This window comes from Malus domestica, chromosome 07, assembly GCF_042453785.1.
Source record: "Malus domestica chromosome 07, GDT2T_hap1".
Taxonomy (NCBI): Eukaryota; Viridiplantae; Streptophyta; class Magnoliopsida; order Rosales; family Rosaceae; genus Malus; species Malus domestica.
Window position 1 is genome coordinate 1 of NC_091667.1, and position 72,089 is coordinate 72,089.

At 39.3% G+C, this 72,089-nt stretch overlaps 5 protein-coding genes across 5 annotated transcripts; 3 read left to right on the forward strand and 2 right to left on the reverse strand.

Moving 5' to 3' along the window:
• Positions 1-6,444: 6,444 nt before the first annotated feature.
• Positions 6,445-8,313, reverse strand: LOC139197285 (uncharacterized). Its single transcript, XM_070824270.1, has 2 exons — positions 7,939-8,313; positions 6,445-6,820 (listed from the first exon to the last, which is right to left on the reverse strand). The coding sequence occupies exons 1-2, from the start codon at positions 8,114-8,116 to the stop codon at positions 6,627-6,629; spliced, it is 372 nt and encodes a 123-aa protein (XP_070680371.1). The 5' UTR covers positions 8,117-8,313; the 3' UTR covers positions 6,445-6,626.
• A 15,043-nt stretch (positions 8,314-23,356) lies between these two features.
• LOC103438344 (uncharacterized) lies at positions 23,357-30,598 on the reverse strand. Its single transcript, XM_008376891.3, has 9 exons — positions 30,331-30,598; positions 28,648-28,904; positions 28,434-28,501; positions 26,871-26,937; positions 26,580-26,734; positions 26,382-26,452; positions 24,756-24,824; positions 24,428-24,528; positions 23,357-23,905 (listed from the first exon to the last, which is right to left on the reverse strand). The coding sequence occupies exons 1-9, from the start codon at positions 30,473-30,475 to the stop codon at positions 23,612-23,614; spliced, it is 1,227 nt and encodes a 408-aa protein (XP_008375113.2). The 5' UTR covers positions 30,476-30,598; the 3' UTR covers positions 23,357-23,611.
• Positions 30,599-44,626: 14,028 nt separating this feature from the next.
• On the forward strand, positions 44,627-45,592 carry LOC114825728 (uncharacterized mitochondrial protein AtMg00810-like). Its single transcript, XM_029104753.1, has 2 exons — positions 44,627-45,179; positions 45,258-45,592. Exons 1-2 carry the CDS (start codon positions 44,627-44,629, stop codon positions 45,590-45,592), a joined length of 888 nt encoding a protein of 295 aa, XP_028960586.1.
• Positions 45,593-60,083: 14,491 nt separating this feature from the next.
• Positions 60,084-60,735, forward strand: LOC103438351 (uncharacterized). The gene has a single exon (XM_008376899.4). The coding sequence runs from the start codon at positions 60,139-60,141 to the stop codon at positions 60,718-60,720; it is 582 nt and encodes a 193-aa protein (XP_008375121.2). The 5' UTR covers positions 60,084-60,138; the 3' UTR covers positions 60,721-60,735.
• Positions 60,736-68,217: 7,482 nt separating this feature from the next.
• LOC139197286 (hypothetical protein At1g04090-like) lies at positions 68,218-70,533 on the forward strand. Its single transcript, XM_070824271.1, has 2 exons — positions 68,218-68,558; positions 68,865-70,533. Exons 1-2 carry the CDS (start codon positions 68,444-68,446, stop codon positions 70,448-70,450), a joined length of 1,701 nt encoding a protein of 566 aa, XP_070680372.1. The 5' UTR covers positions 68,218-68,443; the 3' UTR covers positions 70,451-70,533.
• Positions 70,534-72,089: the final 1,556 nt, after the last annotated feature.

Genomic DNA, 72,089 nt, shown 5'->3' on the forward strand with positions numbered 1-72,089 from the left:
ACCCTAAACCCTAAACCCTAAACCTAACCCTAAACCCTACTAAACCCTAACCCTAAACCCTAAACCCTAAACCCTAAACCCTAAACCCCTAAACCCTAAACCCTATAACCCTAACCCTAAACCCTAAACCCTAAACCCTAAACCCTAAACCCTAAACCCTAAACCCTAAACCCTAAACCCTAAACCCTAAACCCTAAACCCTAAACCCTAAACCCTAAACCCTAAACCCTAAACCCTAAACCCTAAACCCTAAACCCTAAACCCTAAACCCTAAACCCTAAACCCTAAACCCTAAACCCTAAACCCTAAACCCTAAACCCTAAACCCTAAACCCTAAACCCTAAACCCTAAACCCTAAACCCTAAACCCTAAACCCTAACCCTAAACCCTAAACCCTAAACCCTAAACCCTAAACCCTAAACCCTAAACCCTAAACCCTAAACCCTAAACCCTAAACCCTAAACCCTAAACCCTAAACCCTAAACCCTAAACCCTAAACCCTAAACCCTAAACCCTAAACCCTAAACCCTAAACCCTAAACCCTAAACCCTAAACCCTAAACCCTAAACCCTAAACCCTAAACCCTAAACCCTAAACCCTAAACCCTAAACCCTAAACCCTAAACCCTAAACCCTAAACCCTAAACCCTAAACCCTAAACCCTAAACCCTAAACCCTAAACCCTAAACCCTAAACCCTAAACCCTAAACCCTAAACCCTAAACCCTAAACCCTAAACCCTAAACCCTAAACCCTAAACCCTAAACCCTAAACCCTAAACCCTAAACCCTAAACCCTAAACCCTAAACCCTAAACCCTAAACCCTAAACCCTAAACCCTAAACCCTAAACCCTAAACCCTAAACCCTAAACCCTAAACCCTAAACCCTAAACCCTAAACCCTAAACCCTAAACCCTAAACCCTAAACCCTAAACCCTAAACCCTAAACCCTAAACCCTAAACCCTAAACCCTAAACCCTAAACCCTAAACCCTAAACCCTAAACCCTAAACCCTAAACCCTAAACCCTAAACCCTAAACCCTAAACCCTAAACCCTAAACCCTAAACCCTAAACCCTAAACCCTAAACCCTAAACCCTAAACCCTAAACCCTAAACCCTAAACCCTAAACCCTAAACCCTAAACCCTAAACCCTAAACCCTAAACCCTAAACCCTAAACCCTAAACCCTAAACCCTAAACCCTAAACCCTAAACCCTAAACCCTAAACCCTAAACCCTAAACCCTAAACCCTAAACCCTAAACCCTAAACCCTAAACCCTAAACCCTAAACCCTAAACCCTAAACCCTAAACCCTAAACCCTAAACCCTAAACCCTAAACCCTAAACCCTAAACCCTAAACCCTAAACCCTAAACCCTAAACCCTAAACCCTAAACCCTAAACCCTAAACCCTAAACCCTAAACCCTAAACCCTAAACCCTAAACCCTAAACCCTAAACCCTAAACCCTAAACCCTAAACCCTAAACCCTAAACCCTAAACCCTAAACCCTAAACCCTAAACCCTAAACCCTAAACCCTAAACCCTAAACCCTAAACCCTAAACCCTAAACCCTAAACCCTAAACCCTAAACCCTAAACCCTAAACCCTAAACCCTAAACCCTAAACCCTAAACCCTAAACCCTAAACCCTAAACCCTAAACCCTAAACCCTAAACCCTAAACCCTAAACCCTAAACCCTAAACCCTAAACCCTAAACCCTAAACCCTAAACCCTAAACCCTAAACCCTAAACCCTAAACCCTAAACCCTAAACCCTAAACCCTAAACCCTAAACCCTAAACCCTAAACCCTAAACCCTAAACCCTAAACCCTAAACCCTAAACCCTAAACCCTAAACCCTAAACCCTAAACCCTAAACCCTAAACCCTAAACCCTAAACCCTAAACCCTAAACCCTAAACCCTAAACCCTAAACCCTAAACCCTAAACCCTAAACCCTAAACCCTAAACCCTAAACCCTAAACCCTAAACCCTAAACCCTAAACCCTAAACCCTAAACCCTAAACCCTAAACCCTAAACCCTAAACCCTAAACCCTAAACCCTAAACCCTAAACCCTAAACCCTAAACCCTAAACCCTAAACCCTAAACCCTAAACCCTAAACCCTAAACCCTAAACCCTAAACCCTAAACCCTAAACCCTAAACCCTAAACCCTAAACCCTAAACCCTAAACCCTAAACCCTAAACCCTAAACCCTAAACCCTAAACCCTAAACCCTAAACCCTAAACCCTAAACCCTAAACCCTAAACCCTAAACCCTAAACCCTAAACCCTAAACCCTAAACCCTAAACCCTAAACCCTAAACCCTAAACCCTAAACCCTAAACCCTAAACCCTAAACCCTAAACCCTAAACCCTAAACCCTAAACCCTAAACCCTAAACCCTAAACCCTAAACCCTAAACCCTAAACCCTAAACCCTAAACCCTAAACCCTAAACCCTAAACCCTAAACCCTAAACCCTAAACCCTAAACCCTAAACCCTAAACCCTAAACCCTAAACCCTAAACCCTAAACCCTAAACCCTAAACCCTAAACCCTAAACCCTAAACCCTAAACCCTAAACCCTAAACCCTAAACCCTAAACCCTAAACCCTAAACCCTAAACCCTAAACCCTAAACCCTAAACCCTAAACCCTAAACCCTAAACCCTAAACCCTAAACCCTAAACCCTAAACCCTAAACCCTAAACCCTAAACCCTAAACCCTAAACCCTAAACCCTAAACCCTAAACCCTAAACCCTAAACCCTAAACCCTAAACCCTAAACCCTAAACCCTAAACCCTAAACCCTAAACCCTAAACCCTAAACCCTAAACCCTAAACCCTAAACCCTAAACCCTAAACCCTAAACCCTAAACCCTAAACCCTAAACCCTAAACCCTAAACCCTAAACCCTAAACCCTAAACCCTAAACCCTAAACCCTAAACCCTAAACCCTAAACCCTAAACCCTAAACCCTAAACCCTAAACCCTAAACCCTAAACCCTAAACCCTAAACCCTAAACCCTAAACCCTAAACCCTAAACCCTAAACCCTAAACCCTAAACCCTAAACCCTAAACCCTAAACCCTAAACCCTAAACCCTAAACCCTAAACCCTAAACCCTAAACCCTAAACCCTAAACCCTAAACCCTAAACCCTAAACCCTAAACCCTAAACCCTAAACCCTAAACCCTAAACCCTAAACCCTAAACCCTAAACCCTAAACCCTAAACCCTAAACCCTAAACCCTAAACCCTAAACCCTAAACCCTAAACCCTAAACCCTAAACCCTAAACCCTAAACCCTAAACCCTAAACCCTAAACCCTAAACCCTAAACCCTAAACCCTAAACCCTAAACCCTAAACCCTAAACCCTAAACCCTAAACCCTAAACCCTAAACCCTAAACCCTAAACCCTAAACCCTAAACCCTAAACCCTAAACCCTAAACCCTAAACCCTAAACCCTAAACCCTAAACCCTAAACCCTAAACCCTAAACCCTAAACCCTAAACCCTAAACCCTAAACCCTAAACCCTAAACCCTAAACCCTAAACCCTAAACCCTAAACCCTAAACCCTAAACCCTAAACCCTAAACCCTAAACCCTAAACCCTAAACCCTAAACCCTAAACCCTAAACCCTAAACCCTAAACCCTAAACCCTAAACCCTAAACCCTAAACCCTAAACCCTAAACCCTAAACCCTAAACCCTAAACCCTAAACCCTAAACCCTAAACCCTAAACCCTAAACCCTAAACCCTAAACCCTAAACCCTAAACCCTAAACCCTAAACCCTAAACCCTAAACCCTAAACCCTAAACCCTAAACCCTAAACCCTAAACCCTAAACCCTAAACCCTAAACCCTAAACCCTAAACCCTAAACCCTAAACCCTAAACCCTAAACCCTAAACCCTAAACCCTAAACCCTAAACCCTAAACCCTAAACCCTAAACCCTAAACCCTAAACCCTAAACCCTAAACCCTAAACCCTAAACCCTAAACCCTAAACCCTAAACCCTAAACCCTAAACCCTAAACCCTAAACCCTAAACCCTAAACCCTAAACCCTAAACCCTAAACCCTAAACCCTAAACCCTAAACCCTAAACCCTAAACCCTAAACCCTAAACCCTAAACCCTAAACCCTAAACCCTAAACCCTAAACCCTAAACCCTAAACCCTAAACCCTAAACCCTAAACCCTAAACCCTAAACCCTAAACCCTAAACCCTAAACCCTAAACCCTAAACCCTAAACCCTAAACCCTAAACCCTAAACCCTAAACCCTAAACCCTAAACCCTAAACCCTAAACCCTAAACCCTAAACCCTAAACCCTAAACCCTAAACCCTAAACCCTAAACCCTAAACCCTAAACCCTAAACCCTAAACCCTAAACCCTAAACCCTAAACCCTAAACCCTAAACCCTAAACCCTAAACCCTAAACCCTAAACCCTAAACCCTAAACCCTAAACCCTAAACCCTAAACCCTAAACCCTAAACCCTAAACCCTAAACCCTAAACCCTAAACCCTAAACCCTAAACCCTAAACCCTAAACCCTAAACCCTAAACCCTAAACCCTAAACCCTAAACCCTAAACCCTAAACCCTAAACCCTAAACCCTAAACCCTAAACCCTAAACCCTAAACCCTAAACCCTAAACCCTAAACCCTAAACCCTAAACCCTAAACCCTAAACCCTAAACCCTAAACCCTAAACCCTAAACCCTAAACCCTAAACCCTAAACCCTAAACCCTAAACCCTAAACCCTAAACCCTAAACCCTAAACCCTAAACCCTAAACCCTAAACCCTAAACCCTAAACCCTAAACCCTAAACCCTAAACCCTAAACCCTAAACCCTAAACCCTAAACCCTAAACCCTAAACCCTAAACCCTAAACCCTAAACCCTAAACCCTAAACCCTAAACCCTAAACCCTAAACCCTAAACCCTAAACCCTAAACCCTAAACCCTAAACCCTAAACCCTAAACCCTAAACCCTAAACCCTAAACCCTAAACCCTAAACCCTAAACCCTAAACCCTAAACCCTAAACCCTAAACCCTAAACCCTAAACCCTAAACCCTAAACCCTAAACCCTAAACCCTAAACCCTAAACCCTAAACCCTAAACCCTAAACCCTAAACCCTAAACCCTAAACCCTAAACCCTAAACCCTAAACCCTAAACCCTAAACCCTAAACCCTAAACCCTAAACCCTAAACCCTAAACCCTAAACCCTAAACCCTAAACCCTAAACCCTAAACCCTAAACCCTAAACCCTAAACCCTAAACCCTAAACCCTAAACCCTAAACCCTAAACCCTAAACCCTAAACCCTAAACCCTAAACCCTAAACCCTAAACCCTAAACCCTAAACCCTAAACCCTAAACCCTAAACCCTCAACCCTAAACCCTAAACCCTCAACCCTAAACCCTAAACCCTCAACCCTAAACCCTAAACCCTAAACCCTCAACCCTAAACCCTAAACCCTAAACCCTCAACCCTAAACCCTCAACCCTAAACCCTCAACCCTAAACCCTCAACCCTCAACCCCTAAACCCTCAACCCTAAAACCCTCAACCCTAAACCCCTCAAACCCCTAACCCCTAAACCCTCAACCCTAAACCCTCAACCCTAAACCCTCAACCCTAAACCCTCAACCCTAAACCCTCAACCCTAACCCTCAACCCTCACCCTCAACCCTCAACCCTCAACCCTCAACCTCAACCCTCAACCCTCAACCCTCAACCCTAAACCCTCAACCCTAAACCCTAAACCCTAAACCCTAAACCCCAAACTCCTTAATCCCAAACCCAAAATCCGACACCCTGAAACCCAAAAATCCCAAACCCTAAAACCTAAACTCGAAACCGAAAACCCTAAACTAGAAACACGAAACCCCAAGCCCCAAACCCCAAAATAGGCAATCAAACTTTATTTGGACTTCAAAATAGACCACCCAACTTTTTTCCACGTTTGAAATATATGAGTTATCACGTTCAACTTTCTTCAGCATATGGTTTAATATTCTAGTGGATATGATGTTAGGTTTCTATCTATGCATCATGTGTCGCAACTCCCACCTCTCTTATATTATTGTAAGAGTTTCGAACCCTCCCTATCTCCTTAATAATAACAATAATAAATAAAGGAAACATGCAGCTTTCTATTAAATTGGTTTGGCTTCCATGCATGTTCGTTTTTGTTCTTGTTTATGCATGAGTTTAAATCTTTTACCGTAGCCACGAGGTGAGAATCAGGTCACTGCCTTGGCAAGAACAATCAAGGCAAGTGAAAAGATTGAGTGAAACATTTACAAAACGTCAAATTTTGATCGTCATCCTTATCGCGATCAATCCCTCTCCCTCCAACGCCACCTCTCAACCTCTAGCGGCGCGTCTAATGCATTCCAAAAGCAGATGCTGGAGTTGATGTCACCGGATAACAAACAAGGGACATGTTCCATCCCGAAAATGGAATACATACCAATAAATGACAACAGATAAACAAAATAGACAAACATAGTACAGAAGAAGGTTTTCTAGTTGGTGTACGGACGAGCGAATAGAAAAGATGTACTTAGCATCCAATATAGACCATCAATACACAAATCAGGCTAATTTTCTAAATGCGACCATCCCACAAGCACTCAGAGCAAACTTTGCCACCCTTCAAAAGATTCTCCACTTCTTTAGGAGGGTTCATTCCTAGACTGCAAGCCCGCTCCAACCGTGCAAGTCTGGTCATCCCAAGGCACGGTCCATATGCCATGTTCATATCAAATTGCCTCAATAGCTCTTCTTGCTCGTCATAATCGACTATCAATCAGGACAAAAAAAAATACATTTAGCCCATCACAATATATAGAAAAAGCGCCATAGAAGAATCTATCATTACTCAAAACAGATATGGTTTAGGAGTGTATTATAATGAGGTTTCCTTAGCCCTTGATTCCATAGTAGTAAAGTTTAAGAATACACAGGAAAACAGATTATTGTTAAACAATGATAAATTAGGGTCTAGGGTATGTATTAGTTCAAAACAATAAATTAAAAATTGAACTCCTATGTTCCCATAAGAAACAATGAGGACTCCAATATCTGAGGCTACTTTGAAGTTTCAAAACTCCAAGGGTTAAAAGTTAGGGGAAGTTGGATCCTAATACAAAAATTTAAGATGCCCTTGGATATCGATCTTTGTCCAGTTCCCTTTAAATTTTTAGCTACGTAAGGTTCATTATCTACTAGTGCCTATCTATGCCCCCTTGAGTTAAATAATGGAAACAAGTCCAAACTCCCAAGGTATACACATTCTTTGCTCTATTTTGAATGTTTAAACACCTTAAATCTACCCAATATCTAGGGAAAAAAATAAAGATAAATGTTTGCAGGCATCAAATCAAATATGTTATCGCCACATTTGGTGCCTAGAAATCAATGCAGTTGAAAGAGTAATGGAACCTAGTCATAAAGTTATCCCTTCCAATCACCAACTCATCTAATTTTCTTCAAATCCATTCATAATTGCAACATGAACAACCACAACAACAGTTGATGCGAGTTTGCATCTGAGGACAAAAACAACAATGTACTGGAATTTCATGCAACTACAAAAACCTCGTTACAATGGAAATTAGGGGTTACTACAAAAATCTCGTTACAATGGAAATTAGGGTTTCAAAACTACTGTAAACACAGAATACGTAAATTAAAACAACAAAAGTATTACTTTTTGGATTATAAATTTTAATGATAATCCAAGTCCACTAAATTTTTTTAATGCAAAAAGGGTTGGGACGCCCAACAACGGAAGATTAGAAGGAATTTGGCAACGGAGTGGACACAATACATCGCAAGGAAATGGACAGTGAACCAAAACAAGTATTCACACAACAAGAGTAATCTACGAAAAATTAAAAGCAAGAGGAGAGACGGACCTTTGAGGTCTGGAGAGCCGTGTGAAATTACATCTGAGCCGAAAGATGCAGCAGTAGCTTTTGGGTGAGCGGCCGATTGGGATGTTTTCGTCTTAGAGGTACCACCAATGCTACTGTTTTTCCTTTGCCTGTAGAAACCCTTCATATTCTCTGCTTTTGGATTTGATTTTGACGCCATCCCTAACCCCTCTCTATCTCTCTTTCTCTCTATCTCTCTCAACTTTTGAATTTTGAATTCCTTTCTTCTTAGAGAAAATAAATAGACGCCCAGTAAGTATTTATTGGAAATTTCTTTTTCCTTAAGAGGTCCTCTCAGAACTAAATATTTTGTTTCTAGCCCCAATAGATTACATTTTTATTTTCCATCCCAAATAATGTAATGTGACTATGCGAGAGCCAAGGGTAAGCTTTTATTTTTGTGTGTCCAATAATTGAATAAAACTCATCTACTGTTTTGTCACAGAAAGAATCCAGAGTAGCTTAGGTGAGTGTGATGTTTGAAATGTTGTTATAGAGATTTTCTACTCATCTTTGACACCGAACTACTATCAGCACAGGTTAAGGTCTTTTATTATGAATATTGAGTTAGACAACAAATTATTGATCGCTCATTGTACGGCTTCGGAGTATAGGGTTACAAAATTTCCCAATTTTAAATTCATTCATGTGTGAGTGTGATGCATAACTCACCTACCACTTTCAAAGAGCAAAATCAAAGACCCAAGACCCAACCTAGCCCCTTGGCTCGAATATCTCTAACTATAAGGTCATCTTCAATGGATCAGGACATAGGGCTATGGGTTGTGTGTTTAGCCCGAAATGAGACAAAAGCTATCTCAAATGAAAGTCTGGGCCAAAAGAAAAAGAGACCCACCAGGCCAAACTCTAGCCATTTGGCAATGGAGTTGGGCAAGTTGAGCCAACCAACCAACCCATTTGAAGGGCCTAACCTACAACAGCCAACAGCTACATGACGTCATCTAATTTTATTTTTTTTTCAAAATTTAAAAAAATAAATTTTAATTTTGTTCTATAAATACCTAAGTCATTTCTCACATCATTTTCACCCTTACATACTATCTTACCTCATTTGATTTCAAACTTCACATTCTATTCACCTCAAACACTCTTTTCATACACACCCCTCTCTTACCTCTTTCCAATAATCTGAATTTAAACTTTTCAATATTTTTCAAATGGCCACATCTTCAACCAAATGAAAGGTTTGGACCCGAAAAGAAGATGAAGCTCTTTGCAAGGCTAATAAATAGGTCTTGGAAGATAGTATCAAGCGTATTTCTCAAACAAGTGAAGGCATTTGAACTCGTACATTCAAAAGGGACTGTGAGTTCTACGAAGGCACCACTCTACGGAACCCTAGAAACCACGAGAGTTGTCCTTCACGATGGAAAAAACAACTTCATCCAAGATTGAACAAATAACATCAAGCCTTGGTAAGGGCTGAAATGAGACATGTTAGTGGAGCCAATCTATACAACAAAGTTGACACACCTCAACCCCAATAACACAAGTTATGAGGTTGTGGTGTGTTGGCCGATACTAAATTGATTGTATGACCCCATTCGAAGATGATGTCACAAGCCAACTTAATGACAAAACCATAGTAAGATAAAGATGATGTGTAAGAATTTGAACCAAAAGATGTTCATTGAAATAATAAATCCAAAGCTGCTACATAAGTACTTATCATCCTCCCTACTTGGGGACACAAATTATCTCGGGTTTGACTGATGGGTGCATATTTTCATTCATTTTTATCATATATTTCTTTTGGATTTTGTATATATGAATAGGTTAAATGCACTAAATTAATTATTTATTTTATAGGGATTCAATACAGGAGTTATGCAAAAAAAGGAATGGAAAACAAGTTTTTCAGGTGTCTAGAGTAATTCCAGTGGAGCAAGAGGCTAATAACTGCACCAAGACAAATGCATAAAACTACAACGGTTTTGGAGATCAAATGGACATGGGAATGCTATTCGTTGGAGTATAAGAGAGAACTTAATTATCAGTTTTTATTATTTCCGTTATCTTTCATTTTCTTTAATAAGGACTTGAAAGTCCATTAGAGCTCTTATTTAACCTTTCCAATTCTTGCCACGAGGTTATAATAAGGAAATTTTGTTTGGACTCAGTTATCTAATCTCTACACCCAACTAAAAAGTTTTATCCACTAAACTTCCAAGTTTAACCTTAAATAAATAAGAAAATAACAATCGATGTTTCTATCTCCACACCCAATGACCCAAAACCTAGCACACCACTCCACCCCTCCATTATTTCCGGCAAAACAAACTTCTTGCAATGTCTCCTTCAAAACATAAGTCAATAGGGACCCAACAAACAAACCAAATGGTATCACCAATTCATAGTTTCTAAAGATGGAAAATATGATGCCTGATAAGAAGCTAAGGGTTCCCAAAGTAACATATGACCATATGAATGTTTTTTCTTCAAGCAGTAATAGCTGCTCCAGTGTTGTACCTGCTGCTTTTCTCCACTGGAGTTCTGCACTAGGGGAGGTACGGCTTCCCACAGCTTCTCCTTTACAAAAGTTCCTTTGGTTTGCAACTTCTACTTATTTTCTTTGTTGGGCTCTCCAAATTGTGTTGTGGATGAAACTGCTTTTACACGACTTGGATTTAGGATATATAATTGCATATGGTCTTTGTTGGTACCATATATTGGGCCTCGTCTTTAGGCCTCATTACTGAGCCTATAACCCATGTAAGAGGGGAAAGAACCCTTATTCTATAAAATGAACTCTCCATCACCCTCATTCGGAGAGTCTCACATCCAAAGACAACATCACTCTCATATAATTCTCCTCACAACAATAGATACCCTCTTAGCCAAATAGAGAGCAAAATGGCAAGGGCTGCATCCACATAGAGCTCCCTTGCCGATCTATTATAATCCATACATTCATACAGTGAAATGGAATCAACATCAGTGTAGACGTAGCCCAAACATTGGGGTGAACCACAATACATCTTTGTGTTCTTATGCGTTTGTGTGATTCACGGTTTGATTTATATTGGTCAAAAGTCCTCGCTGATTTTGTGCATCAACATTTGGCGCCGTCTATAGGAATCGATATGAAAAGCTATGTCAATTCTCTTTCATTTTTTTCATCAAACCACTTATCTCCATCGTGGATATGCAAAAAACCAAATTCCACAACGCATACTAAAACGCACCGTATCATGTTTTTTGCTTTGTCCTCCACCACATGTTTTCTGCTTCGTCCTCCCCGCAGCGTGACATAACAAGAAAAACATGGAGAAGGCTGCGTTTAAGAAGAGTATGATTAGTTGGGTCGTCTTCTAGTTCATTTACGTGGCTGCAGGAGTAGAAGCGGTTATGGTTGTTCAACGATGCAATTCGAGCGCCGACTGCAAGACATATCCATGCACCTTAAACTTTGTTCTTTGTCTTAATCACGTCTGCACATGCGAAATCGCAAATGCTATTCACGACGTCGCCGCTGCCGACTGCCGGAGTCTTACCGACTGTAAAGTTACTGCAGAAGGCTGTCCAAAGGGAAGGGCTACGTGTCATAAACGGAAAATGATTGTGCTTTCTCCCTGAATTCTCTCAGTCTAGCCTGCAAATTCAAAATATTGTTGTTGGATTTTAAACGTTGTTGTTTCCGGGCCAAACAACGTCGAGTCGAGCGGCGCCCAAATGGACGAGTCGGGGCCGTCCACCTCGTCCGTCATACATGCTGACGCTTCAGCACTAACGACGACGTTTGTTCCACACATATCGCCCAACAACGACACCGACGGAGCAGTAGAAGCAGCCTCATTTTCTTCCTTTTCCAGCTCCGCCTCCACCTCGTGTCTACGCGTCGAAGAATGCGACTAACTGGCCGCTTACCGATGTGGTTTTTGAACCGTTAGAGGAGGTGAAGAAAGAGCTCGATCTTGTTCCTACTCTCCCACAAGTCTCTCTGGCCTACCAGAAATACACTGACGAAAGTGAGACCGCCATTAACGAGCAGATCAATGAACCTGTGGCTTGAAAAAACACCCACGAGAAGCACTCATGAATAAGATAAGAACTGGTGCAAGGTTCCCCATCTCCACTTTCTGTTGTACCAGAAGATGCCCACCAAATTCTGAAAAAGATAAGACTTTCTTCATGAAGGGGAGTGCATGTTCCCACCATGCCCACTTTCTGAAAAAAAGCCCACGAGACAACTGTGAAGAAGATAAGAATTCTTTATTCTTTTATTAATATGTCGGCCATCTCCCTTTTAAAATAACACAATTTTAATCATTATGAAGATTATATTTATTATTTAAATATTATTTTCATACATAATTACTATATATGTGTCATACACGCCATACTGCCTATTTTGTCCACTATACATTAAGTGCCACTATATATATAAGTAATTGCTTTATGCACCTTTTTCAATCTTGTCGCAATGACAGTCAGCATGATATTTAGATAGTACTATTTGCATTTGATTAATAGTTCATGACATGGTATGTGCAACATGACAAATAGAGTCATGCAGCTACTGATACAAGTGACAAGTACAAATTGATATGCATAGTTATACGTGCATGAATTGTGACTACCTCATAATTATACAATATTTATTAATATGTGAGTGTCCAATTACTTATACAATATTTATTCATGGCCTAGAGTATTGTGATTGCCATTAAACTATGTCACTTATACAACATGTGATTTACCACACGACTGAATAAATTATTTATTTATAGAAGGCACATAGTACAATATTTTGCCTTGACAAACTTTGTCAATTTGATTTATTCATTATACGGTCATACTTATACTGTCATTTATTGTCAGAAATTATTGAGCAACTAGATCTACTGATCAACATTGTGCTGATTAAAGAAGTCTACCAACTTATAGACTGATAGGCCACATACTTATGGTGACAAATATTTAGTCCGAACAATGATCTCTTGTCTGACTGGACACCTACTTGCTCGGACACTCGCTCATTTGGACACCTATGTTACTTGGACACCCGCAGGCCCAGACACTCATTCATTCGGGCACTTATGAGATTAGACACCCTTGAGCTCGAACCTCGACTCACAGACCTAACTTATGGACCCAACTTAGAGACCCGACTTATGGCCCCGACTCAAAAACCCAACTTAGGGACCCAATCTGCGGACTCAACACATAGACCCAATATGCGAACCCGACGAGCGGACCCGAATCATGTTGAGAATCAACTCATACTGAGTGCACGTTGACATAAAGTACATACTTGCAATGAGAAACGCCACGAGCCGAGCCGCCTCGCAACAAGCACCACCTCTGGCTGAGCAACCGCCTCATCGCGAGCATAGCCTCTAATCGAGTAGCCTCGCAACGACCATCGCCTCAGGCCGAGCAACCGCCTCGTAGTGAGCATAGCCTCTAGCCGAGCAGCCTTGCAACGAGCATCGCCTCTAGTCAAGCAGTCTCGCAACGTGTAATACCTCTAGCTGAGTATTGCTTTATGTTGAGCATTGTCTTATGTTGAGTACTGGTTTAGGACAATATCTAGTCACTTCGGCCCACACATGGACTGGATTTGAAGTCTCCAGCCAAAAAACTCTCTTGACTGAAGACTTGGGGGACTCCTGTTGGTACCATATATTGGGCCTCGTCTTTGGGCCTCATTACTGAGCCCATAACCCATGTAAGAGGGGAAATAACCCTTATTCTATAAAATGGACTCTCCATCACCCTCATTCTGAGAGTCTCACATCCAAAGACACAACATCACGCTCATACAATTCTCCTCACAACAATAGAGGGCAATACCCTCTTAGCCAAACAGAGAGCAAAATGGCAAGGGCTGCATCCACAGAGAGCTCCCTTGCCCATCTATTGTAATCCATACATTCATACAATGAAATGGAATCAACATCAGTGTGGACGTAGCTCAAACATTGGGGTGAACCACAATACATCTTTATGTTCTTGTGCGTTTGTGTGATTCACGGTCGGATTTATGTTGGTCCAAAGTCCTCGCTGATTTTGTGCATCAATAGTCTTAATAATTTACTCCTAAAAATTTCAATAAATAATCCCAATTGAAAATTTTGGAGCCCATGGTCTTTGATGATCTTGCTTTTCACTTGGGTGGGTTTCACCAGAAATAATTATGGAAGAGTGCAGTAGTGTGCTAGGTTTTGAGTTATCATGGGTGTAGAGATAAAAACACCAATGTTTTTTTATTCTTATTTATTTAAGGGCACACCTTGAAAGTTTATTAGAGAAAATGTTTAGTTACGTGTAGAGATAAGACAACTGGGTTCAAATAAAATTTTCTATTATAATAAAGGGATTCATCTCCTTGTTTTTTTAGTTTGGTAGCCACATAAACAAAAAACAAAAAAACAAAACAACACAATTCATATTTCAAAGGGGGGCTGCGGCAATGAAGGGAAAAAAGGAAGAGCTTTTCTAGTTTTTTTTTTCCCACGATGTAGCCTGATCATGAATATTTAATTGCCTTGTGGCATTGGTATTATCAAGTTTTCCATCTTTATTGCGTATCTTTTGCTATTCCTAATGCACTTGATTTTTATTTAGATGCTTGATCACCATCTAGGTTTTAATTGAGTTGATTTGATGCAAGTTAGAGTAGATACCATACTTAACTTGGGTTTAGCTTCTTGCAATTGATACCACAAACACCTCTTTGCAATTAATGGGTTCTTACTTGTTTAAATTCGTCTAGATGCCATAGAGGGTTAACATGTAAGGATACTTTTGATGCAATTGATGTCGTGACCATTGAATAATATAGGCAAAATCGATCATCAATATTTGGGAACTACTTGAGCATAAAATATTAAAGGAATTAAGTAGAATTGGTTACGGTTAACTCGGATTCCCTAGGTCTTCTTTTCTTATGTTTTCATTTTATTATTTACATCCATTTTATTTCAATTTAGTTAGTAAGATTTTAGAATCAATTTGATTTTTGTGAGATGATATATGTGCTTATATGCTATACTATCATTTGCTCGTATACTTGCGAACACAAAAATTTGAGACTTAATGAGGCTAATTTCGATTATCTAATTTTCCAACATTGACCCCGTTATTAATCACATCATATCAGAGCAGCTAGAAGTTTCACACAACAGTAAATACAACAAAGTGCAGTGCTATGCATAGTCAAAAGTACGATCATGCAAATATTATTACAACCAAGATAAAACTGCAACAAAAGAGCCATCACCTAAAGTCCAGAGGATGAAAGCCTCACTGCCAAGCCCACTCATCCTCACTAAAGTTCTTTTTAGTCTCGTTAAGTCTTGAAGGGGTCGATAAAACAAAACGTGAGCGGACCAGTTTTATCACAGTTATAAAATCATCGTTAAACATAATAACCCTTGTTTTGAAAACATATATAGCGAAAAATTATATAATATAATACTACCATAATAGTAAAGTCTTATTCATCAATATCAACGAAAAATCATCAAGTCAAGTCCAGAAAGCATACCTTTCATTAATCAATCATGCTAGCATCCACTAACATAAGTATAGCAAGTAGGAAATATACTAGCAACAACTAGTTAATCTCAATACCGGTAATAATCATCAACCCTAGTGTCCACTAGGACAAATATAACCTGCAAACAAATCTACTACTGAAGATAGCTATACAAGTAATCACATGATGACCATGTGATGAAAATAGATCACGAATGACCTAAAGATACTATCCATATCATCTAAAGTCTCATCTGAGACTAACACAACAATATGCATCCACATATCATATACATATATATATATATATATATATATATATATAATGTAAAAACATTTGGTTTTTCAAATGGGTCCACTCATAAGTAAGCAAAGCATCCCTCGCAAATAGGTTCATTACATGTATCCTTCCGATCCTCAATCAATCATGTGAATGACAATATAAGCTAAGATAAGCTTAAATCATCAATTTAATGGAACATAGTCCAATTCAACCATTTAGGCTTCGAATTTGCACAAACGAAGGGTACTACATGATTTAGAACACCGAAAAACCTAAGGTTAGGTCTTGAGTCTAAAGAAGCTAAAATTGAGTCATCAAAGTGTTGATAACAATTGCTTATAGTTTGTTATATTGTTTTTGTAAATGATCAGTTTGGTCAAGGGTATAAGTGTAATCTGTTAGAATACCCAATACTATATATAACAAACTCTGTTGTAATTATTCATTACATTGAATGAAAGCATAGTCTTCATATTCTATATGGTATCACGCCCTTCTTACCTCACGGCTTCATCTCTCTCGATCCTCTCGATCTTCTTCGCTTCTGCTCCCAATTTCTGATCTTTCTTCTAAATTTCTGCTGTGATTCTTCTTTGATTGCAACTTCTATGTCATTGCCTGGTGTATTTCTCTCCATTTCATCATGGCGTCACCGTCTGCTTCGTCTTCTCCTATTAAGTCAGTGCAAGCTCCAAACCATAATTTCTCCAATTTTGCGATGTCTTCGAATTCGTATGCTTATCTTATAATTCAAAACATCAGCAGTATGGTACCAATCAAACTCAAACGATCCAATTAGCTCCCATGGCGTGCTTTATTTGACCCAATTCTGCGCCGGTACAAGTTCCTTGGCACCATTGATGGTACTGACGTTTGTCCATCGCTTTTTCTTCCTGATCGCTCTCTCAATCTTGCTTTTGAGATTTGGTATGAGAAAGATCAGAATCTTCTCAGTTGGTTGAATTCGACTCTGTCTGAAGAAGTGATTCCTTTCACCGTCGGTGTCTCATCATCTCGGGACTTATGGCTTAAGCTTGAGCAGCGCTTTGGATGAGTCTCTGATGCTCACATTCATCAGTTACGTTCTCGTCTCCAGTCAATTCAGAAAGGCTGGCAATCAATTTCTGATTATCTTTAGCAAATCAAGGAAATTTCTGATGCTCTAATGGCGGCCGGTGCTCCTGTCACTGACCGTGACCTAAGGGTGCGTTTGGTACGCAGACAGAACGGAACGGGACGAGACGGGACGGAACGGGACGGGACGGGACGGAACGGGACGGGACGGGACGGAACGAAGGTGTAATTTTTGAAAAAGACATGGGGTATATTTGTCTTAAAATGGTAAAACATTGCGTTCCACAAACGTGGAACAAACCCGTTCCAGGGGGGGAGGTGGAACGCAAAAACACTCAAAATCTGTCCCGTGGAACAGCCCGTTCCACCCATTTTTGGCGCACCAAACGCGGGACGGAACGCCTCGTCCCGTTTCGTCCCGTCCCGTCCCACGTACCAAACGCACCCTAATTGCGGCTACCCTGGCTGGCTTACCTGATGAGTTCGAATCTTTCACTGACTCACTTTTTCTTCGCATCTCTTCCACAACTCTGGATAAATTACATGGCTTACTGCTCACCAAAGAACTGTCAATGTTTTGAAGGAAGAAAGCTGCTTCATCAAGCACCACAGAGCCTTTTCATACCTTTGCCGCTCAATCACAACCTCATCTCTTGCCTACACCACCACTGCACCAGGCCTTCGTTGTTCAATCACAGCCTTCTCGTGGACATTATCGCAGCAATCATCGTGGAAATTATAGAGGCACTGCTCGTGGTCATCGAGGTAATTACAAAGGCAATAATTTTCGTGGCAATTCTCAAGGGTTTCACAGCAACTCTCAAGGCTTTTATGGTCTTAATTGTCAAATTTATGGATCAACCAATCATGAGGCTATTGACTGTTTTGATCGAATGAATCCGGATATTTTTTGCAAAGTCCCTCCTGCTAAACTTGCTGCTATGTGTGCTCATTTCTCCTCCAAGCCTTCTTCTTCTTGGCTTATTGATTCGGGTGCTACTTCATATATTACCAATGAAATTTCTAACATTTCATCTCCTACTCCTTATCGCAGTGAAGACAAGGTCTATATTGGTGATGGTAAAGGTTTGAAAATTAGGAATATTGGTTCTTCCTTTTTACATACTCCATCTGCTACTTTTAAACTGCAAAATGTTCTTCATGTTCCCCAAATGAAGCACAATTTACTCTCTGCATATCAATTTCTCAAGGATAATTACTGTTCTTTGACACTTAATTCTGATGGATCCTTTGTTAAGGATCGTTCTACGGGGAAGACGCTTTTACGGGGACCGGTTAAGGATGGCTTTTATCCCTTGCAATGTTCATCTCCGTCATCTACAAGATCTGCTCATTCAACCACTACCTTAATAAGTGTCACAGCACCTGTTCCAGTTTGGCACAGTCGCATTGGCCATCCCTCTTCTTCAATTTTCAAGCGTGTTCTTTCCCGGAATAAGCTTGCTCTTCAAGGCAGAACTTTAGTGGATTTCTTCTGTTCCAACTGTGCTCTTGCCAAAAGTCACAAGCAATCATTTAGTCATGTTAGTTCTACTTTGTCTTCTTGTTTAGAACTTGTACATTGTGATCTCTGGGGTCCAGCTCCTATTATATATGTGAGTGGCTATAGGTACTATCTGTTGCTTGTGGATGACTATAGTAAATACAGTTGGTTCTTTCCTTTACGGATAAAATCTGAAGTGTATTATGTATTTGTTGAGTTCAAGAGTTATGTAGAAAACCTTCTTGTTAATAAAATAAAGGTACTTCGTTCTGATTGCCGAAAGGAAACATCGCCATCTTGTTAAGACTACTCGAACCCTCTTGTTTGCTTCTAATGTGCCTCATGTTTTCTGGGTAGAGGTTTTTCCAATGCTATATACTTGATTAATCGCCTTCCAATCTCTGGTCTCATGCAGTCAACCTGGAAATTATTGTTTCATACTCAACCCGATTACAGTCGACTGAAAGTATTTGGCTGTAGTTGTTTTCCATGGCTTAAGCCCTATACAACTTCCAAACTGGACAGCAAAAGCAAGTATTTTGTGTTCTTGGGTTACAATATTCAGCATAAGGGATATAGGTGCTTGGATCCATTGACACAAAGGGTCTATATCTCTCGTCATGTTGTTTTTGATGAGTCTACCTTTCCACTTCATCACTCTCAGTCATCATCCTCCAGTCAACCAATGTCCTCTACTGATTATCGGTTTACTGCAGCTTCTTCAGTTGATTTGCAGTTTAGTGTTCCCCATTCTTCCCGGTCTTCTCCTACTAATGCACCTGTCTCATCTCCTGATATCACTGTTGACTTGTCTTCACTATCTACCATCCCAAGTATTATTAATACTTCTTCCCATGCTGAGACTGTTCCTCCACCTGCTACCTCTGTTGATGTCCATAGTCCTCCCATCTCGGTCTCTCATATCACTGCAGATACTGTGCAAAATATTCATCCTATTATTACTCAATCAAAAGCAGGGATATTTAAACCAAAAGCCTTCTCGGCCACCAAGCATCTTCTTCCTTCTTCCATCGACTTTGTTCCCTCTACTTATTTGCAGGCTTCCAAGCATGCTCACTGGAGAACAGCCATGCAGAAAGAGTTTAATGCTCTGCAATCTACAGGGACTTAGGCTCTTGTACCCTCATCTCATCATCACAATGTTGTTGATTGTAAATGGGTGTTTTAGATCAAGAAAAATCTTGATGGTTATGTCGATCATTATAAGGCTTGGCTTGTTGCCAAAGGATTTCATCAACAAGCGGGCATCGACTATAAGGAGACTTTCAGTCATGTTGCTAAGCCTGTCACAATTCGCATTCTCTTGTCTCTTGCTGCTCAGTTTCACTGGTTTTTAAACCAGTTAGATATTAGTAATGCATTCTTGCATGGGGATTTACAAGAAGATGATTTTATGCAGCAGCCTCCTGGGTCCAGTGATCCTTCTTTTCCTAATCATGTGTGCAAGCTTCAAAAGTCTCTCTATGGCCTTAAACAGGCTCCGAGGGCTTGGTTTGACAAATTATTTCAAGTGCTACGATCCTTTGGCTTTCAGCAATCATCTTTTGATGCCTCTCTTTTTGTCTTATAAGCTTCAACCTTGGTTATCATCCTTGTATATGTTGATGATATTTTGGTCACATGACCTAATGCTACTCTCTGTCAACATTTCATCAATACACTGAGCACTGTCTTTCCAGTTAAGGATTTGGGTTCTTTACACTATTTTTTGGGACTTGAGGTGCACAGGTCGTATGAAGGAATTTTTTTACATCAAGGCAAATATTTACTTGATCTTCTTCAGACAACTAAAATGGATGGTGCCAAACCATGTTCCACTCCTTTAGGCACGTCCAAGCTTGATCATACATGTTCTCTTTTGTCCGACCCTACAGAGTATCGATCCTTAGTTGGTGCATTGCAATATCTTACCTGGACACGGCCTGACATATCGTTTGCCGTTAATCAGGTTTGCCAATTTATGCATGCTCCACGGGACTCTCATTTTCAGGCTGCTAAACGTATCCTTAGATTTTTGAAAGGTACTCTCACACATGGCTTATGGTTCAAACCAGGACCTCTAACTCTTACTGCTTATTCTGATGCTGATTGGGCAGGGTGTCCCTTTGACAGAAGGTCCACCAGTGGCTATTGTGTCTTCCTTGGTTCTAATTTGATTAGTTGGAGTGCCAAGAAACAATCCACGGTTGCTTGATCTTCCATTGAAGCCGAGTATCGGTCATTAGCTCATACCTCTGCATAAATAACATGGATTTGTAAAGTTTTTCGGGATATTGGCATTTCTCTCTCTCAGATTCCTCATCTCTGGTGTGATAATATTTCTGCGATCTCTTTAGCTTCCAACTCTGTTTTTCATGCTCGGACTAAACATGTTGAAATCGACTACCATTACATCCGTGAACTGGTTCTTGCTCACCTTATCAAGATCCAATATGTTTGTAGTCAACATCAATTGGCTGATATTCATACCAAGTCCTTGTCTCGGCAGAGATTCTTATATCTTCAATCCAAGCTTTCCCTTGGTCATTTTGATGCTTCCAAGTTCAGCTTGAGGGGGTGTAAAGAAGCTAAAATTGAGTCATCAAAGTGTTGATAACAATTGCTTATAGTTTGTTATATTGTTTTTGTAAATGATCAGTTTGGTCAAGGGTATAAGTGTAATCTGATAGAATACCCAATACTATATATAACAAACTCTGTTGTAATTATTCATTACATTGAATGAAAGCATAGTCTTCAGATTCTATAGTGTCTGCCAGGCGTCAGCGCGATGAGAGTTTAATAGAAGTTGACGGAATATACATTTTTCGTCGCCAAATTCTGTTAACTTTAACGGAGAAGGTGACGTCCCCGTTAACCCTAAAGGAGACCGCCGCCTGCCGTTGGTCGCCGACACCGGGACCTTACCAGAAACTGCAAAAATTATCCCCGATAGTTGCAGAGGTGAAATCAGTCCAAATTTCACGATTTAAACGTCCAAATTCACATAAAACATCCCCAATAATCAAAAGAACTTACCACGAACGAGTTTGGGTGAAATAGGGGTCGAATCCAAGTGGATTCGATGGATCTCCTTCGAGAACTCTCGCCAGATTTTGGAAAATGAAGAACAGGGAGTATGCATGTCAAAACTTGATGTTTTCAAGCCTAACACTCACATGCAAAGGTATATTCGAATACCTGGAATGGATTGGATTGGAACTAAGCCCGAGCTCTAGAACCCACAAACCCATCGGAGTTTACATGGAGAAGAGCACCAGAATCTGTAAAAAATGCACAAATGCAGGTTATGAAGGTTTGAAGCACGATGTGGTGACGGAGAGTGGTGAAAGTGATGATGGTGTCTCTCGGTGCAAGAGAAAATGGAGAGATAGAGAGAGTTCGAGACTTAAAGAGACTGAGAGTGTCTGAAATGAGGGAAAGAGAGGGATCGAGAGTGAGGTGATCCCACTTAACCCATGTTAAGTGAAATTACAAATTTGCCCTTTCAATTGTTTTTAATTACAAATAGACCCCAAGGCCTCGATTCATAATTCGATTTTTACGTAAACTTACGTACAAAAATAAAGAAACTAAGAAAGTATGAGGATATAATTCCCGAGTCAAGGCTCGATAAATAAATTTAGACATCCATTCATGGGCAAAATAGTCATTTCACGTGCCTTGAGAATAAAATATAATATTTAAGATACAAGTTATAACATAAGTAAGTGTTTTCACAAGTTCTTTTAAATATTTAATTATATTACATTTAATTTCATAAATTAATTTCCTTTAATTTTGTAATTTTATTTTCTAGGAAAACCAAGCGGAGCAATTGTATATGGATGACATGAAAAAACCCTTTACTCATTAAGGTTATTGGGAAATTTGTAAAGGGTAGGTGTTATTTCAAGATTCACCGCAAGAAAAATTTGGTCCTACGCTGGTGATTAGAAATTTTTCCGCTAATTCAGTTGGACATGCAAAAGTATCTCCTTGAAGAAAATATGTCTTCAGGTCAATCTTCCATACCTAGGGCTGTGGGACGAAATAAGGCTAGAAAATTGAAGGAAAATGAGGAGTTAGCCTTTCAAGAGGAAATGGCCTCCTCATTTCGATTAATAGAGGAGCAAAATGCCATTGTTGTAGAAGAAAGGAAGCGGAAACACAAAGAACAGGCAAAACAAATACAAGAAGATAATAATAGGAACATGGAAAGGGACACTACAAATTATACTTCAATGGGTAAGACATATTTTGAAAGGAAAAAAGGGAAATTATGACCCGACGGGAATTGTTTTCAACATCCGACTATACTCCTACAACAATAACAAATGAAGATCATTATTATTAGTTATTGTAGTATTTAATATTTAAGTTGTAGTTTTAATATTTAAGATGTTGTATTTCAATTAAGTTGTATTTTGTACTAAAAAAAAATTTAAGTTGATTTCAATTAAATGGTGATCTTTGAATTAATGTCTAAACCAATTACATCTCGACACGTGTCACTTGAAAATCATATTTGAAAAATTATTAAGAACAAACTTAATGTAGTAGTTTAATTCAATTAACCAATAAAGTTTAAGAACAAACTTAAAAATAATAAATTCTTGGGAGGGCTAAAAAATAACTCATTCAATTGAAAATAGTATATAAATATGATATAATACTGTTATTTAAAAATAATTTCTGAGAGAATTATAACCCTAGGCTAAACATAGCACCTTCGAGTTAGAGATGGCTTAAGCATCTCTGTTAGGGCCCGTCAACTTTGCTGAGTGAGGCCCTGGTATTGGGTTACTCCTTCCAACACGAGTCGTAACAAATACAAGAGCCAAACAGAGGTGTCTCCTCTGCCCAGAGAGATTCTTGAAGTGGTGTCTCGTCATTACAAGGACAGTTTCGTTAAACTGGGCTGCTTTAGTCCGCGTGTCGCCCCTCCAATAGCCGGTACTTTTGGTTACCACACTCACTCAAAATATTGAGGCACAAATAGGTGATATCCGAATTTCTGTGTTCTCCCAAAAAAATAAAAAAAATGGAACACATATTATAGACACTGAACCACACAATGAGCAAAGCGGACACGGTTCCAAAAGCAAGGAATTGACCAATGAAGAAAATCCAGTAGCAATGTTAAAGTAAGCTGACAAATGACTACAACAACAACGTAACCTTACTAAGTGGGATCGACTGTATGAATCCTAAAACGCCGCTCAGTTTTGAATTAAAAAATAATCCAGAATGACATGTAGTTGAGAAGAATCCCACACCTAGAATGCTATTTAAAGATTTTCCATGGGAGTTAACTGAAAAGTTTTGGGTTTCACGACCCAATACCCAATAAAGACAGAAGCACACAACGAGATTACTGATAAGAGAAGGGCAAAAACACTGGCAGCATTAACCGAGCTACTTGGTCTTGCTGTGGTCAGCAGAGAACTTCTTGAAGAGATATCTAAGGGAACCCAGTCACAGCTAATAGAATAGTGTCCAGAGCCATGCCACGGTTTTTTATCTACAGGATACCAGAATGCAACTGACATCTTACTTGATCCTCCAATTGTGAATTGAACGTCCTGCAAGAGCGAACCAAAAAAAAACTCGTTTAACAGAGGGGAATCTATAAATATAAATATGTATATATATATATATAGACCAATAATAACATTATTTCAACTATGTAATATGTCTAGTCTCAAGTTACATAAGATGGATGTGCAAACAAATTTCAAATTGAAGTTTTAAAGGAGGATCAACAGTATTGTCAGTAATCAATCGAAAAAGACCTTTTGTACAGTATGTTTTGACAGCATGTAAATATTCTAAGAGAGTTATAGCTTAAATTGCCAAAAAAAATTTGTAAGTAAAATAACAAAGGAGAACAAAAAAACAAAGCAAAGGATCATTACATGATTGCAACAATCTTGTCCTAGGGATATAAATGAATTTTCAACTAGCAAGAATGCTAAGTAGTGTTTGTCATCCTCTTTGTTCAACAATGAGCAACTTTCACAACACATGCTACAAGGTGTACCAAAATTTAATAGGGAAAAGAACTAAATTCCAGGTCGCTAGAAATTTAAAAGCATCAAGTGAACCTGTTGGAGACGATCCATAGTTCTCAGAGGCCTTGAGAATTCAAAATAAAATGTGCCCTTCTGAGCATCTGATGAATACGGGCTATCTTCTTCCACAAAACCTGTAACAGCAAACAAAAAAAAAAAAAAAATTAATTAATTAACATTGAGGGGAAAAAACATATCTTTGGGTTTAAGGAGGGTAAATAGATAATTCAAGCTCATGTCACATTCATGGACCTTTCCAGCGGTGGACCATTAACACAAAGTTATACATTTCTCTTCTGAAGGTGCAACATATACAGTTACATCCATCTTTATATAATATTTAGATGATATACCAATTTACCTGAGTGAACATTCAAGCTACTGTGCCACCAAGCACCTTTCCAATCATTTTGTGCGCTAGAATCATTTGCTGACAATGAGAAAAGATAAATTAAATGATTTGATCACTGAAACTTAAGCAGTTTTCTGCACGTGGGGGGAGGAGGGTTTCAGAAGATAATAGTTGAGTGTTGCTAGCTAGGCCAGAGATACTCAAGATAATGAATGAGATCACTTTTTAAAATAAACCAAACTTGCGAGATTATCATCTTTGACATTGAAATATCATTTCAAAAACTTAATGTGCCTTAATGATTTCCTAACTCTTGTAGCAACTTTCCCTAGTCCCTTTTTTATATCATATATGTAGGGTCTCATGCGACACGGGTTTAGGACAACCAATTCGGGTTCATGCCAGGGTGCTCAACCATGGAGGCAATCTATCTCTTACAAAGATTGATGGAAAGATATAGAGATAGAAAAAAGGATTTACACATGATCTTTATAGATTTGGAAAAGGCGTATGATAGGGTCCCAAGAGACATTCTTTTGAGGATTTTAGAGAAGAAAAGAGTAGGGGTAGCATATATCCAAGCTATAAAGGATATGTATGATGGAGCAAAGACTGCCGTAAGAACTCATGAAGGACAAACCGAAAGCTTCCCCATAACTGTAGGTTTACATCAAGCCTCATCCTTAAGTCCTTACCTTTTTGCATTAGTAATGGATGAGTTAACAAGACATATTCAAGATGATATTCCTTGGTGTATGCTTTTCGCAGACGATATAGTGTTGATAGATGAAACTCAGGAAGGGGTAAATGCGAAGCTTAACCTTTGGAGAGAAGTGCTGGAATCTAAAGGTCTTCGCCTAAGCTGATCAAAGACAGAATATATGGAGTGCAAGTTCAGTGCAAATGGAGGTCAAAATGAGTTAGGGTGAGGATCGGAGATCAAGAAATACCAAAGAGCGACCGCTTTCGCTACCTAGGATCTATCTTGCAAAAGAATGGAGAATAAGATGGAGATCTCAACCATAGAATACAAGCTGGATGGATAAAGTAGAAGAGTGCATCCGGCATGTTGTGTGACCGTCATATGCCACTGAAGCTCAAGGGAAAATTTTATAGGACGGCAATAAGGCCGACGATGTTGTATGGCACATAATGTTGGGCGGTGAAGCATCAACACGTACATAAAATGGGTGTAGCGGAGATGAGGATGCTTCGTTGGATGTGTGGGCACACAAGAAATGATAAGATTAGGAATGAGGATATTCGAGGTAAAGTAGGAGTAGCCGAAATTGAAGGAAAGGTGAGAAAAAATCGGTTACAGTGGTTTGGACATTTGCAAAGAAGGCCTACTGACGCTCCGGTTAGAATTTACGACTACGAAACTGAGGTTCGGGGCCGAAGGGATAGAGGAAGACCTAGGAAAACTTTGGAAGAGACTCTAAGAAAAGACTTAGAGTACTTGGATCTAACGGAGGACATGACACAGAACCGAGCGCAATGGCGTTCTAGGATTCATATAGCCGACCCTACTTAGTGGGAAAAGGCTTTGTTGTTGTTGTTTGTATATGTAGGTTCTCATGCCCATTAAGAAATAGAGATTAAAGTAGTAGTAGGATAAATAACTCCCAAAAATACCTGAAGAACCAATTCCGTCTAGGTATCTACAATGCGGATTCCATGCATAAAGATCAACCAAATGACCAAACCTGTTGAAACAAAGATAAAAAGAAAATATAATAAAATGGAGTTTAGAAATGATAAAACAGAATCCATTTTCCCAAACAAGTGGATCATTGCAATAAATTCAAGAGAATGAGTTGTACTAGAACGCACCTGTCACCGCCATTTCCATTGCTGTTGTCTATAGGGTTTCCACCATAGAGTCGTCCAGGAATAGCATTTCCAATTGAGAAGTGCATAATGTCAACTTCATGGCCTTTGCAGGTCTTGTTTGTGCAAGAGTCAACTCCTTCCTTGCAGCCACCCATCTAGCAACACAAAAATCCATTTTACTTGAATTCCCGACCAAGTAGAAAGGGATGGCCAGTATTGTATAAGTTGATAGAAAAATAAAAGTATATCCATATTCCATTGTTGGTTCAACAGGCCAGTGGAGTAACTTACGCTATGATAAGTTGAATCTCTGCCAATTTGAAACATGAGGGCAACAGATGGGCATTTATTGTTGTCCCTAAATCAAAGAAGAAAAACAAATCTCAACAAGTGTCTTGCTAAGAAAAAAAGCATGAAATAATTAACTGGTAATGCAATCCAAGAAAACATGCACTTAGACATAATCAATTCAACCAACATGTCGTCAAAAGTAGAAACTTACCAGACAATGACGACTAACATAATCTTCAAAGAATATATGAGGGTAAAAACGACAGTAATTGTAAAACAAAACAAAAAAAGTAAAAGAAATTGCAACTCTTGCCACCAATACTGAATAATAAAAAGCTTTAAACATTCAATTTTAAAATGAAAATTGGATTGAGCAAGTTTTATTAAATTAAAAAATTATAACCAAATCAAAGTTCAAATAAAACTGAAACTTAGTAAAACTAAGTCTGGATAACTACGCAACCTTTTGGGGTGATTCCAAATTGGTCCTAACCTTTTAAAAGATTCCAAATAACTACCTAAAGTTTTGAAAAATGGACATCTGTTAGGTTCATTACCGTTAAGCGATGACGTGGTCAAATATGAAGCGTGTTTGAACTCTCAAGTCATCTATGGTGCTTTGAATCTCCAAATAAACGCAATTTAGCTAAACAAATTTACGGTTAAACTTGGCTAAAAGGGGCCGATTTGGGGATTATAGCACAAAAGATGGCGATTGGTGAAAACCTACTTTAGTATATGTCCACCTCAACATTGAATTCTAGTAACGTCATAGCTTAATGTTAGTAAGTTCTTGACTTAACATCAGTGACCTAACATATGTATAACTTTCAAAATGTTAAAATGTTAAGTAGTTATTTGGAATGTTTTAAAAATTTGACACTACTTTGGAATCACCCTAAAAGTTTGGGTAGTTATTCGTACTTAACCCTAAAATTTGACCACAAAGATATGAAATATTCATCCAGTAGATAAAACTTACCCCTTAGAGTAAGCGTAGTCCCCAACAATTTAGTAAAAATAAGTCTGGATAACTACGCAACCTTTTGGGGGTGATTCCAAATTGGTCCTAACCTTTTAAAACATTCCAAATAACTACCTAAAGTTTTGAAAATAGACATCTGTTAGGTTCACTACCGTTAAGCGATGACGTGGTCAAATATGAAGCGTGTTTGAACTCTCAAGTCGTCTATGGTGCTTTGAATCTCCAAATAAACGCAATTTAGCTAAGCAAAATTTACAGTTTAACTTGGCTAAAAGGGGTCGATTTGGGGATTATAGCACTAAAGATGGCAATTGGTGAAAACCTACTTTAGTAATTGTCCACCTCAACATTGAATTCTAGTAACGTCATAGCTTAATTTTAGTAAGTTCTTGATTGAACATCAGTGACCTAACATATGTATAACTTTCAAAATGTTAAAATGTTGAGTAGTTATTTGGAATGTTTTAAAAATTTGACACTACTTTGGAATCGCCCTAAAAGTTTGGGTAGTTATTCGTACTTAACCCTAAAATTTGACCACCAAGATATGAAATATTCATACACTAGATAAAACTTACCCCTTAGAGTAAGCGTAGTCCCCATCAACTTGAACCATGAAGAAGGCATCACGGCCATCATGCAAAGCCTGCAATAAACCCATTTCTAATTGTGCATCAAATATAAGAAAAACAAAACTCAAAAACATTATACATAGACACACAAAAACAAAATCAACCAAGATTATTTAGGATTGTTTTAAGATTTTTAAAATCACAGTAACAATACGAGTACCTTAACAGTCATCTTTCCACCTTTGTACTCGTTTTCAGCATCTGGGTCAAGAGCAGGGAGGAGGGAGAACTCGAACCCATCGATATCCTTCCAGTCGTCGGCATGACCATCCAGAGTGATAAGGCCCGGTCCGAACTCGGCCTGGACCCGGATCTCAGATTCCGACTCGCAGCTCCATTCCCCCGACTCGGTGTGAGAATTGGCCTGTCGTATCAGCAGCACGCAGTATACTAGTACCACCAACACTAATCGAAGCACTGCAACACAATAATTTGATGGATATGCATCCCATGAAAACTTATTGGTTCTCGCTCCTGACTTTTCTATACTGTTTTTTTTTTCAAATAAAAATTAAAAAAATTAAATTGGTTTCACAAAAAAAATAACCTCAAATCTTCTGTACCTAGGGTCCCAGTACCAAAAAGTATACACCAATAATATTTGATCACGTGTACATTGTTGGTATGTATTAATTCCACGGTAGAGAAATTTAAGAATACATAGAAAAACAGACTATTGTAAAACAATGATAAATTAGGGTTTAGGGTATGTATTAGTTCCAAACAATAAATTGAAACTTGACCTTCTATGTTCCTATAGGTATCGTTTGGTATGCAGACGGGACAGGACGGGACGGAACAGAGAGGGAGCAAAGATGCCCTCAGACGGAAACAAGGAGGAAGAAGAAGGAGATGGAGAGGTTATAATTTTGTGTTCCACGGATGTAGAACAAGTTGTTCCAGGGGGTGAGGCGGAACGAAAATTCACCCGAAATTCGTCCCGTGGAACCGCGCGTTCCACCCATTTTAGGCGCACCAAACGTGGGATGAAACGCCTTGTCTCACTCCGTTCCGTCTCATCCCATGTACCAAACGGTACCATAAGAAACAATGAGAACTCCAATATATGAGGCTACTTTGAAGTTTCAAAACTCCAAGGGTTAAAAGTTAGGGGCAGTTGTATCCTAATACAAAAATTTAAGATGCCTTTAGATATCAATCTTAGTCCAACTCCCTTTAAATTTTTAGCTATGTAAGATTCATTATCTACTAGTGCCTATCGGTGCCCCCTTGAGGTAAATAATGGAAACAAGTCCAAACTCTCAAGTTTTACACATTCTTTGCTCTATTTTGGATGTTTAAATACCTTAAATCTACCCAATATCTAGGGAAAAAAATATGTTACGCCCATATTTGGTGCCTAGAAATAAATGCAGTTGAAAGAAGTAATAGAACCTAGTCATTAAGGAAAGTTATCCCTTCCAATCACCAATTCATCTAATTTTTTTCAAATCCATTTACAACTTCAACATGAACAACCACAACAACGGTTGATGCGAGTTTGCATCTGAGGACAAAAAGTACTTGAATTTCATGCAACTACAAAGATCTGGTTACAATGGAAATTAGGGGTTTCAATACTAATGTAAACACAGAATAACATGTAAATTAAACCAACAAAAGTATACTTTTTGGGTCTATAAATTTTAATGATAATCCAAGTCCACTAAATTTTTTTATTGCAAAAATGGTTGGGACGCCCAACAACGGAAGATTAGAAGGAATTTAGCAACGGAGTGGATACAATACATGAACAAGGAAATGGGTAGTGAAAACCATAACAAATATTCACACAACAAGAAAATAATCTATGAAAAAAATGAAAGGAAGAGGAGAGACGGACCTTTGAGCTCCGGAGAGCCGTGTGAAATTACACCTGAGCCGAAAAAGGCAGCAGTAGCTTTTGGGTGAGCGACCGATTGGGATTTTTTCTTCTTAGGGGTACCACCGACGCTACTGCTTTTCCTTTGCCTGTAAAAACCCTTCATATTCTCTACTTTCGGATTTGATTTTGATGCCGTCCCAAACCACTAATCGAAGCACCGCACACAATGATTTGACGGATATGTATCCCGTGAAAACTCATTGGTTCTAGATTTTGACTTTTCTATATTTTCTCTCCACTTTAACCAAATTGAAGGAATTATTTATTAATTAAAAACTCATCGATCTTTTAATTAATCAAAACGTATATTTATGATCATTTTCGTCAATTTCATTAAAATTTCTATCAAATAAGTCACGTGACATGCACAGAAGGCTGAATCAAGAAGCAAATATGAGAAACTAAATGAAAAAAATGAACTTTAACTAAATTGGAGAAAATGTCCCTAAACTTTAACTCAATTGTAGTAATGATTCTTTTGACATTACTCATTTTGACTGAAATTTTGACGGAGTTGACGAAAATGACCTTAGTTGCACGTTTTAAGCTATAATTTCCTCTCTCATCATAATGTCTTTATCTTCACACCCAATTTTCTAAGTACAAATTTATCCGTTTGTAAAAGGATAATGCTATGAAGACTAAATTTTTAAACCAACTGATATGTCATCAATAAAAAATAAGCACGATAATTAACACTTTAATAATCCAATTATTAACCACCACATTATTTGATTTACAAATTTGGTTTAAAAGTTGTGTTATCATCCCTGGTGGAATCTCTTATCGTAAGAATCAATCTTATTCACTGAAAGCGAATGAATTCATGGGACCAACTAGAAAAAAGAGGAGGGAAGAGCGTTCTCCCCAACCGAAAGAGGGAAAGAATGGGCGGTGAACATCCTAAATGAGTATTAGGTTGGAGCAACACTACACCAGCCAATGAAATTGATGAGTTGAATAAAGGCTCGACCAGCCTTTGTGTAGAGATGTAATTAGGGAGATGTGTTCTAGATAGACCTTTTGGTATCGAAAAATCTCGAGTAATAAGAATATTCTCACGTATATGCCTACCTAGCGGAGGCTGATTAACTTTTTCATCAAAGGCCTCAGATGATTTACCACTGGCTTGGTATATATTTGTTAAAGGGTGCAACTAATGGGTCTAAACTGTGGTATCAGAGCTTAGGTAGTAGGTCTTCATACCTTTACCTTAGTGTAGGAACGGTTTTTGTGTAACGTAATGTGTAACTCTGACGGGACGCTACATAAGCGTTTGACCTTGTTGGTTTGAAACCTTGTGTTGTTTATGTGACTTTGCTCTTGGTGGGTATCATTGTGTTAAGCTCATGCGTTGTCTTAATTTATTCTGAAGCAGAGTTCCTGTTTATGAATGTTGATAATGCGTTGCTTAAGTGGTTCGTTTAATTTTTATTTAATCTTAGGAAATGTGGTATGAAATTCATGTGCGTCATTATTACTTCAAATAGTAGTTAGAATGCCTTTCATTTAAATCACAGAAATGGATGAGTGGGCACAAAGACCTAATGTTTCTGGGGAGAAGCTCCATGTGTAGGCTGCGAGAATAAATTATCGAAGTGATAAATATGTGTGATGTGTATTGACCAAGTATATTATAATCTTTTCCAGACTACTAGTCACTTATGTGGATAAAAGAAAAAGATGATGAAATCGTTGTTTTGCCAATGATGATTATGGCTAGAAATTTTCAAATCTTATGGTCATGATAATTATGGTTGAAAATTTTAATACATTATGAAAGTCATGATGATTTTACGAGTAGGAATGAAATCACAACCCAAGGCTATGATTGGTTTAATATACAGTGGTGAGTAATTGTGATTTGAAATTCCAATGAATTTGGCTGGAATTTCTGATATTTGATTTGCCAATTCTGATGGTTTGGCTTGCAATTCTGATACTTATTTGACCAATGAAGGTTACGGCTGAAACTTATGATATTTGTTTTGCTAATGAGGAGTATAGCGAAAATTTTCTAATGTTGGTATCGCTAGTGAGTGGCTAGAAATTTTGAGGAAGAATAGTGGTAACGGCTGTGTATAATCAATGATGGTAAGTGGTTTTACCAATGCTTGTGGTCACTATGCTAATATTTATCTAGCCAATGGTAGATGTGGTTTGATAATCTGGTAATTATTTAGCCAATTCGGATTGTGGCTTGATGTTTGATAAATATTTTGCCAATGTGCATGGTTAGAATTCTAATATTTATTATGCAAATAAATGTTGCTGGGAATCTGAGTATATGAGTGAGAATCATGATGATCTATCCGTTAATTTATTTATTTATTTATTTTGAGCTTGACTAAACTCGTAGACTGAGGTTATGATTTTATTCACTATAAATGGAATGATGGGGAAGCTTGTAATTACAAATTTGGTTGGTATGGTTGCCATAATCGTGAGTATATTATGAATTCTTGTTGATAGTGGCATTCCTTGTGATTGTGCAAGGATTGGTGTTGAAGTTGTGCTAGGGCAATGATGATTGTATTTGTGAGTTGAGGTACAATGTGGTTGAACTTGAGTTAGCTTAATCTGGCTATAGCCGAAATGTGAACATGTTTGTACATCACTATTTTCTTGAAATGTTGCATTTGTGGATAGTGATTTGATATTGGAAATTTCGAGGATGAAATTTTTTAAAGGGGGGAAGAATGTGAAATCCCATTCCTGGATTTCACTGTTATAATCTACGTATTTGTATTATGGAGATTTTTATTTTTCGGAAATTTATATTAATTTATTTGAATTTAGATTTTTATTAAACTAGTTACAAAGAGTGAAGTTTGGAAACTAATTATTTAAAATATGTAGATCGTTCGATATCACAATTTATATTTTCGAATAGAGCTCAATCTCACGAGCGCGTAGGCGCAAACCGTTCATGAAATGGAGCAATAACGAAGGAGTTATTAATGTTTAAAATTAAGGATAATTCGGTAATTTTACCTTAATCAAGAAGGCTCCAGATTTTCTAAAGCACTGAGATTATGCCACGTGTGTGGTTGAGATAAAAAGAAAAGAATAGAAAGGAAGGGATGGACGGACAGGATGGGAAGGAAAGGAAAGAGGGTTGCCCAATGAGGAAATAAAGAAAGGAGGGAAATGAGAGAAAAAAAAAGGAGTGGGGGGGGGGGGGAGGAACGGGTCTCTTGACCGGTGCAACCCAACCAGCGGTGCCATGGAAATCCGGTGGTCTCCAGACCAATTTTCGGCGAGTTGAAGCCCCTTACCACTTGGAAATCATTTCTCATCATCCCCTCTACCTATTCTACCCCAAAATTCCATACAAAATAGCCTTGAAATTGGGGAAATCGCATCGGTGGGTGTGCAGGTTCATAGAGGTCAATCCCCCAAAGTTAAAACGCATTCCTTCGATTACCACTACCTATAGCATCCTCTTGAGGCGTAGAACAAAGCCCAAACAACTATAGGGGAGGCGGAGCACCAGAGAAGCCGAATCGAAGTCACCCAATTTCTAGGGTTCCGGCGGGTTTGGATAAAATTGAGGTTTTTCTCGGTCAAATTGGATTTGGCCACAGGTATAAAGCTTGCTCTAATCTTTGAGATCTTCATTTCTGTAATTTTTGGTAATTTTTAAAAATAGTTGAATTTTCTGCACGAGTCAGGGCGGCCGACCGCCATTCGCAGCAAGGCGTGACCAGTGGGCCGACGATGTCTTTCTAAGTTAACTTAGATGCCCTAATTTCATAATTGATATCCGTCAACCTCCGTGCTCCGTGGCAAGGTAGACTAGCAAAAATGCCCAACCTTTACTCATATCGAGAAAACACTCCCAACAGGATTGCTTTCTCAAAAATCAAAGGGGCACCTATCTCTGAATCTCGAGAGCCAAACTCCCACCAGGATTGCTTTCTCAAAAATCGAAGAGGCACCGCTATCCGAATCTCAGAAGCCAGACTGCCACTAGGATTGCTTTCTAAAAAATCGAAGAGGCATCGCTATCTGAATCTCGAGAGCCAGACTCCCACCAGGATTGCTTTCTCAAAAATCGAAGAGGCACCACTATCCGAATCTCGAAAGCCAGACTCACAACATGATTGCTTTCTTAAAAATCAAAAAGGCACCGCTTTCTAAATCTCGAGAGCCAAATCCCCAACATGATTGCTTGTTCGAAAACCGAAAAGGCATCGCTTTCTGAACTTCGAGAGCCAGATTTCCTTGGATAAAATTTGTTCGTAATCTTTACACGCAACATCAGCTTTCCAGATACCACAGACCACTTTTTCAAAGTGCTTTGACAAAGTTAAAACGCGTGAATCTTACAGCTCCCACTACATTGTTATGACTGAAAAATGTAAATGAACAGCGTTACTACTCGTTGTTGGGACAATTCCTATATATGTCGACCTCAATCCTCCACAGCTAGGCAGACCTGCAAATAAAAAAAATGCTTAACTTTTCTTCACAGCCGAGAGGGAACTCCCAACGAAGCCTTTCGAAATACTTAGCTTTCTTCCCCCCCCCCCCAATAATACCTCTGCAAACTAGCCACACCACAGCAAGAGTATCTCATATCATCAGGGTCAAAAGAAAAAGTATCCCATATCATGCTTTTTCCCTGTCTTTTCCTTTGCCCTTGTTCTTGCCTGCAAGACAAGGAGAAAAAGAGCAATCAGTCAGCACTTGAAATCAAGCTTCTAGTCAGGAATTGACAGCCTATAACCTCTTGCCTGATTACTTACCTGGCATTGCTCTCGAGTACTCATCTTCAATATCTTGTGCTTCCAGAAAAGATACCACATCTGCCTGAGGAACAGATAGGGCAAGTGAGAAGGATACAAGGAAGCATGTGGAGACAAGCGAAACAGAATAGGTGCCGATTCATCTATTACTTTGTCAACATAAAAAATATCCTATATCATCAAGGTCGAACGCACTATTGATTTGATGGACTTGTTTTAACCCTCAAATTCTTGAGTCGACCTTATACTCTAGAGGAAACTAGAAAACCCTCCAGCCCAGTTCAAGAATAAGCTTGTGGAAAGTTACTTCTTCAAAAGCAAAAGTATCTCATATCATCTCTTCTCCTTTTTCTTCTCTTTATCATTCTTGCTGCCTGCAAGATAGGGAGAATGAGAACAATTAGCTGGAACTCGAAATCAAACTTCAGATCTGGGATTGATTACTTGGAACTTTGATTGTTTACCTTATCTATCACCTTTTTCGGCAGATCTCCTAGCTTAGAGACTTGGGGGACTCCTACTATAGGGTTTGTATCGCGCTTGACCAAGTCCGAAACTACAAATAAGCTTCATGTGAAATTGATACATTACCTTGTGCATCTCTATCGGTTAAAGATATCATCCCTGGATGAAGGAAAAGTACTTCCAAAGAAGATACCACATCTACCTATGAGATAGATAAGGCAAGTGAAAACGATACCACATTTCGGTACTTAGAAGTTTCATGATTACTCAGCGGCTTGGATCTTGCAGGTCCCCACCGAGGAATTTCCCTCACTCGGGAACTTATGAGAGCACTGTTTGTACCATACTTGACCAATCCCGAAACTACTGAACACTGGTCAACATTATACCGTCAAGGATCCACAAGAGTTTCCCTCCAACCAAGAGGCCAATCACAGCGTGACACGTGTCAACACCAAGCGGCCAATCACAAGGCGATATGTGTCAACACCAAGAGGCTAATCACAAGGTGATATGTGTCAATATCAAAGGCCAATCACAACATGACAAGTGTCAAGGCCAGAACAAAGCTAGAAAATCTCTTCTATAAAAAGAGATCATTTTCCCACAATAATCCCTAATATCATTTGTACTAAATCATTCACTAGTACTCACTAAAGTAGAGCTTGAACTTATGTACTTGTGTAAACGCTTCACAATTAATAAGAACTCCTCTACTCCGTGAACGTAGCCAATCTGGGTGAACCACGTACATCTTGTGTTTGCTTCCCTATCTCTATCCATTTACATACTTATCCACACTAGTGACCGGAGCAATCCAGCGAATGTCATAAACTTAACACTTTATGTTATTCCAAAATCCTCACTGATTTTGTGTATCAACAAATGTTATTATTATGATTATTCTAGTTGATCAATGTGGCTTGAGAAGAATATTGTGTTTCGTCATTGGTTCTTGAACATATTGCATGGTATGCATTGTGATATATTGTTGATCCCTATTTAGGGTACGTAGGCAGTCTAACGAGGATGTTAGATTAAGCCATAAAGTCTATGAAGAATTATTGCGTAGTTGGATCTTAAGTTGTGTTTTGTCATTTCTCGGAGGCGGGTTATGCTAGAGATACAGGTATTTGGTGACGTCACTTGTCGATTATGGTCGTATGTCGGGATTGGGGCGTGACATAAACTACACTGTTGTAAGAGGATTCTTTGGGCACTAGGGTAATTAAGGGACAACCAAGGCCAGTTCTTCAAGTTTGTAAAAAGCTCGACCAGTGATAAAAAGTTTTTGGGGCCGAAGCCAAAAAGGTTGACCTGCTTCATTCGCCAAGCAAATGATCTTAGCTTTATGGGAACAACAAGCGATCATATTATAATTCTTCAATAGGAGATTCATAAGCAAATCGTTTTCATTTCCTCTCAGATTGCCCATTCATGAAGTAAGGTGCATGAGTTCTTTGCACATGGTGAGTGAGAGAGGCTCAGCTCCAGTGTGAAAAAAATGGTTCAAGAAATAACGTTGACACATCATGGATGACGTTTTTAAGGACTTGGCAGTCTTGGTGGTCACCAGAGCCGCATTATGGGCACTGCAGTGGCCGCTGCCGCTGTTTTCATGGCTGTGATCGCTCTCCACAGTGTTAGGGTCGTGGCGTTGAGCCTCGAAGAGCGATAACGTGGGGTCACGTCGTGATCTCCATCGTCTAGTGTCATTGAACGTAGGATCTTCCATTCGTTGTGGTTTTGAAATTTCTCGCCATTGTATCTTTTTCCCAGAGCTATTCAAAAAATTTATAAAAAGTTCTAGGAATAGGAACATGTGGGAAAATGTACGTAATACGAAATTCAAAACGTAAATACTAGAGCCTTCTTCGAGTGTTTGAATCAAGCTTTCAACGAAAGCAACAATTTGTGGTAGCAAGAATCCGTCGTCTTCAATCTTGATGAATTTGTAACTACAAAAACATCAACACTTTTGATCTAGGCCAAAGCCACACGTGCCTACGAGGTGGGACGGTTTGTTTGACCAATAGATCTCCGATGACATACCCCGACCAAATCAGGGCATGCTGGCCGTCACATGAGGATGACGTAGCCATATGCACAGTGTGAAAACAAAAATGATAATAGAGAATAGGAATAAATAAAAGCCGAATTCATAAGAGTACTAGCTAAGATAGGTGCTAGAAAATGTGTGAATACACAATCAGAGCGTAAGTAGCCTAAGTTCAGTCCAGAAAAGTACTAATTAAACGACACCCAAGGATGTCCTAGATTGTGATAGTTTGTCAGAACCTATGTTCAATCCTCGTGAGCCACCAACGAACAAGCTTACCTAAAACCTAAAAGGGCGTAAAACAGAAAACATGAGTGGGCAAAAACAAAGCTTTTCAAAACCATTTCATTTATCAATTGCTCTAACCCCTCGCTGTAAAACATGTATAATTTTCCCAGAAATATAATATATATATACATATATATATATATTCAAATCATGCTTCACATTACCACAAACATAAGTATGCCATGCCAAATATGGAAAATAACATATTAGCCAAAACCCCTGCAAAGGTCTGTACTGCTGAATTCATAGCTCATTAGTCAATCTAGCCGGAGTCACCACAAGTGACCTATACAGTATTACACTGCACTCGCTAGTCACCTACAAGTCGGAACCACCTATACTGGTCTGTACGACAAGACTGTGCACCTAAATTGAATCCAATGTGAGCATAGGGTGCGGGAGGTGACATTATATACAGGCCTGTACTATATCTCTGGTTATTCACTAACACCGAGGTGCAGGTTTATGAGCTCAATATTTATCAATTAATCACAACCATTCAATACATATTCACAATTCATGAACTCACCTAGAACTTACCTAAGCACCCATAGCACCAAATCACATTTATGCATACCATTCTAACTCATGGTTTAAGCATAATTCAATAGGCATGGCATTTTCAAAGTATACTTTCATGTAAACACATTTTTTGGGAAATATATCAAGTATATAAATATATACTGAAAACCAAAAGCCCACTCAATGGTATGTCGAAAGCTCGTAGCCCCCGAGTCACCCTTGATTGCGCTCATCCTCGGGATAGGTCTCACATATATGAGAAATAACTGAATAAACGTTATTTAAAGCATATAAACAAAACTAGTGAATAACTTCTCATACATTGCTCAAATGAGATGTTTGAATATACCAATGTGATCTACACAACCTCACGAACATCCCCATATTTTTAGAAAAAAATTTCGATCACCCACGCGCCGGCCAAGGCACGCTAGACACGCCACCCGCGCGCAAGCACATGCCAGGCACACTAACGGTAACCCTAATGGCATTAGGGAATATTCTGTTAAAAACTAGAATATGCCGTTAAAACTAACCAACGTCGTTAAGGATATTCCGTCAATTTTGACGGAATATTCCGTCGTCTCCTACCTTCAAACTCTGGCGACCGTCGCCATTGTTGGAAACTGGAAAAATTATAGAACCTTATAACTTCTTCATTTCTCAACCAAAATCCGTGAAATTTGTACCAAAATGAAGCTTAGGATGAGAGGAACAAAACCTTACCACTTTTAAGCCTTGAATTTCATGGGATTTCGCCGGAGAAGCCTCGATAATCCGACCAAAACTTGCAATTCGTCAAACTCGACTTCCCGACGTCCAAATTACTTGGTTTTTCTTCTACGAGCTTCGTAAGGATGTTCTCAAGCTTCCTATAAGCTTCAAATCTCCTGAAACATCCATAATTACGACCATGTGAACAGTGCTCTAAATCGGGGCTCTCTGGTTCTCATCATCCCGACGTTAAAACTACTCCAAAATGTCAAGGAAGTTAGGATAATACCTTTTTGAGTCCTCAAACTTCACAGATCACCCACAATCATGATCGAGTCACAATTTACCTCGCCGGAGCTTATGAAAACTCATGGTTCCCGACGTCCTTTCTTAAAAACAAAGGTATCACTCAACTCATGAGAACACAAGGAACAAAGTGGTGATCTTAGATGGTTTGATCCGTGAGGTTTTGATGTGGTTTAAGGGATTGTCCGTACAGTTGTACGGACAATGGAGGAAATACGAGAGGGAGGAGAGAAAGATCAACGGGAGGTGTGTGTGTGTGTGAGTGTAAGTGTATGGTCCAGTTTTGGGTCACTAATCACAACCAAAGTTACTAACTTTAAGTTCCAAAAACTTAGGAACTAACCAATTTAGTTTAAACCCAAACTTAAGCCACAACACCACATAATGCACTCAATGTCCCAGGGCAATTTAGACATTTACAATAATTCGGGACGAGTTGTGACTTACGATGCCTAAGTCAGTAACTTTGAAAAATAGTGAGTGTTTAGGACTTAAGTGCGCATCAAAAGCTTACCAGAATTTGGTAAATATGAGATATTTATAGGGAGGTGGCCGGCCTAGGTGTACTGCTTTACCCTTCATGTGGCGGCTTCCCATTGGCCAATGTTGTGTCATCCGTAGGATGATGATGGAAGCATCCTTGGTTGATTATGATAAAGATTCCTTACAATTAGGAATGCATTAAAGATAGGATTTGGTGATTAATCCTATCTCTAATGCCTTTGACTTTTCCATGCCACGAGAAGAGATGTTAGAGTATATTAGTGGTCAAGATTGTGACATGTGTCATTGGATTATATGAGTTGAGATAGATAGGTTGACAAGTATTTATAGTGAAATATCTCTTGTAATAGATGAGAACTGAAGAAATAAAAAATCAGTTACAATTTTCCCTCTCTTTCTAAGCTTTCTCTCTTTCTCTCTCTAGTCTTTTCTGATCTTTCAGATTCCATAGCTATTGTTAACATGGTATCATCGCCGATCACGGGTAACACCATTGATTGACGATCCTCTGCTTCCGCATTGTTTTGTTGTTCTCGTCGTTCGTCGTTCGTCGTTGATTGGCTTTACTGCTCGTCGTTTGCGTCGGTTGTTGAAGGTTGCTGGTGCGATTGATTGTCGGTTGCGTCACGAATTCTATCTTTTGGAGTTCTTCGATTCGTCGCTGGTGTTTCGGCGGCTGCATTCTTTCATCTTTGAGCTTCAGGAAGGTGATCTTGTTTCTTCTCATACCTACTGCAGTATTCTTGCGATATTGATAATCTTGATCCCGTATTGTCTGAAAACCCTAGATTGTGGAATCTTGATCCCGTATTGTCTGAAAACCCTAGATTGTGGAATTTTGATTTCTGCGATTGTACCGTCATTTGTGGATTGCTTCTGAGTGTGCATTGTGTATATTTGCATTACTTGCTTTGTGGTATTTTCTGGTTAAACAATGGTTACAACGGCTCAATTGGCTCTTACTCAATCCCCAATTTCGTCTCTCATTCCCACTGTGGGTAATATTGTCACTGTCAAACTTGATGATTCTAACTATGTGACTTGGAATTTTCAAATGGAGTTATTGCTGGATGGCAATGGCATTTTTGGTTTTCTTGATGGATCTGTTGTATGTCCTGATAAGACTGAGTTGAATTCTGATGCTTATGATGTTTGGAAGATACATGATAAGGCTTTAATGACGCTTCTTACTGCTACCCTGTCAACTGCTGCTTTATCATGTGTTATTGGGTGTAAGAGTTCTAAGGAAATGTGGACTAGTCTTCGAGAAAGATTTGCAAATATGACTCGGACCAGTATTGTTCAAATGAAGATTGATCTTCAGAATATTAGGAAAGGTTCTGAATCCATTGATGCATATCTTCAGAGAATTAAAGATGCTAGGGATCATTTAGCTGCTGTTGGGGTTGTTATTTCTGATGAGGACATTGCTATTGTTGCATTGCGGGGGTTACCTCCTGAGTATAACACTATTAAGTCTGTCATTCGTGGACGAGAAACATTGGTCTCTCTAAAGGAACTGCGGTCTCAATTGAAAGCTGAAGAAGATACGTTGAATGAAGTCACTAAGCAAGTTCCTCTTATGTCTGCTATGTTGGCTCATAAGTCTTCCTCTGCGTATGAAACTGGAGGTATCTCTGGTACTAAGGATGGTTCATCTAGCAACTATGTTGGCTCTCAGTCACCATATTCCTATGTGCCTCTTCAACAACCTCCTCAGTATTCTCCTATTCCTTTCTCACAACCTTTTTCACAGCCCCAATTACCCTATCCTCAGTTTCACCAACTTCCTTTTCCTGGACCCCTGGCTTTTGTCTCTCAAAGTGGTTCCGGTACATACAATAATTTCAGAGGGAATAATTTCAAACACAAAGGCAAAGGCAAGAAGTTTTATCAGGGTAATCAAGGCCAGTTTCCACAACAGTTGTCATTTGGTGGAAATCAGTATTCACCTCAGCCTCCTTTCCATTCAGTATCCGGTCCACAACAACAACAAATGCTCTCTCCATAGAGTTATCAACCATTGCAGAAATGTCAAATATGTGATAAAAAGGGTCACTCTGCTATCAATTGTTTTCAACATGGTTGTCAGATTTGCCATAGAGTGGGGCATACGGCTGCAACCTGTTTTGACAGAAATAATTCCTCAGCTCCAGGATATCAGTCATCTCAGCCGTATTATCAACCACCATTTCCACAGTTCCATTCTCAACAGCCTTCGGCCTCTCACCAGTCTATGAATTTCACTGGTCAGTCATCTGGCATGCATTTCAATGGTCAGTCCTCTGGCATGAGTGGTTCTTCTTCTTCTCCTGTGGCTATGACAGCTCAAGCTACTCCCACTCCATCTGCACCTCAACAAGAGTTTTGGCTTCTTGACTCCGGTGCTACTCATCACATGACCTCTGATATTTCTAATCTTCAGATGGCTTCTCCTTATCCTCATTCGGATACTGTCACTGGTGCTAGTGGTGAAGGTTTGCTTATTGCTCATATTGGCAATTCTACCCTTCCAACCAAGTCTCATACTTTTCAACTTCAATATGTATTGCATGTTCCTCGTTTGTCTCAACATTTATTATCTATGCATCAATTATGCAAAGATAATAATTGTCGATGTATCATTGATGAGTTTTCTCTCTGTATACAGGACAAGATCACTGAGAGAATATTGTTCCAAGGACTGAGTAATCATGCCGTTTATCCTCTTCCTGTGCTTCCAAAATCAAAGGTCTTACCAGCAGCATTTCTTGGTCAAAAGGTGTCTTCTTCATTGTGGCACTGTCGCATGGGTCATCCTACTAATCACATAGTTAAGGTAGCTCTTAGTAAGTCTGCCATTCCTTTTCATTGTACTGCACACCCTCAGCCTTGTACTCCCTGTTTGGAAGGAAAGTTTACAAAACTTCCTTTTCCTTCTCCTGCTTCCAAATCTGTACTCCCTTTTGCAGTTATACATTCCGATGTATGGGGACCTGCACCTTGTATGTCCATTGAGGGGTATAGATACTATGTCTCTTTCATAGACGAATGTACTAGGTATACATGGATTTTTCCACTCATCAATAAAGTTGCTGTCTTTGGTCTTTTTGTGCAATTTCATTCCTTTGTATTGAATTCTTTTGATGCTCATATTAAAACACTTCAGAGTGATGGGGGTGGGGAATATATTGGTGCTTCTTTTCAGTCTTTTCTTCGGGAAAAGGGTATCACCCATCAAAAGTCTTGTCCTTATACCCCTGAGCAGAATGGGTTAGCTGAGAGGAAAAACAGGCATGTTGTTGAGACTGCCATTACTCTCTTGCAGCAAGCTTCATTACCTTATAGGTTTTGGTATCATGCCTGTGCCACTGCAACCTATCTTATAAATAGGATGCCAACCTCCACTTTACTCATGAAGTCTCCCTTTGAAGTCTTGTATAAATCACCTCCTCAACTTGCTCACTTACGCATTTTTGGTTGTACTTGTTTTCCTTCTTTGAAACCCTACAGAACAACTAAACTTGATCCAAAAACCCCTGTTTGTATTTTTTTGGGGTATGCATCTCAGTATAAAGGTTATATTTGTTACTCTGTCAAAGATCACAAGTTAATTGTGTCTAGACATGTCCTGTTTGATGAAAGTCACTTTCCTGGTTCCACTAACCTTCATCCTCTACAGTCTATTTCACCTTTGTCTTCCGGTGTTCCACTCTCTGGTCTTCATTCACATTCCTTTGAGCATCCTTCCTTAAATCATACTGTCTTACCTCGAGCCAGTGTTCCTGCTTTTTCCCATACTCCTAGTCCTATTACTCAGTCTCATATTCTCAATCAAGGTGATCTTGTCTCCACACCGATGGACATCTCTGGTTCAGTCACAGATTCTGCCATGGGTTCATCCTTACATCCAACAACTCCTCCGTCTCAACCTCCTATGGTTTCGGACTTGCATCCAGATACTACTACTTCTCAAGCTCCGGACTTACACCTTGTTCCCTTGACTTCTCAGAATTTCCATCCTATGCAGACACGGTCTAAATCGGGGATTTCTAAGAAGAAGAAGGTGTATCATACTACCATTCATCTTGATTCTGTTAAAGAACCGACATCTTACTCTGCAACTTCTAAGTCTCCACAGTGGCAGCTTGCTATGCAGGAGGAAATGGATGCCTTACTACAGCAATATACCTGGCACCTTGTTCCATTGCCACCAAATAAAAATTTGGTGGGTTGTAAATGGATTTACAAAGTCAAACGCCATCCTGATGGGTCAGTTGCTAGATATAAGGCTCGTTTGGTGGCCAAGGGGTTTTCTCAAGAAGCTGGGTTGGATTATTACGAAACATTCAGTCCGGTGGTGAAGCCTACTACTGTGCGCCTTATTCTCTCTCTTGCAGCCACTCAGGGATGGAAACTGAAACAACTTGATGTCAAGAATGCCTTTTTACATGGCTTTCTTGAGGAGGAGGTGTATATGTCCCAGCCATAGGGTTTTGTTAACAAGGCTCATCCCGACTATGTTTGCAAATTACAAAGGTCACTTTATGGACTCAAACAAGCTCCCCGAGCTTGGAATGACAGGTTCACTACTTTCTTACTCTCATTGGGGTTTAAGTCTTCTTATGCCGATCCTTCCATGTTTGTTCAACATAATGGTACCAACATGGTTGTGTTACTGTTATATGTGGATGACATCATACTTACTGGTGATAGTGAGGCTTGTGTTCAGTCTGTTATCTCTCAGTTAACCACCGAGTTTGACATGAAGGATTTGGGGATTCTTCATTATTTTCTTGGCTTGCAAATTGACTATCACTCTTCGGGCTTATTTGTGCATCAGTCTAAATATGTTCATGATCTGTTGCAACGGTCGAATATGCTCGAGTGTAAACCATGTCTCACACCCTGTCATCCTAATCAGAAACTTCTCACACATGGCAGTCCTAGTTATTCCGATCCCACACATTACAGGAGCATTGTCGGAGCCCTTCAATACTTAACATTTACACGGCCCGATATTGCCTATTCTGTGAATCAAGTGTGCCAATTTATGCATTCTCCTCTGGACTCTCATTATGTTGCTGTCAAGCGGATTCTTCGATATCTCCGTGGTACTATTGGCTGGGGCATCTTTTTTCAACCTGGTTCCCTGTGCTTACGAGCTTACACAGATGCTGATTGGGCTGGTGATCCCAACGATAGGCGGTCTACTACAGGTTTTGTTGTCTTTTTCGGCTCTAATCCCATTTCTTGGAGCTCTAAGAAATAACATACTGTTAGTCGGTCATCGACAGAGGCTGAATACAGGGCTATGGCCACTACCACTGCCGAAGTTGTTTGGCTTCAACAACTTTTGAAGGATCTTCATCTTGACATTTCCTCTCCTCCCAGTTTACATTGTGACAATGTCTCTGCTATGGCTTTGGCTACCAATCCGGTTTTGCATTCTAAAGCCAAACACATCGAGGTGGATTGTCACTTTGTGCGGGAAAGGGTTCAACAAGGTGTTATATCTCTGCAATTTGTTGCTTCCCAAGCTCAATTTGCCGATATTTTCACCAAGGGTTTATGTTCCCCTTTGTTTACCACTCATTGTTCCAATCTTATGCTTGGTTTACCTAAGACATAAGATTGAGGGGGAATGTTAGAGTATATTAGTGGTCAAGATTGTGACATGTGTCATTGGATTATATGAGTTGAGATAGATAGGTTGACAAGTATTTATAGTGAAATATCTCTTGTAATAGATGAGAACTGAAGAAATAAAAAATTAGTTACAATTTTCCCTCTCTTTCTAAGCTTTCTCTCTTTCTCTCTCTAGTCTTTTCTGATCTTTCAGATTCCATAGCTATTGTTAACAGTTTTGAGCAGTCCTATTCAACTGCTTAAACCTTCAAGGATGTTGAGCTGCGCGTAGGAATATTTGTATACTTTGCCCATTTAATGATGGAAATCTTGTTTTCTTTGGAAAAAAAAAACGCATGTATCATCTCCAGAATTTTGGGATTATTGTTTACTCCACAGTAGTGAGATTGTGAAGATATTCAATCAAACGTTCCATATATAAAACAAATAACGAAATAAAAGGTCCCCTTAACGGGTTGAAGTAACTTTTGTTAAATTAGGGCCAAATTGGATTAATAGTCCCCGTGATGATAGAGTATTCGGAGGATTGTCCATGTGGTAAAAAAAATTAGGATTTAAACCCTTGTAGTGAAGATTATTAGTAAAATTAACCCAAAAAACAAACTTATGTTAAACTCAGTTAAGTATAAGGATAAAAATGTCCAACCACACTTTTTATTTATGCTAGCCTTCTATTCCTCTCTCTGTGTCTTTGTAATTACCTCCACGATGCAATGCAAGGCCACAATCGGATCAACACATGTCTCCTTGCATACTGATCATCCAGGTCTTTCGGCTGCTTGACTCCAAGCCCAGTCGTGATGCTTGCTCCCTCGTCTGCAAGCGCTAGCTCACCCTCAAGCGCCTCAGCAACACCGCCCTCTACATTAGCACCACTGGCAGCACATAAGGAAGAAGAAGAAGAGAGTGACGACAAATGATGACAAATGACGACAGAAGAATTACAAGTTTATGAAAAAGTGCTTGCAGGCAGTGGCAGTGACAGTAACTGGCTGACTGCTTTTCTTCTTCTTCTTCTTTTTCTTCTTCTTTTTCTGCTTCTTTGTCTTAGCAGCAGCAATTACCAAACCGGAGCATGAGATGAGATGAGAGAGATTTTCCGATTTAGCAGCAGCAGCTTAAGGCTTGGTTTATTATTTTTTTTTTGAACAATTGACCTTTTTATATTTTGTTTGTTACTCTAGTTTACTCTTATACAATACAAAAGAAAAACAAACGTCATAATGCCCTCCATATATTTATGTGTTTTACAGAGCTTACGATGGACTGGTGAATCTTAGCAGTGCAAAGTGAACAAGGCACAACAAAAGACAGAAAGAGGGAAGAAAGAAGAAGGCTAAAAAGAAAGAGTGTTTGGACACTTTTATCCCTACATTTAACTGATGTTCAACATAAATCTCACATTTGGGTTAAATTTGCTAGTAACCTTCATCACAAGGGTTTAAATCCTAATTTTTTTACCATATGGGCGATTTTTTGAATACCTTATCACCATATGGACCATGAATCCAATTTGGCCTTAAATTAGAGGATTCATTGAATAATCATGGTAAATATCAAACTAAAGGCGGAAGCTAGGGATGCATATATTCAAAACTAAATCATTTTCTCAAAATCTTGAAGACCCAAGTGTTGATGAACCAAACTTATTCTAAAGTTAAAGAGTAGCGTATGAGATGATTACCCTTGAAGACTCTCTTTAGTTCGTAGAGCCAAATTAACACCTTTTAGAAAGGCCTTCAAAATCTCCATGGAAGTGTTTTTCCTTTTCTTGAAGAGAGTTCTCCAAAGCCACCAAAGAAGATGACCTCTAAGTAAACCACTTTGGAAGTGTAGTGCATAATCACATAGTCACGAACCTATCCGCATGTCAGACAATGATGACTTATGTCTGGGGATTAATTTGCATTATTATAACTAATGAGTTACTTACTTGACATGTCGTTAAAATTCCCTTGCAAGAACTCGACTGATCACGTTCAATGTGATCAATCACAATTGAGCATCTACATACTTATCTTCGTAGCACAACAAGAATGGCAAGAGACCAACCATTATGTTTTGAGATGATACAATATGTTTCCATCTATAGTAAAGGTCTCTAACACATGGTAAACATGCCCCAAAGTGTAGCCTCAACAATTGAATTTTATTTGTAGTAGGTTGCTTGGGCTACTGTTAATATAATGTTGGGCTAGTGTTAATGTATAATGTTATCGTAATCTCCATTATTTGCAATATTATGTCACCTAAACCTGTTCAAATAACGATTTTAGGCTCCGCCATTGATCATAATATGCTTGGTTTGTGTACTCATGTAACATTATTAATTAAGTTTAAGCGGATCTGTCACGGTATGAGCTTAAAACTTGTTCTGTGTAATATAGATATTTAGATAGATGACATCTGCATGATTTATTTTTTCTTTTATTTGCTATTCTCGTTTTCCACTTGGACTTGAGGAAGATAATGACTGAAAGGTCATGCATTAGCTAATTCATCAAAATTTCCAGATTTGTTTTAGTTCCTTTGATTAGCTAGTACGGTATAGAGTTAACCCTGATATTCTTCATCACATTTGTGCGACGCGTTGCGGATACAACACGTGCTGCTTTATCCCACACGTAAGCATATGCATGCGCTTGTTAAAGGTTGTTGAACAATCAAGCCAATGGAGCCTTGTTTTGTTTTGAAAGACATACAGATGGATCTTATTTTCAAACTCATCGAAATAGTAACCTATCAAGTATTACATGAGGAAAATTAGGAACCTATATACTGTTAGCCTTATAAGGTTATACAATTAAAACACAAACGAAGAGTGACTGACCTGATTCCAATGGTAGTTACCGAAGATGCAGTAGCCATGCAAGCAAGACGTCATCGATAAAACTCCAATCTTTATGTTTGCCGTGACAAACAGAAACACCAACTCTTCTGTAAACTCTTAGCTTTATGACAATGCTCTATGGGAAGCCTTAGTTGTCGTGTCTAGGGTTAGCAGGGACCGGTGTTTATATACTAGCCAAAAAGTCTTAGATTCCGTCCATAAGGGAAAACTAAAACTCTCCTTTCTTGGCTCTCAAGTAAAATATCATAATCATATATTATTAAGGATTCCATCAATCCTATTTCCAATATAAGACACCTTATATAAGATTGATATCTTTAAGAGATCAAATCACAATTAACATTATTCTCCAATATTACATTCCTATTACATATAGTAGACCACTTAAAGGTTGATTTATATTGGATAAATCCAACATTCTCCCACTTGGTCTACAAAATGTAATATTCATGTTTATACTTGAGATTGGAGACTAATGTCACTTTAGTGGCCATGTAACAGTGATTACATCTCGTCCTTAATGCAGCTTCTGTCAAATGCATTTCTTAACATGGAACTAACAAGGTTGTAGAGTTGACACAACCCAGAACCTTCATAATCACACATGCTAAGATCATCATTTACATGAAACACAAATTATGATCAAGAGATGAAACTTTAAAATTAAACTTTAAATTAACCAAAATGTCTTACTTTATATCATCTCAGGTCCACCTTATTGTAACTCACAAGTTACACTTTATGCTTCTTCGAAGCCTTAAATCTGCCAATGCAGATATCCTTCATCTAATGAAACCACCATAACCTGTAGGTGTGAATACATCTCCAAAACAATCATGCATCACTTTCATTAGATCAATAATAATACAAACAATGTTTGTAGCCAACGGACACAACTGAAAATACCAAATAGGCACATGTCCAAGTAAAATATCCCAAAACTTCATAAAACAAATTAATTCAACACTTGTGAGCAAGATGAATTAATATGTTTTTGACACTGATCTATGCACCATACCAGTTACTTTCATAGTGATTTCCAACACCTGCGGGCAAGATGGAAATCCTCACAACTGAGGTAGTGCACAAACCATGCCATGACATTTAATATGCAATTTGATAACAACTTGAAATCTGATATATATTTCATCAGATGATTGACTAGCACACGAAAAATATGACTTAATGAATCCAACTGGAGATTAATATGAATACATGGATTCTATACATACCTTATAGGTCATCTGCAACTGTAAAGCATTACTAACACGAAACTCAAACTCCCACTGATCTGCAACATCGTTACTTATTTTGCAAATCAATACTTAAATCATACTTTTGAAAATATGCCTTTGGGAGTAGCCTTACTTAGTCAATGAATGCATATTACCTCAATGAAAGGTACAACTAAGCTTGAAAACATTCACTGCTGTTACACAAAACATGTATCCAACAACCATCTTATATGTATTAATAAGTCCACATTTATGCTAAGTCCTTATGAGCCCCAAAACAATATGATCAATCGAGAAATCTAAATGATTGCAAGTAATAGAAAATGTACGCATATACCAAGTATCCATTTGTGCAACTTAAACATATTATAGACATTCAAGTAACACAAATTCATGGAAGATAGAATAATGCTTTAATAGATTCATGCAAGTCCACTTAGTGCTCAAAATTTTAGAACAACTCCCACTAAGTTATCAGAGTTTATGCTTGCAAATAAGTTAATGAGTGTGAAGCCCAATTTTCGTTCACTAATTCTCTCATTTGGGCAAACACTCGTTAATATATTCTTTCAAAGATGTACCTAAAGAAAATTTCTTTATATATTAGACATAATAAAATAGACATCACAACCAACATAAAGTTGTCAAACAGAATTTCAGCAATGAGTTACACTTACTTTAGAATTTATCATAATTAATTTACAAGCTTGATTGCTACCAAAGTGATACTGACCAAAATAGACATACTAATCTTCGTAAGATAAAAAAATGGAGCTGTTTTGGGTCAAATAATAGTCTAAAGTGACGTCTCAAAAGAACTAACACAATCTGTCAGTAAATACTGTCTATACGAGCATGGGTTACTAGTAAATTCATCATAATTAACATACATGGCAGAAAATTACGAAAATTTGTAGACACGTAATAGACATCTATATGTTGAACATATCCAAAATTCAGGTCATTTGGTGATCATTAGACGTGTCATTCACCTGATTTAAATCAAGACACGCAATCTGCCAGAAACAATTATGTGCATCTATCATGAATTTATATATCCATAACAAATTCAATTTCATATCATTTCAATTTCGATGTCCAAAGGAAACTTTAGTAGTCAAATTTCATCCTCTAAACCGACATCATAATTCAAATTGAAAAGATTTACAAGCATAAGACTTAAACAATGCGTACCTTAGCAATCATTGATTAACCTTCATGGGTCCAATACTTTGCATCAACAAGTCTCATGAAGAGATACAAAATACATCATGATGCAAATGATTTCCATGTCTTCAAACCACAACCTTTTATGGGGCTCATTGTGGAAATATTTGTCACTAATGGCATGGAACTTTATCCCAATAAACTTCATGAAACTAAATTAATTTACACCTGTAGGCAAGAAAATTAACTAGTTTCTAGTACTAGATTTTATGTCACAAAAGTTCCTTCATGAAAAACTTCAACACCTGTAGGCAAGATGAAGGTTTTCACAACTTCTGTGAAATAAAACCCATACTATGCCATCTTAATTAAACTAAAAGAAGTAATCCACACCTGTAGGCAAGAAGATTATCCCTTTTATTCTAATTAAGATGCAAAGTTGACCGAAGTAACTCAAAAACATAGTCTCATCGTCAACTAAGCCGTTGCGTCTTGCTTAGTTGAAAAGGCATTGGTCAACTCCACCCTGAAACAATACAAGAAGTCACATGGATTAATTAACTGTAAGTGACAAAATTATGATAATCTGATTCAAGCTTTGAGTCTTGCCAACAAATGGCACTAATTCCTTCATGACTCCTTTTGACATTAAATTAATCTCAAAAAACCTGACAGCATACTTGAAAGAGATTAATCACATATAGAACAAGTTTTATTCCACCACAAGAATGTCAATACTTATCATTATGGAGTCAATTACTTAATAGAAATACTTTATTTAATGGGAAAGAACAATACATTCCTTTAATTTAAAAGCTAAATCACTCAAATCAAACGGGTTCCTTTCCTTTTATATATTTCTTTCCGTAGTACAAAACTACTAAACATAGAGCATTAAAATCATGCATTAGCTTTGTAATTACCAAATTAAGTAAAAGGAACAACCAAAATTATTTTCTTCCATAGAAAACATCTCCAATATATGCCCTACATTAGCCTTGAAAAGTTTCTTTTCTTCTCCCCTTATGGCATATAAAAACTACTAATCAAAGCACTGTTTAAATTCTTTAGGCATAGGAAAAACCACAAACAATAATACATGTTTGAAAATTCATGTTTGTCAATTAAGCCACATACTTTGAATGGATTACATACCTCATGCCTTCATATATTCACCACTTCTTTGTAAACATATATAAAATCACATGACCAACCAAAATTCTCATATAAGAATAAAAATATAAATGAGAACTGTCACATAACTACTACAAACCTTATTCATTTGTATAATACCCTTGTTCTTGTCACTGGACGCTTTCTGTCATTCTCAGTCAATCCACAAATTATAAATCAATTTTTATAGTTAACTAGTCATGTATAATTTAAATGACTATTGAGATAAGAAAGCAAATTGTAGACAAACCTGATTGATTAGTCATGCATATTTCTTGTGCTATTAATGGCATAAAAGTTCATTCTCATCTTGTGAAAATTAGTGGAAACAAAACTACAATTCACTATAGTCCAAAACCCACGACAATATTGAAAATATGTAATCTCATGCTTGAAGCAAATTAGCCATACAAGCAACACTATACACGCCATTTGCTTAACAAATGTTGCCAAAATCTTTATGACTTACTTTCATGTATGGGAATTTTATCAAATTCATTAACATACATGTATATAGTTGACATGTATAAAACTTAGCGTATGCTTCCCTGCAACACTATTGTAATATATGTTATTACAATCATAGGCATAACATATCCCAATAGTATTGATAAATTATAGGATATGACTAATTATGTCTCCTACAATCAGAAGGACGTCACGAGATGGTTGGATTTTGCAAGAACAATATAACACTTCATGAATCCAACATAACCATTCCTTATATAATTTATCATGAAGACCAAAAGGAAAGATCATACCAGAATTTCATATACCGATGTAATACGAACCTCTTCATTGGGCTTGTTCCACTGAGGAATCTTAAGAAATTCTCCAATGCAAGGTTAGAACAAATGTAAATACATATACCTGCTATGCGAACTGTAGATGCATAATTGGCTTTAGAAAATTATATATACTTGCTTGATCCAACAATTGCTGGCACTTATGCAATTGTTTCTTGTCGCATTAACGTATCACTCGTAGCAATTCATATAGAATGCAATTCATGGAAAATAATATTAGTTCTTATTCAATAAGCATATGCCAATTTAGATACGTATTGCCAAAATATATAATAATTGGATCCATATTCATGACATACTTAACCGATACATGGTAATCATTGTATGTCCATGCTCTACAATAATTAGCACATCACTCATGCAATTATATCTTTATCTTATTACCAATTTAAGCTTTCAGGGATCAACTTGAATATATATCAACCAAAATACCATAAACCATCATGGAAATTAAAAGTCAATGAAACAAACAATTTTGCTTTGGTAGATGACTTCGTTCTGCTTGCTAATCGGAGGGCCTCTTCAGTAAGGTCAGAACAAATATAGCATGCTTACAAAAATTGAGATCATCAGTGGCACATGGTAAATCAACCAAAACATTAGCATGAAAATTGAAATAGAAACTCTGAAATATTCCATGATTTTCAATCGTTGTTAATCCAATAAACTGACGCTAATCAAACTTTCTTAGTCATTTCTTTATCAGAACTATTGGTGGTAATCTATTTTGACTAATCAAATTGGCTTTTGTTGATCAAGCAAACACACGTAAAATACAAGTGTCATGATAAAAATTTTACATGTAAACCTTGTATATAATTAGTCTTAGAAATTGCATGCGCATGCAATTTTCCAACACAAGCGATTATTTCCTGTTATATTTGGTTGCTGCTTTGTTCAGAGTTGGAATTCTGAACCTGAGCAGGTTGCAAAGAACCTCCAATACGTTGTCCGAGACATTTACCTTATCCAGTAAAAATTCAACCTTTTCCAAACACACTGATTTCCATGAATTTGAGCTATTCATCATAGAACCCTCCCATTTAAAACTTTTAACATTTGGAGCAAAGGAAACTTAACGACTTGCTGCTAGTTAAAAGAATAATAGAGTTCCCACTGTAAAATACTTTAAAAATAATACTACGCCTTACATATATGCTTCTTTACGTACCTATATCATTATAGGATTCCAATTCCTATATGATTTTTAAATTTCATTCTTCAATTCTATAATTTAATTCATGCTTGATCAAAAGAGCCTCTAAGCGTAGTCCAATTTCCAATGGCAAGCAAAGGCTATGTTGAAACTGATTTAAACAGCATGGTGATGTTGCCGAGTATATGTAATAACTTGGATTAAACACATAATATTATATAATCCAATATTAAACCTAATAGGTTTTAATCATATAACCAGTGACTCTGATACCAATTGTTAGCCTTATAAGGTTATACAATTAAAACACAAACGAAGAGTGACTGACCTGATTCCAATGGTAGTTACCGAAGATGCAGTAGCCATGCAAGCAAGACGTCATCGATAAAACTCCAATCTTTATGTTTGCCGTGACAAACAGAAACACCAACTCTTCTGTAAACTCCTAGCTTTATGACAATGCTCTATGGGAAGCCTTAGTTGTCGTGTCTAGGGTTAGCAGGGACCGGTGTTTATATACTAGCCAAAAAGTCTTAGATTCCGTCCATAAGGGAAAACTAAAACTCTCATTTCTTGGCTCTCAAGTAAAATATCATAATCATATATTATTAAGGATTCCATCAATCCTATTTCCAATATAAGACACTTTATATAAGATTGATATCTTTAAGAGATCAAATCATAATTAACATTATTCTCCAATATTACATTCCTATTACATATAGTAGACCACTTAAAGGTTGATTTATATTGGATAAATCCAACATATACAACGATTAAGGCCCTTAATTTAAGGGTATGCTCCAAATATGATTGATTATGCAACCAGAAATTTGCTCCAGTAAATATCAAAGATATTCTTAATGATCGATGAAATTTTCCACAGAATTTGTATCTCGTTTATTGTGCTCCGTTTTAGAGTTGCCTTTGATATGAAAATTATCAAATCATATTCGTATATTGAAGAGCTCTCCTCAAAAAGCTGTAAATTCGACCTGTAAAACAAAACAATTAACTAAAGAAAATGCACCTGCCATAACTGTACCACAAAAAATGAATCATTCTTTCCTTACCACATAGTTTTTTTTTTTTTTGGCAAATACCACATAGTTTATTCATCTTTCTTTTTGTCGAATACTAATAGTTTATTCATCTTTCTTTTTGCGAATACTAATCACTAATGTTATTTATCATCTTTCTTGTTGCCCAATACTAATCACTAATGTTATTTATCTGCTTATATTAGAAAAGAAAGCGGACTTTATAAGGGAAGGGATTCTCATTTTTCTTAAAAAATGAGAATTAGTTAAGAGACCCACTTCACTTCGAACTTCAACGATCCAAACGGTCTATTTTGTAAGACTCAATTCATAAATCTTTTTTGCAAAAATTCAATTCAATCTGAAATTATTTGCCTATTTAATTATCATGATGAAATTTCAATTTCATAGAGAACAAAGTGTTCATCAATTTCTTTGAACTCAATTAAATGCTTCAAATATTTCTAATTTGGCTAAAATTTTGCAAGGATGATCTATGAGGTGCATCTTGAAAAATAAACAGTTTAGATCGTTAAAGTTTGATGTGGTATGGGCCCCCACAATTAATCTCCATTTCTATATATATATAAAAAATAGGGATCCCTTCCCTTAAAAGCTTATATCATAAAGTGTATAAGTTGAAGAAGTTAGTCTATCATAAAATTAATTAACAATAAAGGTAATGTCAAACTACTTATAAGCATATGTAAGGTCTCTCATTTATTTAATGTGAGATTCATTCTCAACATAAGTATCTTAATTTTGCAGCCCTTTGATAACTGTAAACATCGAAATTTCGGTAAATAAATGTTGACCGATAAATCAAAGTTTCAACGCTCATGTATTACATAAATTTTACACGTAGCGTGTGTCTAAACAAAAAATCAAAATAAGTTGGAAAAGTCATCAAACAGGACACGTGTCAACACCTGGCAAAAACGACTTATTTCATCTGGAATATTATATTCAAAATTAGGCCTTGGAAATTTCTATAAATAGAAGGCTAATTCATTCATTAGAGGAGGAACCAAAATCATTAGGCAAAATTCTTGAAGCTTTGAAGCTCTGAAACTCCGAAGTTCTCAAGCATCCAGGTTCCCGAAGAATCAAGAAAGCGTTCTTCGTTCTTCGTTCATCGTTCTTCCAAGATCAAGCCCCGACGGCCCTTGGATTAACAATCACCAATTCAAGATCAAGCCCCGACGGCCCTTAAAGAAAGTGTTCTTCGTTCTTCGTTCATCGTTCTTCCAAGATCAAGCCCCAACGGCCCTTTGGATCAACAATCATCCACCAATTCAAGATCAAAGCCCCGACGGCCCTTGAAGAAAGTGTTCTTCGTTCCTCGTTCATCGTTCTTCTAAGATCAAGCCCTGACGGCCCTTGGATCAACCATCCACCAATTCAAGATCAAGCCCCAAAGGCCCTTGAAGAACTTCCACCAATTCAAGATCAAGCCCCGACGGTCCTTGAAGAAAGCACCATCGTTCATCATCCGTTCATCCAAGATCAAGCCCCAACGGCCCTTTGGATCAACAACGTCGACAAATCCACACATCCAACCGTTCTTCAAGATCAAGCCCAAAAGCCCTTGAAGATCCGTTCATCACTATTCTTCAAGATCAAGCCCAAAAAGCCCTTGAAGATCCGTTCATCACCATTATTCAAGATCAAGCCTCAACGGCCCTTGAAGAAACACTCATCCTCAAGATCAAGTCGCAACGGCTCATTGAAGATCCGCTCAAATCCACCTTCAAAGATCAAGCCCACGGCCCTTTGAAGAAACTTCCAACAGTTCATCCAAGATCAAGCCTCGACGGCCCTTGGATCAACGAAACATCCACAAATCAATACCTTACGGAGATCGAATCAGAGGATCAAAATAGAGAGAGATTGTAACCCAAAATCATCAAATACAAATATTTGTTTGTGCACGTTGTTCTTGTCTCTTTCGTTTCAGAAAATTTCGTGTTTACAAATTTGGCACGCCCAGTGGGACCATCTCTACCTCTCATCTCTTTCTCCATTCAAGGAATCCAAACACACCTCAAAGTCAATGGCATCAAGCAAAGGACAAGCCGTTCTCACAAAAGGAAGAAGCCTGAGCACTTCCACCACGAACAGAGCATCCATTGGCGCCACAACCACTCCTCAACATGCCACTTCAAAGTCAGTGCCGCTGAGGGAGCAAGTGGAGCATCAAAGACGCAAGCCCATCATCAACCTAACCTCGCTGGGGGCATCAAAGCATGCCGTTGAGGCACACAAGATGACGTCCCAAAGCAGCCAACAACGTTCTTTGTCAGCATCCTGGATGTCTAAAGGAAAGTCATGTCCATTGGTTGCACAAGTCATGACCATCGGCGTTACCTCCATCAAAGAACAACTGGCTCAAATGAATGAAGCGATCGCAAGACTAACACGGATTGTGGAAGAAAAAGACTTGCAAATCGCTGCACTCGTCAGCCAATTGGAGCCACAGGACGGTGAGAACCCTAACCCAGAAGATGAGCCTACGGTGGAGAGAATCGATGTGAAGCCGGAGCCAGACCAAGCAGCGGCACTCATGAGATCTCTTTCTATCCAGCAGCTGCAAGAGATGATCACCAACACCATCAAGGCACAGTACGAAGGGAGCTCACATACCTCCTTGTTCTACTCGAAACCCTACTCCAAGAAGATTGATGCCCTGAAGATGCCAAGGGGTTATCAACCACCAAAGTTCATGCAGTTTGATGGAAAAGGAAACCCGAAACAACACGTTGCCCACTTTGTTGAAACTTGCAACAACGCAGGGACCGAAGGGGACTACCTCGTCAAGCAGTTTGTGCGCTCGCTGAAAGGAAACGCCTTTGAGTGGTACACGGACCTAGAGCCTGAGTCCATCAACAGCTGAGAGCAATTGGAGCGGGAATTCCTCAACCGCTTCTACAATACTCGCCGCACTGTGAGCATGCTAGAGCTAACGAGCACAAAGTAATGGAAAGATGAGCCAGTCATTGACTACATCAACAGATGGCGCACTCTAAGCCTCGACTGCAAAGACAGGCTCTCAGAGACCTCTTCAATCGAGATGTGCGTCCAAGGTATGCAATGGGGTTTGCAATACATCCTTCAAGGCATCAAACCACAGACCTTCGAAGAGCTAGCCACCCGCGCCCATGACATGGAGTTAAGCATCGCCCATCATGGGAAGAAATAATCGATCTCTGACTACAAGATTGACAAAGTTCTTAAGACAAAGGTGGAGAATGCTGCGTCGAAATCCACCAAAGAAGCAATGACGGTCAACACGACTCCCGTCAAAATCCCTACACGAGGCAAGGCGATTCAAACCGAAGCTTTTCGTGATCAAGAGATGCGTAGACGCACTTTGAAGGAGCTTGAGGAGAAGACTTATCCATTCCCCGACTCTGATGTGGTTGCCATGCTAGATGACCTGTTTGACAAGAATGTGATCGGTTTGCCTGAGTGCAGACGGCCGGAAGAGATGAATCATACCGACAGTCCAAGATACTGTAAATTCCACCACTTTATCAGTCATCCGACAGAAAAGAGCTTCGTGCTAAAAGATCTCATCGTGAAGCTGGCTCAGAAAGGAATCATCGAGCTAGATCTTGACGATGTGGTGAAGTCAAACTACACCACCATCACTTCTGGCTCTTCCGACTCAAGGTTTTTACCTCAACCGCTGGGGGCATCCTCCAAGACAAGCAAAGTTGAAGGATGGACTCAAGTCACTCTTAAGAAATTGCACAAGAAGCGTATGTCTCCTCCACAAGTCCGCCAATCGGAAAGGGGGCAAAGCAGCTCTTGTCAACCTTCAAAGCAACGTGAACGTGTTAAAGATGATGAAATTTCGACACATAGATCGTCCATCCCCATCACGATGCGCGATTTCTTTCCTGAAGACTTCTTCAATCACTCGGTCAAGACTCCTTGCTATGAAAATTGCAAGGAATGCCTCTCCAGGATCGTTTGACAAATTCACAAAGCTCCTTGCCCACAAGAGCCTAAATTGCAGGACACACAAAGCTCCTAGTCTGCACGAGCATAAAAGGCAACATCAAAGCTCCTGGTCTGCACGAGCATAAAAGGCAACATCAACGCTCCTGGTCTGCACGGGTTTAAAAGGCGACACAACATGCTCCTTGCCTGCACGAGTTGAAACTGCAAACGGCACCAAATTCTCCTTGCTTGCACAAGTCAAAACTGCATGGCATGAAGCTCCTGGCTCGCAAGAGCATAAACTGCGTACAACACAAAAAATAAATAAAATAAAAAAAATAAAAAAAATCTGTATTTGAACTACGTTTTGACTTGATCTTTTTCTTTGGAAGGGTACGTAGGCAGCTCGAGCATTCAATTTCGAGTTCAGTCACATCAAAATAAAAAATAAGATTTTATTGAATATTTGACTATTGAGAGTCTATTTTTTATTACAAATACAAACATTTTCTTTGTGAAAAAAAAAGGGCGGGGGGCGGCCCATCTTTCTAATTCCAATAAGCCCAACTATTTTCTTTGCCAACCCAACTTCTCCATCCGCCATGGATTCCTACGAAGCTAGAAGAACTGAGTTCTCAAGGATTCAAAATTTGGACCCAGCCTGCTTCTGATACAAGACCATGAGGAGAAAGAAATGATAAGTCTTGCTTTTGGGCCTAAAACTTTTCTTCACTATGCGGCTGAAACCCATGGTGCTGCCTCCTCTCTCACTCAGTCACTCTGCAACTACAAGACAGAATCTAGGTGCGATGGCTACCGTTCCGGGACAACTGATTTGGGAGATCGTAATGAAGAACAACTCATTCCTGGCGAGGGAGTTCGGCTGCGGCAACACCGGCGTCCACTTCAGCAAGGACACCAGCAATCGCAGGCCTCCCTCCATTTCACAAGCCCAGAAGTCAATAGATCGATTGATATCGTTGGCGGCGCAAAGGCCCATTCTGCTTCCATCGTCTTCGATCCCAAAACGGCAGGACAATGTCATTCTATTCAACAACCAGAGCCTTGTCGCCCAGATCCTCCCCTGCTCATACTTTTCGAAAGCAAGTTAATCACTCTTCCAAGGTTTCGAGTTCGATTAACTGTTTAATCAATAATGGCTGGTTTTGTTAGAACCAGATCGAAGAGGGTCACTTACCTGCTCGACGATCGGGTGAAAGAGCGACTAGTCGGCGGATACAGCTCCGGACTCAGTGATGTCAGCAGCGGAAGCGAGCACTCCGGCGACTACAACTCCCCCTACCTTTCCGAGCTCGTCCATCGCTTCCTCCAAGACGACGAGTCGTCCACCGCTGGTTTTCCCGACAACGAGTCCGACTCGGACCGAGTCGACTCGGCCTCTGACGCGGACGTGATCGACTCCGTCCTTAGGTCCATGGCCGTTTCTGGAAATGCGGACTCGTACCTGATGCTGCTCCATTCTTACGTTTCCCAGGCGGAGGAGGCGTTCGCGTGTTTGAGATCCAATGGCGGCAGCAGCAGCAGGTCGGCTCTGCGGCGGAGCGTGATGTTGTTTCTAAGGGGATTGGGACACAATGCGGCGATCTGCAAGACGAAATGGACCTCCTCCGACAACGTCACCTCCGGGAGCTACGAGTTCATCGACGTCGTTCTTGTCCAATCGGGCTCTTCCATGTGGCAGAGCCGGTACTTCGTGGACCTCCATCGCCCCACCTGAATTCGCTCATCTCGTGCCTAAATCGGCATCGGACTCCATGACCTGATCCGACTTCCAACTCTTCCTCACCTCCTGGCGAGACCCGTGCTTTCCTTCTCGCCCAGAACCCAAATTTATACAAAAAAAATATATATTAAAAAATAATAATAATAAAAAAAATAACAAATAAAAAATAAATAAATAATAAAAATAATAATAAATAAATAATATAAATGGATGGTGCATCTGGCACCATGTGCGAGCAAAAAGAAAAAAAAAGAAAAAAAATTGAGTGGTAGTGGTAGTGCTAGCAAAAAGAAAAAAAAAATAATAAATAAAAAATGAGAAAGGAATAGTAGTGGTAGTGCCAGTCAAAAGAAAGAAAAAGACTATATATAATAAAAAAATAAAAAGAATGGTGGATGTGAACACCACCGAAAAGCAAAAGAAAAAGGTGGGTGTGTGTATATGGTTGGTATGTATTATATATATGTACGTGGCACCAAAAGCATTGTATATAAAAAATAAAAAATAAAAAACAAGAGAAAGGGTCATGGTGCGGTATGATTATGGTGGCCATCATCTAGTTAGTGGTGATGGTGTGAGCACCACAGAAAGCAAAAAAAAAAAAAAAAAGCATTGAGAGAAATAGAAGTCCATTTCATTTATTTTTCTGGAAATTTTACATAAATTTGCATTATACATACCTTTTAAAAAAAAATCAAATCAAATCAAATTTACAAGAGGGGATTTTCAAGGACGATCAGGTGGCGCCTCACCACTCGGCAGAGCCCCAAAAATGAGAGGCGCCGGAGGTTGACTGTTTGAAGCCACACCACTCGGCGGAACCCTAGGAAGAGAAGGCACCGAAGGTTGATCATTTGAGGCTTCATTACGCGGTACAGCCCCAGAAGACGAAGGTAAATGCTGTTGGAACAAACCCACAAACCTCTGATGACCAAGTAAAATCTGACCTTCAGATTCCTGCATCTGGCAAATCTTCCTCTTCATGTTTGTAGCATAGTTATGTGCAAGCTTGTGCAACTGTTTATTCTCATGCTTGAGCCCTCTAATATCCTGTTTGAGACTCATCACTTCAGCCGCCAATGATTCAACTTGACGGGTTCGAGCAAATAGGCATTGGGCCATATTAGACACAGAACCTGCACATTAAGAGCCACAGAATCCTTAACAGCCAACTCATCAGACCGCTTGGAAAGTAGTCTGTTATCTTTGGGAGTGACAAGGTTCCGAGCCACCACCGTAGCGGTCATATCATTCTTCATCATCGAATCCCCAACGGTAAGAGGACCAGTAGAGGATATGAAGGATGGGTGCCATATGTTATCTGGAGAAGACGGGGCTGCCTCTTCACCAAGGTTCAAATCAAAACGACGGTCGGAGGGTCCAGACATTTTCAAAGGTGTTGAAGAAATAAGAAGTCGGACAAAATCAAGATCTTATAAGTGCACGAAGGGAGTTTTCTACAAGCAAAAAAAAAAAATTCAAGTGTGCTTTGAAACGAACTGCATGCCTCTATAAAAATCAACACTCGACGGGATTTCAGAGATTGAAGAAGCGAGCTCAGAATTCGAAGAGGCCAATTCAAAAAATCAAGGAGGCAAGCTCAAAAATCGGAGAAGCATCTTGCTTTTCCAGAAGCGTTAGCACCCGTCACGCGCAAACTCAGCTTTGCGGAAATCACGGGCAATTTGTTAAAGCGCCAATCCCAGATATCGAAGAGGCGCCAGTCTTTTTCAGCCTCGTCAGCACCCGTCACGCGCAAACTCAGCTTTGCGGAAATCACGGGCAATTTGTCGAAGCGTCGATCCCAGATATTGAAGAGGCGCCAGTCTTTTTCAGCCGCGTCAACACCTGTCATATGCACACTCAACTTTGCACAAATCACGGGCAATTTGACGAAGATTTTCGGTGAAGGAGAAAACACGTGAAGTTTACTGTTCAATCATCCAACGGTTGTCGACAAGAGTGAAAGAACAGTACCGGTTATTAATCCATATAAATGTCCACCTTCACCCTTCATAGCAGGGCAGACCTATAGAACCTTTCTTCATCTCCGAGAATGCCTTCCCAACGAAGCCTCTCGGGTCACTTAGTGTTCCTTATTCCTTGGGGTACCTCTGCAAGCCAATGACTCCAAAGCAAAAGTATCTCATATCACCAGGGTAGAAAGCAAGAGTATCTCATATCATGCGTTCTCCCTGTCCTTTCCTTTGTCCTTGTTCCTACCTACAAAGACAATGATAAAGAAAACAATATGCCGGAACTTCCACTCAAACTCGGGTAAGGAACCGACTGCTGGGAACCCTTCCCTGATTACCTACCTAGCACTACTCTTGAGTACTCGTCTCCCACTGCTGCTGTACTTCCAAAGAAGCTGCCACATCTGCCTGAAGAACAGATAAGGCAAGTGAAAATGATACCTTGCAGCACGTGGAGACAACATGCAGAAGAAATAAGCAGAGAAGAATGCAGCATGCACAGTCAACTCAACAGAAGGAGTCTGAGATGAGGAACTCGAGAAGATGCCACATCTACCTGAGGAACAGATAAAGGAAATGAAAATGATACCTTGAAGCATATGGAGACAAGTGCAACAAAGCACGTGCTGAGTTATCCGCTACTTCTTCAAAATCAAAAGTATCTCGTATCATCAGGGTTGCAATCATTCTGGACGGTGAATTCGATTTGACCCTCAAATTCTTGGGTCGGCTTACTAGGCGTTGTGAGTTGCACGTGTCGATTCACCACCCTTGAATCAAATCCTTAAAGATCAAGTTACCAACTGGAAGAAGAGCCCATCAATCTTGAAGATCATACCGTTGACCAAATTGCTCAGGTGTGAATTAGAAAGATTGAACAGAGCAACAAGTCGTCACCTTCACCTCGTGCATGCTTGTCATGTGTTCGAGTCAACCTTCAAGAATCAAGCCTCAACGGCCTTTGAAGAAGTTTCCAGCCAAATTCAAGATCAAGCCTTGACGGCCTTGAAGAAATCACAAGTCCAATTCAAGATCAAGTGTCTACCACTCTTGAATCAAAACCTAGTTCAAGAATAAGCTGTGGAAAATCAACAATTGGAGGAATCTAGAAAATCCTCCAACCCAGTTCAAGATCAAAGCTGTAGAAAGTCAACAAAGCGCAAAAAACAAATACGTGCTGATTCATTCACTACCCAAGCCAAAGATCATCTACCACATGAAGCTCCTTGTGGTCCAATTTCAACCTTCAAGATCAAGCCTCGACGGCCCTTGAAGAAATTCCAAACAAATTCAAGATCAAGCCTTGACGGCCCTTGAAGAAATCTCCAGCCCAATTCAAGATCAAGCCTCGATGGCCCTTAGATCGACATCTACATTAAGGGACTTCAAAACGCATCTCCTACACGCGACAAGCACATGTATGCAATGCGTCTTGAAGTGGGGGCATTTGTAGACATCGAAATTTCGGTAAATAAATGTTGACCGATAAATCAAAATTTCAACGCTCATGTATTACATAAATTTACACATAGCGTGTGTCTAAACAAAAAATCAAAATAAGTTGGAAAAGTCATCAAACAGGACACGTGTCAACACCTGGCAGAAACGACTTATTTCATCTGGAATATTATATTCAAAATTAGGCCTTGGAAATTTCTATAAATAGAAGGCTAATTCATTCATTAGAGGAGGAACCAAAATCATTAGGCAAAATTCTTGAAGCTTTGAAGCTCTGAAACTCCGAAGCTCTCAAGCATCCAGGTTCCCGAAGAATCAAGAAAGCGTTCTTCGTTCTTCGTTCATCGTTCTTCCAAAATCAAGCCCCGACGGCCCTTAAAGAAAGTGTTCTTCGTTCTTCGTTCATCGTTCTTCCAAGATCAAGCCCCAACGGCCCTTTGGATCAACAATCATCCACCAATTCAAGATCAAAGCCCCGACGGCCCTTGAAGAAAGTGTTCTTCGTTCCTCGTTCATCGTTCTTCCAAGATCAAGCCCCGACGGCCCTTGGATCAACCATCCACCAATTCAAGATCAAGCCCCAAAGGCCCTTGAAGAACTTCCACCAATTCAAGATCAAGCCCCGACGGTCCTTGAAGAAAGCACCATTGTTCATCATCCGTTCATCCAAGATCAAGCCCCAACGGCCCTTTGGATCAACAACGTCGACAAATCCACACATCCAACCGTTCTTCAAGATCAAGCCCAAAAGCCCTTGAAGATCCGTTCATCACTATTCTTCAAGATCAAGCCCAAAAAGCCCTTGAAGATCCGTTCATCACCATTATTCAAGATCAAGCCTCAACGGCCCTTGAAGAAACACTCATCCTCAAGATCAAGTCCCAACGGCTCCTTGAAGATCCGCTCAAATCCACCTTCAAAGATCAAGCCCACGACCCTTTGAAGAAACTTTCAACAGTTCATCCAAGATCAAGCCTCGACGACCCTTGGATCAACAAAACATCCACAAATCAATACCTTACGGAGATCGAATCAGAGGATCAAAATAGAGAGAGATGGTAACCCAAAATCATCAAATACAAATATTTGTTTGTGCACGTTGTTCTTGTCTCTTTCGTTTCAGAAAATTTCGTGTTTACAATAACTTTTTTATTTTTTATTTAAATGAAATTTTTTTTGGTAACTAGTTTTGGGTTTTTTATAAAAGAAAATGAAAGCTGAAAATTGAAATCCAAATTTTGCACACTCTAAAAGAGTATTTTTCATTTTTTTAACTAAAATTAGTTACCAAAAAAATTTTCAATTTAAAAAAAATGAAAAAAAAAAACGTAAAAGGATATGGTTATTGTCATAGCCCGTCCCGAATTATTTTTTTATCGATGGCGTGAAATGACTAAATTGCCCTTGGACGTTAGTTGGTGTTGTGGGTGATATGTTTGGGTTGTGGTCCAAATTCATGTTAAGTCCTAATTGTTTGGACCCAACTAGAACTAAATTTTTCCTAGTTTGTGGTTGGTTGTTTTGTTGCCAACTAGGACCACACACACTCACACACATCCATACCCTTACCCGTTGACCTTTCTATGTCCTCCCTCTCTCAGTTTTCATCCATTATCCGTACAATTGTACGGTCAACTCATGAACCAATCAATTCAGGCACACATCGAGGTTTTGGAAGCCATTTTCGTGTTCCTTATGAGCTTAGGAACCCATCTATACCTGTCATTGGACGTGAAGCCTTCGTTTTCCCAAGAAACCAAGAACCCCGATTTTGAGCACTATTCATGTGATCATAATTGTGGACTTTTCAAGGAGTTTTGAGGTCCTAAGAAGCTTTAGAACATCTTCACGAAGCTTGGGGAAGAAAGTTGGAGTGCTTTGGACATCGGGAAGCTTAGTTTGACGAGTTTCAAAATTTAGCCAGATTATCAAGGTTTCTCAGCCAGATCCCGTGGATTTCAAGGCTTGAAAGTGGTAAGAATGTGTTCTACTCATTCTAAGCTTCATTTTGAGACAAATTTCATGGATTTTGGTGCAAAAGTGAGTAAGAAATGGAGGTTTGAATATTTTCCAGAAACCGGCGATCGCAACGGCACCGGCGAACCAAGGAAGACAAAGGAGAATATTCCGTCAAGTCTGACGGAATATTCTAACGGCATCAGGTAACGCCGTTAACTTTTATTAAGGTTTTAACGGAATATTCCTAACGGCCGTTAGGCTCAGTTAGGGTTTGGCCACTTGTGGGGGAGCGTCTGGCCATGCCCTTACCAGTGCATGGCGGCGCGTGGGTGGTCCAAAAATTATTTTAAAAATATGAGGATGTTCATGAGGTTGAGTAGATCACGTTGGTATATTCAAACATCCCATTTGAGCATTGTATGTGAAGTTATTAGCTAATTTTGGTTGTGTGCTTTAATTAACGTTTATTTAGTTATTTCGCATATAGGTGAGACCTATCCAGAGAACAAGCGCCATCAATCAAGGCTCGGGGGCTACGACCCTTCGACATACCAGTGAGTGGGCTTTTGGTTTTCTGTATATACCTATATACTTGAGATTTTTCCCAAAAAATGAATTTGAATGATTATACATTTTGAAATGCCATGCAAAGTATCTACCTATTTTATTTATGCATTAGTAGTTGCATATATTTATGATTGGTGCTGCGGACACACAGGTAAGTGCTAGGTAAGTTCATAAATTATAGATATGAGATTGCTTTAGTTATGCGAGATATGATGTGATGCATTGAGAGCTCATAAACCTGCACCTCAGTGTTAGTGCTCCCGCCCAGAATTAGGACACAGTCCTTCACGTGATGTTCACCTTCCGCACCATATGCTCACCTTGGATCCAAGTTAGGTGCACAGACTTGTCGTATAGACCATTATAGGTGGTTCCGACTCGTAGGTGACCCGCGATCATTCGTACAGTCTTCACGTGATCGTAACACTAGAGCATATTTATTTTACACCTAGTCTTGTCATACAGACCAGTTTAGGTGGTTCCGACTCGTGTGCAGGATTTGATATGATTGAGATTGGTTATGAGTTATAGACTTAACCGGGCAGGTCACGTTAGGTGGATCCGGCTGATATGATATCGGGCATTGATATATTTTAACTGGATTACTTATAGCATTTCTTCGAGATACTTTGGCATGGTATATTTCTATGAATTTTCCTCCTGAGCATGATTTCTGATATAGCATATATTATTTTTCTGGGAAATTATACAGGTTTTACGGCGAGGGTTTAGTGCTTTTAATAAATGAAATGAATTTGAAAAGCTTTTTTTTTGCCCACTCACACTTTCTGTTTTGCTCCCCTCCAAGTTTTAGGTAGAACTGCTTTGGTGACTCACGGGGATTTCGACGGTGGTTCTGACAGAACATCATAAATGTAGGATCACTTTAGGGTGTTGTATAATTAGTACTTGTCCAGTCGGACTGCACTTAGGCTATTTATACTCTAATTGTGTATTTCACACTTAATCTCACACTAGCACCTTATTTTAGCTAGTACTTTTAGTAGTATGATTTTTTATTCATTCGCATTTCCTTATATCTCTATTGCTTATGCACTGTGCACATGGCTACGTCACCCTCACGTGACAACCAGCATGCCTCAATCTAGGTTGAGGTGTGTCAGTTATCAAACGACCTCTTTGTATGTCCAAATAGTGATGAATTTTAGGCCTATATTTCACACGACACGTTCTGGGTTTGATTCCTGATTATGATGAATCACACGATGGTGGTCGGGTAGAGGTTAAAATCTCTCTGTGAGTCTTCTCAGCCCCTGAAATGATGGATTGACAAACCGAAGCCACCAATTAGTCCCCTTTTAAGAAAAAAGAATAATAATAAATTCTTCCATCCAAAATTACAATGAGTTGATCTTATCTTTTGAGTATCATCATTATTTGTGGTAGGGTTGGCATGACCATTTGTAATGCCAACGGAGATGAGAAGTTGCATAGTACACGACAATATTTTTCCCCTAAGGAAGCAACTTTGGGTGTACAAGACAAGTTGAACGATGTTTAGAAGCATTTATGTGGCCACATTGGCTTGCTTGCACGTTACATCCAAGGGAAGGGCCGGCCCTTTTATCCCCACTCTTCTTTGCATCATTTTTTCATCCCCCTTCAATTGAAACAGAATATGCTTCTCGTTCCGTCTGCTGAACTTATTGTGCTTCAAACTTCCATCCCATGAAGATTATCTATATCATTAATTTGGTTATAGAGATTTAATCTTAATTTCTTTTAAGACCTCAACAATGGGAAATTGCCTTTCCCTCTCACCTTCAGCAACGAGTGTTTTCAAGAAAACCAAAGCTTTGCCTATCGAAACCACGTTCAAGCTTCCCTCTCCATTACCTAGCTGGCCTCCTGGTACGTACTTGTTCATCTCTCTAGCTATTTAGGCAGTTCTGATATGTGTTGCAATGATGATTTGCAATCGGTACTCTCTTCAAATGCATTTGCAGTATAAACTTAGTATCCAGTTAAAGCTTGAACCATATATATTATATCTCTACACGCACGCACACACACATGCCTACGTATTATATATACCCCAAGACTTTGTTGTTGTTGTAATTTCTGAGTTTTATATAATATACTTTCCAGTGGTAATGCCAATTAATCTATATTTACTGGTGTACATGAACATGATATATATGGATCATATTTTATTAGGTAATGGGTTCGCAAGTGGAATGATCGATCTGGGAGGATTACTAGTGTGTCAAATATCGTCTTTCAACAAAGTTTGGGCTACTCATGAGGGGGGACCAGGCAACCTTGGGGCAAGCTTCTTCGAACCTTCACCCCTACCCCAAGGATTCTACATGCTTGGCTGCTACAGCCAACCCAACAACAAACCCCTTTGCGGATGGGCCCTTGCTGCTAAACAGACAAAAGACAACGACGATGACCCTTCTTCGCCCTTGCTGCGGCAACCAGTTGATTTCACTCTCGTTTGGAGCAGTGAGTTCTTGAACATCAAGAAAGATGGCAATGGCTATGTCTGGTTACCCACCGCCTCAGATGGTTATAAAGCCATAGGCCTTGTTGTCACTAGCTCTCCGGAGAAGCCATCCCTCGATAAAATCAGGTGCGTTCGTTCCAGCCTCACTGACGAGTGCGAGGCCGACTCGTGGATCTGGGGACCAGGTACCGCCAGCGATGCCAATGGATTCAATGTCTTTAGCCTCAGACCCAGCAACAGGGGGACCCAAGCCATGGGTGTCTCCGCTGGCACTTTTATAGCTGCTCTACAAAATGGTGGGTTGTCAACTGTGGCTTGTTTGAAAAACGCCGCCATATCTAATCCCCAAGTATCTATGCCTAACCTAACTCAAATTGAGGCATTACTTGAAGCTTACTCTCCATTTATATACTTCCATCCTGAAGAAGTATACCTCCCTTCTTCGGTGGGTTGGTTTTTCACCAATGGGGCCCTTCTGTACAAGAAGGACGATGATTTAAACCCCATTGCGATCGAAGCAACTGGCTCCAATCTTCCCCAAGGTGGCTCAAATGACGGCTCGTATTGGTTGGACCTACCCGTCGACAAAAGCGCCAATGAAAGAGTGAAAAAAGGAGATCTACCCAGCTCTCAGGTTTATGCACATATAAAGCCCATGCTGGGCTCAACATTTACTGACATCGCTATATGGGTGTTCTACCCTTTCAATGGCCCCGCCAGGGCCAAAGTTGAGTTTCTGAATATCTCCCTGGGGAAAATTGGTGAACATGTTGGCGACTGGGAGCACGTGACCCTACGAATCAGCAATTTTACTGGGGAACTCTGGAAGGTCTACTTCTCGCAGCACAGCGGGGGTATATGGGTGGACGCTTCCGAGCTTGAGTTTCAGAATGGTGGTGGGAACAAAGCCGTGACCTATGCATCTTTGCACGGCCATGCTTTTTATGCCAAGCCAGGACTTGTATTGCAAGGCACTGGAGGAATAGGAATAAGAAATGATGCTGCCAAGAGTAAGATGGTATTGGACACGGGACGAAGCCAGCCTATAATCATTGCAGCTGACTATTTGGGCTCCGCTATTTCCGAGCCACCATGGCTCAACTACTGTCGGGAATGGGGTCCAAAACTTAGTTATGACATTACCGACGAACTAAAAAAGGTGGAGAAACTTTTGCCTGGAAAGCTCAAATCTGCATTTGAGAAATTCGTAGAGAATCTACCAAATGAAGTGTTAGGGGAAGAAGGGCCTACTGGTCCCAAGATGAAGAACAACTGGACTGGCGATGAAAAATGAGACTTTAGTTAATTATATTTGTTTATGTATAATTTAAGGGGATTCTTTCTACATGATCAAATGAATTCGTTTGTTGCCTTTCACCAATTAGTCTACTACTAGTTGCAGGAGGAAGGGAAAAAAAATCTTGATTAAAACTTTGTGTAGTTGTTGTAGGAGGAAGGGAGAAATCTTAATTAAAACTTGGTGTAGTGGAGAAGGGAGACGTTTTTAGTGTGAAAATTTTTTTATTTTTTCACATATAAAAACTATATAACAGTGCATGGCTTTTATAGCTAATACAATACATCATAATTTATTTAGCTAATTAAGAACAACTTTGTAACTGAAACATGTAGAGAAATAACTGACTCTAGTAATCTCAATCATCACAACTCTAGGATTTCTATCTTTTATTAATCCATATTCGTGACTCTTAACTCAATAGCTGAAATTTGGTTTAGTTCTCCAACACTAGCAAGGCCTCTTTGTCCATTACGAGTATGTTTGCTTGCCTTCACTAACCTTCACTGGACTAGACGAGACTAGACTACTCATCAGTACAGTCTTGTGTTTGTTACACAGTGGACTATGTTTAATGGGATTGAAGGGGACTCGCGTTCACTAACTCTTTCACTAAAGCGTCATAGCGAGACCCCCAAATACCATGGGACTGCAAAGACCCTCACTGCATTCTTCTTCGCAGTGCGTCCTTCCCTGCTTTCTTCTTCGCGTCGCGTCCTACACTCACCAAACTTCGGCAAGATCACACCACCAGTCCAAACCACCACCAATCTCTCTCTCTCCCTCTCCTTGTTTTTTTTTTTACTTTACTTTACTTGTTTTGTTCTTTGAAGTCTCAAAACATTTGACGGATTATGTGAATTCGTTGCGTTTGGTTTGTGAAGAGAGGCTGGATTTATGAGTTTTCTGGGATGTCAATTGGTTTTGATCAAATTGAACAATTTCTTATTTCTCTCGAATTTGGGTTAAGCATTTGATATTGGAAATTCTGCAATTTCCAAGGTGCAGAGGAGTACCAACAATTTGTGAAGAAGATGCCCTTTTTTCCATATTGATATTTTTAATAGAAAAGAAAAGAAAATACAATAATAATAATAATAATAATTATTATTATTATTATTGTTAGTTCAACTTCTTAGTCTGACATTGCACCAAAAGCTTCATTAAGTTAGTCCAACATAGTTTAGTCTAAGGCAGTCCAACTTAGTCCCTAAAACTAGTCCAATCCGAAATAGTCTGGTGCAACAAACGCACTTTACAAGTAAAGGGGAAGTATGTAACCTAGTACGACACAAACCATAATATTGAACCTATAAATTGAGACATACAGAACTAATTATGTAACCTAAAAACCAAACCAAATTGTAGAGATATCCATATATGTTCTAGTATGAGCGGTAAACTAGACTTGTTGATGCATAAAATCGGATGGACTTTTGGAACAACGTAAAGTGTTAAGTTGTGACTTCACAAGGTTGCTCTGTTCACCTAGTAAGGATAATATGTAAAGAGATAGAGATATGGAAGCAAACACAAAATGTACGTGGTTCACCCTAAGTTGGGCTACTTACACGAGGTAGAGAAATTCTCATTAATAGTGAAGAGCGTACACAATGCATAGGTTCAAGCATTATCA

What these genes read in the sequence shown, in the direction of transcription:
- LOC139197285 (XM_070824270.1), bottom strand. Translation starts at nt 8,116, where the DNA reads ATGGCGTCAAAATCAAATCCAAAAGCAGAGAATATGAAGGGTTTCTAC. An exon ending in CGGCTCTCCAGACCTCAAAG is followed by an intron (nt 6,821 to 7,938) that starts GTCCGTCTCTCC and finishes CCTGATTGATAG; the next exon opens with TCGATTATGACGAGCAAGAA.
- LOC103438344 (XM_008376891.3), bottom strand. Translation starts at nt 30,475, where the DNA reads ATGAAGGGTTTTTACAGGCAAAGGAAAAGCAGTAGCGTCGGTGGTACC. An exon ending in GAGATTCAACTTATCATAGC is followed by an intron (nt 26,735 to 26,870) that starts GTAAGTTACTCC and finishes TTGTGTTGCTAG; the next exon opens with ATGGGTGGCTGCAAGGAAGG. An exon ending in AATGGAAATGGCGGTGACAG is followed by an intron (nt 26,453 to 26,579) that starts GTGCGTTCTAGT and finishes TTGTTTCAACAG; the next exon opens with GTTTGGTCATTTGGTTGATC.
- LOC114825728 (XM_029104753.1), top strand. Translation starts at nt 44,627, where the DNA reads ATGGTTGTGTTACTGTTATATGTGGATGACATCATACTTACTGGTGAT. An exon ending in CGATAGGCGGTCTACTACAG is followed by an intron (nt 45,180 to 45,257) that starts GTTTTGTTGTCT and finishes GGTCATCGACAG; the next exon opens with AGGCTGAATACAGGGCTATG.
- LOC103438351 (XM_008376899.4), top strand. Translation starts at nt 60,139, where the DNA reads ATGGCTGGTTTTGTTAGAACCAGATCGAAGAGGGTCACTTACCTGCTC.
- LOC139197286 (XM_070824271.1), top strand. Translation starts at nt 68,444, where the DNA reads ATGGGAAATTGCCTTTCCCTCTCACCTTCAGCAACGAGTGTTTTCAAG. An exon ending in ATTACCTAGCTGGCCTCCTG is followed by an intron (nt 68,559 to 68,864) that starts GTACGTACTTGT and finishes ATATTTTATTAG; the next exon opens with GTAATGGGTTCGCAAGTGGA.